Genomic DNA, 72,089 nt, shown 5'->3' with positions numbered 1-72,089 from the left:
TGACTGATTTGTTGCTGCTTTTGCGCTCTCTCTCTCTCTTCCTGTTTTTCTCTCTTGGTATCTCTTTTTCCGTTTTTCTTTCATACTCTCTCTTAATATGCCACTGTAAAATCAGCACAGAGCTGTGGCATGCTTGAGACCTAGATAAATAATGCAAGCTACATTACTCTGGTCGAACCTCTGTTAAATGTTTGTGATGAAACAGGCAAATTTAAGCATCAGAGAAAAAGTACTATATATACAGTACTATACACATGGAAATAGAGAAAATGTACCATAAAGACACTTTTATTTCCAAAAACACATCTTCCAATTTATGATGGTTTCTTATATTGTATGTAGGTTAAAATTTACCCCTTAGGGAAAATTGCCTTTTTTGTTTAATATAGGGGCAATAGTGTTAAGTATTTGTAATGTTGTGATTCACCTCGGAGCTGGTTGGTTTGGTTCATGGCTTACAACTCTTCAATCAAGAATTTTATGAAAACCCTATGGAAAAAATAAATAGGTCAGTTACTAATGGAACCAAGATGGCTGAAAAAGTGGGCGTACACTGTTGTGCTCTATATAGTAGCAGTAAAGCATGTACAACATTAAACATACTGTATATAAATGGCAACTCACACCTTAACATTTGTACTGAGCTTGGCATGGCACTTAATTCTCCACCACTAGCTGATGGCAAGATGGGATCACATTAAACGGAGTGAATTGGATTTGATCCCTCCCCGAAGCAGGCCATGGTGTTAACGCCTCAAACGAACATATCGAGCTGAAGGGTAGATTAGAGCTAAAGGTCACAGAGAGCAAGAGAGAGACAGGAACAAGAATTTAACCATAACCTCATACAATGTTTCTAATATGTGGCTCTCCATACAAATTTGCATGGGCAGTGTCGCAAGATTTACAAAAAAAAAAAAAGGACAGCCCTTCTTACCCCAAACCAGCCTATGGTGGTTAGCTGGTTTGAGAATTTGTCAGCTGGTCAGGCTGGGAGACAAGCTGGACCACCATAAACCAGCTAAGACCAGCAAACCACCTCAGGCTTACCACCTTAAATTGCTGCATGGTCTTAGCGGGCCACCAATAAACATATTGATTAAAATAAAATGTCTTTGACTGACTGGCTATTTGCATTATCATATTAGCACATAACTAGTCGATTAAGATGACGCTATTGCAGGCTATTTTTATCCCTGCTAAAAAAATAAAAAATGCTTAAACCTGCCTAAAATGCTTAGCTGGTCTCCAAGCCTGGCTAACCTGGTTAGACTGGTCTGTTTTGATGGATTTAGACTGGTCAGGTTGGGAGACCAGCTGTCTAAACCCGCTGAACATTAGCTTGGCTAAGCTGGGAGACCAGTTAGCGTGAACACGGCTATGCCAGGCTGGGAGACCAGCTAAACCAGCAAACCACTTAATTCTGGACAGTGATATTTGATGTAGGAACAACTACATCATTAATTCATATTAAATAAAAAAATAAATCTCTCTGAGTGACTCACTATTAGCATCTTTGCAAATCATTAGTTGATTAAGAAATGCTACTGCAAGCTATTGCAATCCTTGCTGAAAAAACAAACAAACATCTTGAACCAGCCAAAGGTAGTTAGTTTGGCTAGGCTAGGAGACCTGCAGATAAACCAGATAAGACTTAGTTCAGTTTAAGCTGGGAATGAAAGACCAACCTTTGCATAATGAATGATTTTGGACAGGGTTTGTTGTCCATGGCTGTAAGAACATATCAAAATCACAACAATTCATATTGAATAAAATAAAATCTCTCTGACTGACCTACTAATGCTAAGTAGATGCTAAGCTGGCTTCCTTTTTAACTTTTTATTGGGATTTTTGGCTCTGGTCAGGCTGATAGACCAGTTGACCAACCAGCTAAACCAGCTGAACATCATCTTGGCTAACCTGGGAGCTGGCCAGCTAGAGCAGTTTAACACTGGCTTGGCCAGGCTGTTGAATCAGCTAAGACCATCAAAACACTCGATTTTGGACAAGAGTTGTCATCTATGGCTGTTGGAACAGGTCTGAATTATTGTACAACCGTTAATATTGACTAAAATCTCTCTGACTGACCTTCTATTAGCATTAGCATATTAGCACATCACTAGTCAATTAAGATGAATGCTATTGCAGGCTATTGTTATCCCTGTTTAAAAAAAAAAACTGCTAAAGCCTAAGCTCTCTGAGCCTGGCAAAGCTGATTAGGCTGGTCTGTTAGTTTTAGAGGGGTTTTGGGCACCTTTTCTGTGCCTTTCTGGCTGACCAGCTAAACACCACCTTGGCCAGGCTTGGAGACCAGCTAAAACCAGAAAAGATGGGTTTATTTTAGGATTTATGTAAAATAATATATTTAGTTTCTCAGTGCAAAGTGATTGACAAATCAGTGCAAAACTAATTTAATATTTTTCATGTTCCCCTACAATTCATTTCGGCAGGCCACACCCCCACCCCAACTCCTCTTGCGTCAGTCATCCATCTCATGTCATGTTTATACCCGTTTCATTTAATGAGTCCACCAAACCACTGCATAGAATCCAAGAGGCGATCTTTACCATATTGATTTGCCTCTTTCTTCATCTGTCTCAGTTTGTACTCCCACTGTTTCACTGTTTGTTTGATATACAGCTCAAAAGCACATCATAAGTTTAGCGAGCACTTGCAGTCAGATCCATTCTTGCGCTCGTCTTTGTAGGCTTACCATGCGAACAGCTGGCCAGGGTGCTGATTCATGAGTCTTTTCTCTTGCTCTCTCGCTCAGCATGTCTCTCTGTGACTTCTTCCAGTGTAGTGAACCACGAGGGAGAGAAATAGCAAAGCAAGTCTGTAGTTCCATCTGAGTCCCTGGGAGGCAGTGTTGATCTACATGAGAGTGCCACATTTTGAGAGCTGTGATTGAAGACCGGGACAAATCTCTCCTGCTATCTCTGTTTGGGAAAGCAGTGTTTCAAACCATATGTGATTTGTATGCGTGTGTGTGTGCAGGAAGCTGTGAATGTGTCTGTACGTTCGGATTAAGAAACATGACTGAAATCTGAATCCTTAGAAACAAAGTGGCGGATGTTTTGGGATACAAGATCAACTTCATTTCTCAAAAAACTGATAGGTGAATTTAGCAAACAGCTGTGGCACTTTAGTTTGTGGTATCTGCTTTTTTGAAAAAATTAATGTTTGAAAAACGCTTGTCCACCAGTCATTGTCAGGTGGTTTAACCAACATGTCATGTGACAAAAGAGGAAGTTTTTTTTTTGTATTTTATTTTTTATATACATTACATATTTTGAAATTTGTATATAAAAAAGGCTCTAGGTAACTCTAAGATAACTTGATATTTGTGACTCATAACTTAATGATATTTGTAAAAAAATAAATAAAAATAAAAACATTTATTTTGAAAAATGGTTTAAAAACTAATAAATAAATAAATGTCTAAGTTGTTTACAGGTGCAAGGACATTATTTTAATCATTTTTACTTGATAGTTACACCACTTGACATTTTTGAGTCATTAAATAATTGTATTTATTTATTTATTTATTTTTTGGCAGAAAATGCTATAAATGCTTATCAAAAATGTATTAGACAAACATGGACAAAAAAAAAAAAAAAAAAAAAAATTACATGAATTTGACATGCATTTTAAATTTGTTTTTAAAAGATTCCTAATTTTTATCACCTCTGACAAACTTATTTGTCAATGACCAATTTGCATAATGATCTGATTTGCATAATTCCTTTAGTGAATCACACACTTATACCATGCAGACAGCACAAGCAAATAAACAATGCTATCATCATACAGAAATCTCATATATGGCCATACAACATACAGTATATATAAAATTGTTGTTAATATATTTAAGCGTATATGTACATATTCAAATTCCCAAAGTATTTTGGAAAGTATATGTTACCTGTATGAAAGCAGACAATTTTTGTAGTATTTTGTAATATACTGTATGTTGCATATACTGTATGTACAAGTATGGGAATTTTTTATATCAGTGAAAACCATATACTGTATGAACATACATTTTTTACAGTTGGTAAAAGTCAGAAGTTTACATACACCTTAGCCAAATACATTTAAACTCAGTTTTTCACGATTCCTGACATTTAATCGTAGAAAACATTCCCTGTCTTAGGTCAGTTAGGATCACTACTTTATTTTAAGAATGTGAAATGTCAGACTAATAGTAGAGAGAATTATTTATTTCAGCTTTTATTTCTTTCATCACATTCCCAGTGGGTCAGAAGTTTACTGTAGTAAACAGTTAGTATTTGGTATCATTGCCTTTAAATCGTTTGACCCAAGTTAAACAATTTAAAGGCAATGATACCAAATACTAACTGTTTACTACAGTAAACTTCTGACCCACTGGGAATGTGATGAAAGAAATAAAAGCTGAAATAAATAATTCTGGACCAGTGTTTTGGGTAGTCTTCCACAAGCTTCTCACAATAAGTTGCTGGAATTTTGGCCCATTCCTCCAGACAGAACTTGTGAGTCAGGTTTGTGGGCCTCCTTGCTCACGCACACTTTTTCAGTTCTGCCCACAAATTTTCTATCGGATTGAGGTCAGGGCTTTGTGATGGCCATTCCAATACCTTGACTTTGTTGTCAAAGAGGCACTGAGTTTGAAGGTAGGCCTTAAAATACATCCACAGGAACACATACAATTTAGTACACCTCCTATCAGAAGCTAATTGGCTAAATGTCTAAAGGCTTGACATAATTTTCTGGAATTTTCCAATCTGCTTAAATACATACACACACATACATACATACACTTAAATACATACACATACACTAAGTTAACTTAGTGTATGTAAACGTCTGACCCACTGGAATTGTGATACAGTCAATTAAAAGTGAAACAATCTGTCTGTAAACAATTGTTGGAAAAATTACTTGTGTCATGCACAAAGTAGATGTCCTAAATGACTTGCCAAAACTATAGTTTGCTAATGTTAAATCTGTAGAGTGGTTAAAAAATGAGTTTTAATGACTTCAACCTAAGTGTATGTAAACTTCTGACTTCAACTGTATATGTGTTTTGCATTTATTGCCATACATCAGATTTCTGAATGGCAGGTGCAATTCATTCTTAGTGAAGAAATATACACTCACTGAGCACTTTATTAGGAACACTATGGTCCTAATAAAGTCCCCGACATGGTCTTCTGCTGTAGTAGCCTGTCCGCTTCAAGGTTCGACATGTTGTGCATTCTGACATGGCATTCTGCTCACTACAATTGCACAGAGTGGTTTTCTGGATTACTGTAGCCTTTCTGTCAGCTCGAACTAGTCTAACCATTCTCTGTTGACCTCTCACATTAACAAGGCATTTCCTTCTGCAGCACTGCTGCTCACTGGATGTTTTTTGTTTTTGTCATGATTCTGAGTAGATTCTAGAGACTGTTGTGCGTGAAATCCCAGAAGATCAGCAGTTACAGAAATACTCAAACCAGCCCATCTGGCACCAATAATAATACCTTGGTCGAAATCACAGAGATCACATTTATTCCCCATCCTGATGGTTCATGTGAACATTAACTGAAGCTCCTCACCCGTATCTGCATGATTTTATGCACTGCACTGCTGCCACAAGATTGGTGGATTAGATAATCGCATGAATAAGCAGGTGTTCTGGTGTTCTTAATAAAGTGTTCAGAGAGTGTATATAGTTAAATTTGTCCTGGTCATAAGCTTCATTACACAGTCAACCAGCGTACGGCTATGATTTCCATCAGTGCAACCCAGGTTGATGGCATCCTTTTTACCTTAATGCTAAATGGCCTATGACATCTCAGTGGTTTACTTGAACATTAGCACACTACACTCCCTAGACCCAATCTAATTAACATAACAGCCATTTTCACCTGTGTACAGAGACTCCTGGCTTGTACATTGTCTCAATACTCTTCTCTCCTGGCCCCCTCTGATAGAAAATGACACCAATCATTCCATTGCACTCCGATCTTCCTGCATAAGACTCCAGCACTAACAAACCATGCCCAGGATTGTCACACCATAGGAGTCACTGAAAAGGAAAAGTGTTTTGCTATGTGTATTTGAGGGATGAGTAGAGTGCTGATGGGACAAACTGGCCAGCAGGAAGTGACTGACATTTTTGCAGATGCAATTCGTCTTACACGGTACACTTATGGGGTGTACTTATTTTATTTCTGGTGGTGGCTACATTTTTGCTGAATTTTTGGGCTTCACTACAGAGCCAGTAAAAATGGCAACCCTGAAACGGATAAAAACGACACAATTTTGTTTATAACTCACTTTTGACAAAGTGTAGTTACTGTGTTTTGTGTTTGCAGGGTAGAACTGATCCTAGCTTTTGAAAATCTGATCACAAATAGGATGTGATGCCGCTAAGAATAAGATGTCATTCTATTTTGTCAAGGAATGTGTTTTCTTGCTACTAAAAATGAACACTCTGAAGGGAGAAACAGTAGTATATAAACTGCAGCAGAGTTTAATGCATCATATCATGAACAAGAAGAACGATTATCAATACATGAATCAAACTAACTTAGAATGCCGTCAATTCCTGACATAGTTTTCTATGCATAATTTTTCATTATATCCCTGTGTGTGGGCAGCAATAAATAATATAGAACAGTAGCATTACTCAAATTATCATTAACTTTTCCATCTTGCCTAGCCTACACTCGACTGCAATATCTCACAGGATATTGCATGTGCTTTAATGTCTTCACTCCTATTGGTCGTCACTGTATAATGGTGCTGCTTATCCATATAAAGTTAAAAATATTAAGTTAAACTTTGACGTTTCACTAGACATGCCCACACTGCAGTGCCAATGTTTGTTGCTTATGTCACCAGGAATCACAAACTCTCATTAAAAATTAATGAGTTCTAGTCGCTTTGTTGCTGCAAATCACTGTATGTGTGAACGCCCCTTTTGTTCCCACTCCAAATGAGTTAAAATGATAAGTTCATAATTTGTTCAAAGAAGATTGGTAATTGGTTATGTTTGTATTGACAGAACAAATGGCAATCATGTAGCCATGACAATAAATATCCTTATGCGGAGAAAAAAAATTAATCCATATTTTATAAACTATACCCTCCAACCCAAGCCCCAAACCTAAACCTAACCATCAATGGAGTAAAAGTTTAATGTTAGAGGGGAAAATTCAACCTCTGAATCATTCTTGTCACTGATTGTCCGAACTTTATTACTTTCTGGTTTCATTAACCCGAACCAGGGTTTCCCACGCTGCTGACACAATGCACTGGTCATGCAACAAGGGAAGGTAAACACGCAGGAGCTGATGCAAAAATGTCTGATAGGAGATGGCGCTTGTCAGTGAGTTGGCAAATGTTGCCAATCCTAGGGTACTGGAACTCTCGGAAACAAAATGCAGACTTTCTGTGTGATCATGTTGAAAGAACAAACGAAGCTTGAATACACCTCCAGTTCCCTGGTCTTTGCTAATGGCACTGTGCCACCCTCATATAATAGACTGACTTTCACATTAAAAAGAAATGTTCTACTTTTCAGAGAAAAACTTCTTCATATGCACCTCATTAGAAAACCAATACCTTGCCGATACATTTTCAAACCCAGCCTCCCCGCTGCTGCTTCAGAACTGTGGAACACTTTGACATTTCTGGGTTGACGGTAACACTCTCTTTGGTTGCTCTTTGATTGATGAAAATCATTCAATCTTTTTTCAATGTTTGCCAAAAATTGTGCCAGGAACTATGTCATCGAGGTCAAAGTATACCCAATGCTTATTTGATTACAGGGAAATAAATCCACTTTCCGCATGTCAGGTTAGAACTCTTGATTGTAATGCCATTAACACAGATTTTTGTAGATGTTCATCATTGCAATGTGATGAGCTCAGTGGAAAAATACAGTGCATTCAGAAAGTATTCAGACCCCTTCATTTTAATTTTTTATTCAGACCCACGCATTTTGTTACCTTGCAGCTTTACGCAAAAAAATAAAAAAAAATCACATCAATCTATACTCCATACCCCATAAGGACAAAGCAAAACCATATTTTTGATAACTTTGCAAATTTATATATATATATATATAAAATGAAATATCTTATTGACATAAGTATTCAGACCCTTAACTCAGTACTTAGTTGAAGCACCTTTGGCTGCGATTACAGCCTCAAGTCTTTTGGGGTATGATGTGGCAAGCTTTGCACACCTGGATTTGGGGATTTTCTGCTATTCTTCTCTGCAGATCCTCTCAAGCTCTGTCAGGTTGGATGGGGATCATCGGTGGACAGACATTTTCAGGTCTCTCCAGAGATGTTCGATTGGGTTCAAGTCCGGGCTCTGGCTGGGCCACTCAAGGACATTCACAGAGTTGTCCCTAAGCCACTCTTGTGTTGTCTTGGCTGTGTGCTTAGGGTCATTGTCCTGTTGGAAGGTGAACCTTCAGCCCAGTCTGAGGTCCTGAGCGTTCTGGACCAGGTTTTCATTAAGGATATCTCTATATTTTGCTGCGTTCAGCTTTCCTTCAACCCTGACCAGTCCCCTAGACCCTGTCGCTAAAAAAATAACCCCACAGCATGATGATACCACCACCATGCTTCACCGTTTGGATGGTATTGCACAGGTGATGAGTGTTCCCTGGTTTCCTCCAGACATGGCACTTAGAATTGAGGCCAAACAGTTCAATCTTTGTTTCATCACACCAGAGAATCTTGTTTCTCACAGTCTTAGAGTCCTTTAGGTGCTTTTTTGCAAATTCCAAGCAGGCTTTCATGTGTCTTTCACTGAGGAGAGGCTTCTGTCTGGCAACTCTGCCATAAAGTCCAGATCGGTGGAGTGTTTCAGTGATGGTTGTCCTTCTGCAAGTTTCTCCCATCTCCACACATGATCTCTGGAGCTCAACCAGAGTGACCATCGGGTTCTTGGTCACATCTCTTACCAAGGCCCTTCTTCCCTGACTGCTCAGTTTGGCCGGGCGGCCAGCTCTAGAAAGAATCCTGGTGGTTCCAAACATCTTCCATTTAAGAATTATGGAGGCCACTGTGCTTTTGAGAACCTTCAGTGCAGCCAAAATTTTGTGTAGCCTTTTCCAGATCTGTGCCTCGTCACAATCCTGTCTCTGACTTTTGACCTCATAGCTTAGTTTTTGCTCTGATATGCATTTTAAGCTGTGAGACCTTATATAGACAGGTGTATGCTTTTCCAAATCATGTACAATCAATTGAATTTGCCTCAGGTGGACTTCAATCAAAGTGTAGAAACATCTCAAAGGTGATCCAGAGAAATTGGATGCACCTGAGCTAAATTTCAAGTGTCATAGCAAAGGGTCTGAATACTTATGTCAATGTGATATTTCAGTTTTTTATTTTTAAATAAATTTGCAAAGTTATCAACAATCTGTTTTAACAATCAGAAACAGAAATGTCTGTTAATGTTTAAAACCTTTCGTGCGAGATATACGAGAACATGCAGCTGAATCTCACTCGCTCCTCAAGCAGGTGAGCAGGCAGTGTGTGAGGTGATGGTGGGGTGAACTGATTTCTTTCTAAAACAAAGCAAACGCAAAAATAATTTAAAAAACCACGATTTGAAAACTCTTTTAAATCTATTACATTTTCAGGTGGGAGCTGTCTAGCTACCACATTTATGTTCTTAAGATGTTTTCCATGTATTTTTGGTTGTGGGAACGTGAAAATGTCCACTTTTCTTAACTTCAGTAGAATGTTATTTAAAGGTTAGCATAACATTTTGCTACGTTTACACCTTTCATCCACACTGGAATGGCTTTTTCCTCCACCAGAAACTTTCGAAAATGCTCTCCAGTACCACACACTTTGGGAAATGGTGATGTAAGGAAACAGAAAAGTGAGTTTTCAACCAAAAGCATATTTGTGTGGACATGGCCTAATAATGTCATAAAGATGTTCCCTTAACGTTATTTTAACAATGTTCATTCCTAACCTTTACATAACGTTGGTCGCATTTGTTGGAACGTTCCCTGTTAGATGGTGCCTTTTATGCTGATTTAGTGCCAATATTCCCAGCCTTTCAGCTCAAATACAAACCTTAATCATTTCAAGTGCAGATAAACAGGCTCAGATCAGTTTAAAGGGCAAATGCAAGGACAGCGGTCCTCAGCTTCAGCGGGGGACTGTCAGAATCCAATGCCAGCTCCTTTAGACCTGCGGTGAGAAGACAGGGCCCATCTTCCCCACAGATGTGTTTATTAATAAACTGGCTGGTGTCTAATTGGCCTGTTAAGCCTGCAGAGACTCCAACACAGAGAGAAAGAACCCCATGGTGCCATTGTGAGAGAGTGATAAAGAACTAACAATGTTAACAGCAATAGCCTCCGAAGTCTGGTAAGCAGAGGCATCTCTTCAGTACATTTACCAAGAATCCTCCTGTACAAAGGAAAATCACAAATGAGATCACTTTTTGCTTCCCTGAGACTCCAAAAAGATTAAATGGAGAGCAAAAGGAGACTTTTGAATAAGTGTCCTGCTCTAAGTCCTGCTAGAATTTTAGAAGAGGTCTCAAAATTGTCACAAACTTTGCTTGGAAATACCAAGATACCAGAGTCTGCATTCATCAAGTCAGAGATTTTAAAACGAGCTACAAAATTTCTCACCAAATTCTTCGAAGATCAAATGATGTATATTATCCACATTCATGTTATAGCTCTATACTTTAATTATTAACAATTGTGTCATGTGTGCATATTTTAATGGAATTCTAGGAGTTTTAGGACACAAAACTGAGAAACCCATTACGTGTCCTGCCATGAAAAAGCAAAGTTTAGCTGTTGAAATTTTAATTCAGGTTTGTGTAGAGCAGGGCTCAACTGGCAGCCAGTGGGCCAAATCCGGCCCGCCAATTATCTTTATCTGGCCCTCTGATGGATTTTTGATAAAATGGCCTTGCAGTCTGAAACATCAGATCACTTTTTTGAGTTTAAATCCACTCAACGACGCTTGCAACAGCACTATCCAGAGTTCAAATACACTGCTTTTTAAATTATGACCCACCAGTGTAAACATTTGATAGCGTCTTATTAAATGAAATGTATTTATGCAAATTGTTTAGCTGCGGTCAAATACAAACGTAAAAATATATTATCACCGCCATTGTTACAGAAGTATTGTCAGCTAATATGCACAATCTTATTCAACAAAAGACAAAATGATAATGAAAACCGAATTGTTAAAGAAAGTTTGAATAGTTTGATATTATTCTCCATGCTTTATGTGTTAAACCAGCATGTCTCAACTGTTCAGGGTCTGTAGTGTTTGTAAAAAGCAATATTGTGAATCGCCGCTGATCCTGCTAATAAGCATCCTGACCATGTTTGGTTCTACATACAGCTGTGAGTCAGCATTCTCAATCGTGAAGATCATCAAATCAGTTTGGTGTCAGTTTGTTCTCCGTTTAACAATTAAAAAATTCACAATATTTGCAGTACTCATTTTTTCTTTACTGAATGGGAAGGAATAGAGAAAAAGGAAGAATAGACATTTTTTTATTTTTTTATTTATGTATTACATTTAAATGTATTCTTATGCAAAATTTGGCCGATAGCTTTATAAAATTGATTTATAGAATGATCAAAGATGTCTTAGTCTTTCCTTACTAAGACGGGCACAGACATTGAGGCTACAAGTGTCCAAAATGAATAAAACCCCAAAAGCAGTTTATTGTGCAACTAAAATTCCAATAATAAAAAGAAAAATTAAGATTTGGTGCATAATGTGGGACTTTTATAAACAAGGCCGAAATACACCAGGGACTTAAAAATGAATGAGACGTGGCTCCGTTATAATGATCTGTATGTACGTTTTTAACAACTTAAGCTTTTATAGCCTATATATTCACCAGATGAAGATATTTATATATATTTATGTAATTTTACCAGATTTATCGATGAGGAATAATAGTAATTATAATACTAATAATAAATAAAACGATTGGAAGGTATCGGCATAGATTTAGCAGATAACCGATAGTAACTGATTCATCGGTCTACCTCTAAGTAAACCCTAAAATTAGTTCCAAATCTAATTGGTAGTTGAGGGTGTGAAGTCATGTTTGTTCTTAAACCAGATTTTTGAAAGGAATTTACAGCCAGACATTAACAAATGTTATCCAAATAGGCCCTGGCTATTTTAAGGTAAATAAATGCACAGTGTTAAGGGTGTTTACTAGGGATGTTCGATACTGTTTGTTTGAGAACGAGTATGGGCACCGATACTTTTTTTATTATTATTATTTTTTTTTAAATATATTCAATGCACACAGACTGAAGTAGTTTAAGTCTTTGGTTCTTTTAATTGTGATGATTTTGGCTCACATTTAACAAAAACCCACCAATTCACTATCTCAAAAAATTAGAATATTTTGACATGTCAATCAGCTAATCAACTCAAAACACCTGCAAAGGTTTCCTGAGCCTTCAAAATGGTCTCTCAGTTTGGTTCACTAGGCTACAAAATCATGGGGAAGACTGCTGATCTGACAGTTTTCCAGAAGACAATCATTGACACCCTTCACAAAGAGGGTAAGCCACAAACATTCATTGCCAAAGAAGCTGGCTGTTCACAGAGTGCTGTATCCAAGCATGTTAACAGAAAGTTGAGTGGAAGGAAAAAGTGTTGAAGAAAAAGATGCACAACCAACCGAGAGAACCGTAGTCTTATGATTGTCCAGCAAAATTGATTCAAGAATTTGGGTGAACTTCACAAGGAATGGACTGAGGCTGGGATCAAGGCATCAAGAGCCACCACACACAGACATGTCAAGGAATTTGGCTACAGTTGTCGTATTCCTCTTGTTAAGCCACTCCTGAACCACAGACAACGTCAGAGGCGTCTTACCTGGGCTAAGGAGAAGAAGAACTGGACTGTTACCCAGTGTTCCAAAGTCCTCTTTTCAGATGAGAGCAAGTTTTGTATTTCATTTGGAAACCAAGGTCCTAGAGTCTAGAGGAAAGGTGGAGAAGCTCATAGCCCAAGTTGCTTGAAGTCCAGTGTTAAGTTTCCACAGTCTGTGATGATTTGGGGTGCAATGTCATCTGCTGGTGTTGGTCCATTGTGTTTTTTGAAAACCAAAGTCACTGCACCCGTTTACCAAGAAATGTTGGAGCACTTCATGCTTCCTTCTGCTGACCAGCTTTTTAAAGATGCTGATTTCATTATCCAGCAGGATTTGGCACCTGCCCACACTGCCAAAAGCACCAAAAGTTGGTTAAATGACCATGGTGTTGGTGTGCTTGACTGGCCAGCAAACTCACCAGACCTGAACCCCATAGAGAATCTATGGGGTATTGTCAAGAGGAAAATGAGAAACAAGAGACCAAAAAATGCAGATGAGCTGAAGGCCACTGTCAAAGAAACCTGGGCTTCCATACCACCTCAGCAGTGCCACAAACTGATCACCTCCATGCCACGCCGAATTGAGGCAGTAATTAAAGCAAAAGGAGCCCCTACCAAGTATTGAATACATATACAGTAAATGAACATACTTTCCAGAAGGCCAACAATTCACTAAAAATGTTTGGTTTTTTTTGGTCTTATGATGTATTCTAATTTTTTGAGATAGTGAATTGGTGGGTTTTTGTTAAATGTGAGCCAAAATCATCACAATTAAAAGAACCAAAGACCTAAACTACTTCAGTCTGTGTGCATTGAATTTATTTAATTGCCGAGTTTCACAATTTGAGTTGAATTACTGAAATAAATGCACTTTTCCACGACATTCTAATTTATTGAGATGCACCTGTACTTAATGGCTGTATTTTACTATATTTTCAGTATCGCTTTAATGTGAAATTTTCGAATATTCATGTGCAACCGAAAATCTCAGAAACCAAATATTTCATAACACCGGTAACTATGTGACTCAAAGTGATTATTAAACCGCAAAAGGCTGATATTTAATTAAATAAACATGTAATCTGTATATGATTAGTGCTTAAAAGAGAATACACGCTCTGCCTGCTGTCATCTGCTACAAACAGAGTGTGCGATGCTCATGATGGTGTTTTTCATGAATGAGCCAATGAGCTATATAAGGTGGTATGAGCACTTTGTGTCTTTATGTCAACACAACAAGGGCTCCACACATTCACAAGCATTCACATTTAAAGCACTGCACATACAAACTACATATTTATCACATTAAATCGCAGCTTTTGCTGTTTAATGAACTATGACATGACATGATAATGTATATGTAATTTAATATGTACGCTGAATGTTTACGTAATGACATTCGTACATCAGATGGTATTGGTTTTTGGAGCATTTTTAAGAGTATGAGTACAAGTACATGAGCACTGTATTGGACCCAATTCTGATACCAGTATCGGGACATATTGTTTAGTATTTTTTTACTCTTTTTTCAAAATTTTTATTAACATGTAATGAGGAGGAGAGTGGGGCCGTGAGGCCACACAGCCGGCCCTGAATCGGGCTAATCAGCTGAGAGGGGAATAAAGACTAGCTGGAGGTGCCAGTTCGAGAGAGAGAGAGACGCACGCGCCCGCGTTGCATGTGTGTTTGTGTTTGTTTATGTTTAAGTTCATTTATATCATTAAACTTTACATTTACTGTTCAGCTGATTCCTGCATCCTCCTTGCCCGTCCTTTATCATTACATTGGTGCCAAATCCCAGGAGGGAGGAGGGATGCGCTGTTGCGGAGCCCTCGCCGCTGCCATCCGCTAAAGGAGCAGCCGCGGCCATCTGCCTGGGGACGGAGGAGTTGCTGCCAGCCAGCGAGAGTTGGTGGAACCACTGCCATCTGCCGAAGAAGGGGAGGAGCAGTTCCGTCTGCAATGGGCCAGAGGACTCGCTGGCGTCCACCGGAGGATGACTCTTTCCTTCTCCACTTTCCCTCCCCTCATCTCTCCCAGGGCTCCAAAAGGTGGGGAAGACCGGCCGGCAGGCATGGCCTGAGTCGGGCGATGGAGGAGTGTGACGAGGAGAAGGGCCAGGCCGCGAGGACACTCGGCCGGCCCTGAATCGGGCTAATCAACCGGGAGGGGATAAAGACTAGCCGGAGGTGCCAGTTCGAGAGAGAGAGAGATGCACACGGCCGCGTTGTGTGTGTCTTTATGTTTTAAATTTGGTTTAAAACTGAGCATTTCTTCGAGGTTAGTGATTCAGCTTTTTAGCTTGTGGAACTTTTATTCTTTGTAGCAAGCTCTCATAGAATGCTTTTTCTCAATCCCTTTAGTTCAGGCACTCTTTGTGCTGGCCAGAGTCCATCTGACACCCTCCTTTGGTCTACACAATTACCCATTTAGGAGGATCAGGCATGGGCCGAACTCCATTAAAATCATGCAGCCCACTCCAACAGGGCATTCGGGTCCGACTGCACTCAACCTCCATGGCTGTCGGAATGACATTTAGAGAAAAAAAAAGAAAAGAAAAAAGATGAACAAGCAGTTTGGCAGGTGTAAACAGCCATTAAGTTCCTAAGTTCCAAGAGTCTCCTTTACACCTCCCCTTCCATACTGGAATTCATGGGTACCCAGCGCCCCCATCTCTGGTAAAGTATTAGCTCATTGCTGACTCAATTATATGGATAGTTGTATTGGAGACATAATGACTGCATTTATGGACACCTTTAGAGCAGGCACATTTGCTGCATTCAGCATCAGTAGTTGTGAGAGGCCTTTAAGTTCACGAGGTTGTGCGTGAACATAATGCCAAATGTTGATGTGAGGTGAATGATATGTTATTTCAGGACTTAGCCCACCCAGGCTGCCCGGTTAATGGACAAGAAAGGGGCACTTAAAACAAGCTATCCCACAGAGCCACATGTCAAGGACAATGCAATTGAGTGTTTCAAAATGGCCTTGGCAGCACACAGGCACATGTTTTGTACCCCATTCACACCTGACTTTAGCATCGTCCCGTTTCTAATCGGATTGCCTAAAACACCTCTGAGCATGGATTTTGTTTCATGTATCTACATGTTCGAGAGTCCTACATTTTGTGTTAATTATTTAATTTCAGTTCAAAAATGTTTTAAAACATTAGTTTTCATCTTAATTTTAGTATACAATAATATGTATTACTCTAACATGTGGTTTACAGATGGAATTGTGTGATTATATAGGGTGTTGCAGACCAAACTTAAGATTTATTTGAGGTTTGCTGATCAACGGAAGGTGGGCATATTTGAATTTTTTGCGATGGGGCAGAGACATTAAACTGGTTAATGGGTTAGACATTTAGTGGATTAAGAGATTGGATAACTAAGTGACTATTTGCGCTCCAATAGTCTGGTGGAAACATAGGATTATACGACAAACTGCACCCCCATGTGTTGCTGTAGTAGCTCTGGGTGTAACGACAGGATATGTATGTGTTGTCACGCTGGAGATACTGGTTCGATTCCCACCCCTTGACATACTTTTTCCCATGTCTCTACTCATAATATTTCCTATAATACTACTTATAGTAATAAATAAAAGAGATTCCTCGCAGTGATTTGGTCACAGTGAAGGTCGGGGAGTTGAGAAAAGGATTTGATCTGGATAAAATTAACCAATGTTTTACTGTAGTAATATTGTAGTAATCATGTGTTTTGGTGGAAACTATATAGTTCTGATGTTCTAACCATGGTGCTACTACAGTAACATGCTGTTAATAGCAATTAATAGTAACCATGTTTAATTTTGTGGTTACTATGATTTTACTAGAAAAATACCATGGTGATACTATGGTTACTGTAGTAAAACCATGGTTAATATTTGTAAGGTAGGGTTAGAGGTAGGGATTGGTGTCAGACTTGGTGTCTGTGGGACTCCAAATAAACACAATAAAAATGCTGCAGTGATGTCACTATACTGTAATGTATAATTGTGGTGTAAGTGTATCTGCCACTATTTTCACTTAGTGCAAATAATATACTTTTTGTTGCTTTTTACACTTAGTGTAAATAGCATCTGCCATTATTTTCACATAGTGCAAATTGCCTCTGCCAAGATTTATTGCTAAAGATTTAAGAAATATTTAAACTGCAAATAATGTCAGTCTGTATTGCAAGTAAGCTCAAGGTGCATACTGCAGACTTGTTCCTCTGAAAACTGTACTATGCACAGAATGTATACAGAACAATGTGCAGCTATAGCATTACAGAATAATCAGTATAGTCAGAATAGTCAGTGAGACAATTAGGAGTGACGTCAGTTGTTAGAATGAAAGCAAATCAGCTCATGACCTCACAATAGATTTGGCGTGCAGGGTGTCTTTATAAACCAAGTCGACCTGCTGCTGAAATAATAGCTGAGAGAAGGCGAAGGTTAAGAATAAACTGTCGCCCTTGATGACAGCACTTGCTTCAACTGAGCTTCTTGGGGCCAGTGTAATTAACTTTTTGTCATACTTGCCAATAGCAGACGAATTTGTAATTTAACGGCCGTAAATATTTTTTACTGACCATGAATCTTTACAGTATTTGCATATATATATTCCACAAATGTTTCGCCATGTAGAGTTCTGTAGAAAAACAAAACAAAAAAACAGACTAAACTGATGCTAAATTTTCCACTGAGGTAGAAGACGTGGAAGTCGCAACAGATGTTTTTATCGGAGTGTCTATTTACATTAAGCGCAAATACCACATCTTGTTGGCAAAGGCTATTTACACTAACTCGCCCACCACTGCTGAGACCAAGCTCAAAGTCAGCCATGACACATTTCTTTGTGGCCAACACTGCTGGTCAAATGAAGGCGGGCATATTTGAATTTTCCGTGCAATGGGGCAGTGATGTTGAACTGGTTAACGGGTTAGATTTTAATGTGTTAAGAGAATGGAGAATGGAGTGACTATTTGCACTCCAATAGTCTGGTAGAAACACAGGAGTTTACGACAAACGGCACCCTCACATGCCGCTGTAGTGTCTCAGGGTGTAACAACAGCTGAATACGCATTGTCATGATGACGAACCTGGTTCGAATCCCGCCTTTTTCCACACTTTTTCCCATGTCTTCACTCTCACTATTTCCTATAATACTACTTATAATAATAAATAAAAGTGATTCCTCACAGTGATTTGTGTAGCATGTGGTATGCACGTAGTATGGGTAGCATGTGTGATGGCACCCGGGGTGGCAAAGAGTTGGGCCAATCAGAAGATAACCAGGGAACGTGAAGGAGGCAAACGGTACACATACACACTCAACAACTGTCTTAAGTGAAATAACTGATTTGTATTGATTAACTTGAATAACAAACTTCACAGATAAAACAATAGACAGTACAACAAATAAATCTTAAATAAAATAATACAATAAACACAATTAGAGATTTATATTCAATGTTCTTTCCTTCAAATTCTGTTAATCTAATTATGCCTATTTAGTTTATTTTAAGCTAATAAAATGTTTTAACAATTTTAGTTCCTATTTTGGTACCCAATTTAAATGTTTTATAACTCTTTTTTCCAAATAAATTCAATAAAATGTAAATAAAACCAAACAAAGTTACCTATTAATTACCTGTACAATTCAAATAAACAATTATACAATTGAACAAACAATAATCAATCAACTGAATTACCAAATGTACTAAATTCCAAGTTCTTCAAGAACAAACATTCAATAAATGTCCAGATTCACAAATACCTTGACCTTTCCATTGTCAAATGAATTCAAAGTACAGATGAACTGAAGATTATTCGGAAATCCATGAAAAGAAGATATTCACAGTTCAGATAAGATTCTTGGGTTTTTTGCTCACCATCAAACTTTCCAGAAAGTTCGTGCAGAAACATCCACGATGAAATGTTCACTATCCTCATTGAAAACGTGGTCCAACTCGAACAAAACACATATATATATACAAAAACTGGCCTGCACAAAGCAGGAAAACATTCTCAGAAACATTTTCCCAACATTTCAGACAGTTATTCTTACTTTCTTAACTTACAATACATGCATTAGATTTAGCTCTAAATGCCTTGTGGTAGCATTTACACAACACTGTTTCTCAACTAAGTTTACACAAACAAGTTTACGTTTCTGATCCTCATTTATATTTAGAATAAACGATTAAACTTACAGATTTCCTCGATAATTAACTAAACTTGAACAGTGAAATAAATGACTTCATCACTCAGCTTTATCTCGATTGGACATCAAGATTCACTCTCAGGTAAATATTTTCTTCTCTTTTTCTAGAGCTTTAGTTTAAGATTATACTAATCTTTTCTATTTTTCAGACTTTTGCTGCTATAAATTCCTAACAGCGCAGTTGATCAGCATCTCGTTGCTATTTGCTTCTTCGTCTGTTCTGTGTTAACTCTAGAGTCAGCGGCTACAGCAAGACTGGCTGATTGGATAAATCACATTTGCAGTGCTGATCCAGACTCTTATTGGTCAAGTTTATCTGCAATATGTTTTACATGTATTTGCAAGTATTAATAATAAATATAAAATTTTGTTTCTAGTTACTTGTCTATAGTTTCTTCACATATTTTAGTTAAATATGCACTTTAGTTAGTTTTAAGCTTATAACATAGAATACAATTCACTCTGATTTTACATCTGGGTTACACCTGGTCACAATGAAGGTCGGGGTGTTGAGAGAAGGGTTTTATCAAGCCAAAATTAACAAGGTTTTGATGCAGATAACCAAGGTGTTACTACAGTAATATATTGTTAATACAGTAACCATGTTTAATTTTGTGGTTACAATGATTTTATTACAAACTACCAGTGGCGGCCTGTGCATTTTAAGTCTTGGCCTTCAGTGTGATTCATGCCATTAAGAAAACACTGTTTCACAATTAATAAGACACCCTATGCCTATGGACATCATACATTACATCGCAGCCAAACAATAATACCAATTAACATTTTTAAAACACGTCCGTGCACAAAAGCCAAAACCAAGAAGGTCTAATACCAGGGAAAAAACTGTCTAATAATATTTGCGATCAAAATGTTGCTTGCAATAATTTTTGTTTCGTAAGGGTACACAGTTACTTTTCAAAACTTGATCTGACACTGAATGCTCAAGCAGCCTAATTTACAATTAGAAAACTTCTGATGTTGCTATAACAATGCAAAAAGCACATACCAATTTACTTGAAGTGAAAATCAGCCCTCCTTTCCTGTTTATATTTCAGGTTTTTAAATCCATAAGGATCTCTTTCTCAGTGGTGATGTGGCAGTGACAGCCGACCTGTCAGCTAGATCTCGCGCTCTTCGCTTTCAAAATACATAATCACTTTAAGCGTGATTGCGTCTCTCAAGGCCAGCTAGAAGGCCTCAACTGGGACATATCCTAAAGACCACACCCACCAAGAACAAATAAATAAATCTGATTCGCTGATGAATCTGACAATCGACTTTAGATGCCTCTTCACTTGAACTGTTGAGGGATTCTGTAGAAATTCTGAAGGCTTAACGGGGTAGAGCTCAGACTCACGTGCTGCTTCGGAAGCACTCAGCTTTGGGCGTGCGATTTGTGAACCGTCATGCTTCGCTTGTAAGGATCAAGGAATAAATTCTGATTGGATAAACTATTTGTTGTTTGCTATTCGTTTTTAGATGAATTAGAAGTGGAAAGCGACTGAAAATAAATAGGCAAAAACGTGAATGAAAATGAAAGGATGAAACAATATTTATTTATTAGACATGTTAGGCCAGCAGAGAAGGCTTTGCTGGCCCTGAGAATTTGCCACTGCAAACTACCATGGTGATACTATTGTTACTGTAGTAAAACCATGATTCATTTTGTAAATGAAGGTTAGGGTTAGGTTAAGGGCCAGGGGTTGTTGTCTGTGGGGCTCTAAATAAACACAATACAAATGCTGCAGTGATGCCCCTATGCGGTATGTTAGTATTTAAACAGAATTGTGTGGACATCAATGTTGTGTGGGTGTTGTTTTTGTCGATTAAAGCTAAAAATTAATTCATCAATATTTTCTAAACCTGTTAAGACCGGCTGCTTTAGACTAAAAGCTTAAGCCTGGCAGGTCGATAAAATGATTGTATATATGCAGGCAAATCTTAGCTCTGTGGAGATGTTGTAAAAACCATATATTCCACCATCTCAAATACGGGCTCCACTCCTATTCACGTCTGATATATTTGAAAAGTAGTTTTCGCATGGCAGATATCACCAAATAAAGATGAATTGACTGGAGTATCACTCCACTGTAATATCATGCCATCAGACTGTAAGCTCGAGGAATTTTATGAAGTCCATGCTCCCTGCCATTTAGCGCTGAATGGACGTCAACCCAGAATGAATGTGACAGTTTGGAAGGATGTTGATTTATGGTGGTCCTGATGCCCTTTTGTCCCCCCCATTCTTTCTTACATGATTTCTCTATGTCTCTTTCTCTTAGCGCTTCTTACTATTGGTGTATTTGCTAACCATTTCAAGGGGTTGATGAATTATGGGAGGGTCCCATGATTCACACGTCTTCTCTTGATTGGTGCTGTGTTGTTCGAAGACCACTATCTCTTGCGAAAGGTCTCACTCGAACATGATTATTGATTCAATGTCATTAAGAAATAGGCATCCTCCTTTGAGCTCAGTGCTACACTGACTAAAACAATGAGTGAATTCAGAGTGGCCCTCTCTAGTTGGAGTCACTCACTTCAACTATTGTGGAAGATGTTTTTGTGGAATAGTTTACCTCAAAATGAAAATTATTTTTGTCAGTTGCGTGATGCTATTATTTTTTGTAAACACAAAAACATTAAAAATGCACTCTACAGGGCCTAGGTAGCTCAGTGAGTAAAGACGCTGACTACCACCCCTGGAGTTCGCAAGTTCAAATCCCGGGGCGTGCTGAGTGACTCCACACGTAACGCGCTAACGCGCTCAACAAGCCACGTGATAAGATGCGTGGATTATCCTCTGCCACCCAGACTAAGGTGAGACACTACACCACCACAAGGACTTAGAGAGCACTGGGAATTGGGCATTCCAAATTGGGGAGAAAAAAATAAATGCAATTTACACAAATCAACTACTGGCAGACACAAAATGTAAAATTCTTTGAATAGCCAAGTTTAAAGTTGAAAAAAGAAAATATATATTTTTGTATATTTTTCCTGGGGTTAAAGTAAAAAAGTGGTGTAACTATCCAAAGACTGAATAAATAAATATAATAATAATAATAATAGGCTTGTTAAATACTGAAAATCTTGAAAAACTAAATTTTGGTCTAAGTAGTTTGTAACAGTCTTGTATTGTTATTGCTTAAAACATATTTTTGTTCTAAAATATTATTCATGTTTGAAAACTTTTGTTCAGCAAATCAAAGTCAGGTGATGTAACTAACATGCAGGTAGTCATTATGTTTTTATGTGAAAAAACAAAAACATAAAACACAGAGGCCCCTCTAGACCCTCACAACTATAAACCGAAATGGACACAAACATTAAACTTTTAATGCACGTTTCAAAAAATGATTTCTCATTTTTGCAATCTTGGACAGCCTTATTTGTCAACGACCCATTTACTCATGTTGTTCCATAACCTGTTTTTATATTTCTATTATTTTAAGGTAGATTATTTTATGTTATTCTATATTTTTATTTTATATATTAGATTATTTTATATTAAAGGTAAACATTTTCAAAGTATCATTACTCAGCTCTTGCCACAGAGGAACAGTTCATAGCGACCTGTAACATATGCTGGAACTGGCAATGACGAAGACGATGATGAGATGAAGAACCCAAGTGCAGTTTATTAAATAAACGTGAAATCCAAAACCCTAACTACAAAACATGGACTGGATTGGACTGGACTGGACTGGACTGGACTGGACTAGACTAGACTAGACTAGACTTTGCACATACCCTTTCACATTCAATACTAGACAACTACACATTTTTTTTTTTTTTTTTTTTTGTCTGTTTCTCACAGAACTCTATGGTTTGGAATAGAGCGCACAAGTCAAGCAACCTACTTTTATAGTGCTATTTTGGTGGTGGTGGTGGGGGTCCTTTTTTAAGGCAAGAGTTGCGGTATGATTCTTAAAAAATTCTACTTTTGTGTTCCATAGAAAAGATGACAGAATACAGCTGGAATGACACAAGGGTGAGTAAATAATTACTGAATTTTTATTTATGGGTGAACTATTCCTTTATTGATCTTAAACATGTATAAAGTCAGAATTTGTCCAACAGTATTTCAAAGTCTTGCAGCATTACCTCAGATAATGTTGGAAATCTATTAAGCTTTAATAGTACACACTGTCTGAAAACATGGTATTGTCCTTTTATTTCTAAAGCTAGACATGTTTCATGCTTCAGTCTGGCTGTCACATTAGGGAGGGACCATTCCATGTAATGCATAATGGGGCAAAATATCGCCATAATATTCATATAGCTGGCTAATCTAAATGGCGTACTAAATGGCATGTCATTTGCTCCTTCTATTGAAGGATAAATAAGTGATTACATCCTTCATTCTGTTTTTATTTTGATGATTCTTTGTGATGGCTAAAATGTTGAAACGTCTTGTATAATACTCTCCACAGGTCTTAAGAGGTCTGGTTCATTAAACAAGTAATTACAGACCTGTCAGTTTCTGTCTCTGAGCAGCAAAAATGTGCCGTGTAGTCATTTAGGCCACCAGAGACCATTCGATAAAACAGGAGTTTAAAAAACGTGCAAATGTGAAGATCTCATAAAAATCAGTGGATCATATTAGGAAGCACTCAATCTTGACTCAATCTTGGTCAGGCATAGTAATTGAGTTGTACAAGAAATGAAGTGAGATTATGATGATTTTGGGACATTTCAATGACAATGTCACTAAAAATTATCACCCTCTATAATTATGCTCCGAGCTAAATTTAGGGCAAATACACTCATATGAGGTTGGTTGCAAAGTTCAATAGAGAAACTTAATGATCAGTTCATAAATAATATTAGATTAGTAGAATGAAGCATTACATATACATACATACATACATACATACATACATACATACATATATATATATATATATATATATATATATATATATATATATATATATATATATATATATGCACATCAACAGGTTTAAACATTCACAGTGTAGGTTAGGAAAAGTATGTGAACCTCTAGGCTAACTACGTCAACAAAAGCTAATTAGAGTCAGGAGTTGGCCAACCTGACATCCAATTACTGAAGCGAGATTGGAGGTGTGGGTTAGAGCAACTTTGACTTATAAACAGCACTCACACATTTTGAGTTTGCTATTCACAAGAAGCATCTGCTGATGTGGACCATGTCTCACAAAAAAAAGATCTCAGAAGACCAAGAATTATTGCTTTGCATAAAGCTGGAAAGAGTTACAAAGTTATCTTGAAAAGCTTAGATGTGAATCTGTCCACAGTTAGAAAAATTGTCTATAAATAGAGATGATTTAGTACTGTGGTTCCCTATCTGTCACTCACTCGACGTTGTGTCGATGTAGTGACTCTAGGGGTCAATCTTGGGAGCCCCAAATACCTCTGATCTTTGAGAAAAGGCCAATGAGAATTGGTGAGTGGAATTTGCATGCCATTCCCCCGGACATACGGGTATAAAAGGAGCTGGCTTGTAACCACTCATTCAGATTTTCTCTTCGGAGCCGAGCGGTTGTATTTCAGCGAGCTGAATTCCTCCACCGATCCATTCACCTCTACAATATGTTCTCACTGCAAGAACATGACCATGGCAATGTCGCGGCTTTCCTTCCTCAGAGGGAAAGCCACTCCAGCGGCTCCCCGCCGCGGTCCTTCTACCTACGGGTTTGAGGCCGCGTCGGTTAGCACTGGGAGTGATTTGGGGATTACAATGGGAGCCGCTCCGCCGGGTAACCCCCCACAGACCTTCTATTCCCCAGCACGCTCGTTTGCCCCAGTTGAGTTCTGCGATGGGTTCGCGCTCTCATTCGGGGCTCGCGAAGCGGATGAGCTCTCGATTGCAGCATCAGAGCGGGCTGGTTCAGTCCATCCTGGGTCACACACCCGGTGTTTTCGGCCATCGTTATTGTGATTGCCAGACACTGCACATTTATGGCAGGCAGAACGCTGCTGAGGCGGGCCTCCCACCTCTGCGCACCCAGCGGTGGCACAACACACCCACCCGGGTGGTTGTGTCCGATTACGAGGATGGTTCCCTCCTCCCCCGTCACTGACCGGTCCTATGGTGGGTACCCAGAGCCAGGTAAGTGCTTCGATGTCCCCAGACTCAGCATGGCCACGAGTTCGAGGTCCGAGCCCCCTCAATGTGGCGCCTCTGGCTCTGCCCTACCCACCGGTATGTCCGACACGATTGTCTCCTTGGTCCCCCTCGCCCGAAGCTTGGGGGCGTGGCTTGTGCTCCCCAACCCGTCGCGATGGCTGACCGGGACCGTTCGACTCAGCTATGCAATTCAGTTCGCCAGGCACCCGCCTGGGTTCAGCTGCGTCCATTTTACCTCAAGTGTAGGGTGAGAACGACGCTGCCCTCCCCGTGGAGATTGTGTCCCTTCTGCGGAAGGACGCGGTAGAGCCTGTCCCTCCAGCCGAGATGAAGAAGGGGTTCTACAGCCCCTACTTCATCGTACCAAGGCAGTGGGTTGCGGCCAATCCCGGACCTGCGAGTTCTGACAGACTCCCGTTCAAGATGCTGATGAAGAAACGCATTTTAGCGAACGTCCGGCATCAAGATTGGTTCATGGCGGTAAACCTGAAGGACGTGTACTCAACATATCGGTTTCTCCTCGGCACAGGCCATTTCTTCAGTTCGCCTTTGAGGGCCGGGCACACCAGTACAATATCCTCCCCTTCGGTCAGTCCCTGTCGCCTCGCGTCTTCACGGAAGTTACAGAGGCAGCCCTTGCCCCGCTAAGGGAAGTGGGCGTCCGCATCCTCAACTGTCTCGACAACAGGCTGGCTCTAGCTCACTCTTGAGACTTGTTGTGTGCGCACAGGTACCTGGTGCTCAGGCACCTCAGCCTGAATCCTCCCTCTGCCCGCTCTGGTACACCCTGACTGAGGCTTCCCTCGGCACAAATGCACTGGCACACAGCTGGCTCTGGGGGCCGCGCTAGTATGTGTTCCCCCCAGTAAGCCTACTTGCACAGACCCTGGGCAAGGTCAGGGAGGACGAGGAGCAGGTCATCCTAGTGGCACCCTACTGGCCTCTCAGTACTCTCACGTGGTACTGAGACCCCGACCGGTCTATGTGCCCAAGGTTCCAACGACCCCGTTTCGGGATCAGGTGGTGAACCTGTAAGTGCTGTTCCAGGAGGAGGCAGACCCAGCCTTGTCATTGCTGTGTCCGGTGCATGCTTTGCGCATCTATTTGGATTGCACGCAGAGCTTTAGACGCTCTGAGCAGCTCTTCGTCTGCTTTGGAGGACATCGGAAAGGGAGCGCTGTCTCCAAACAGAGGATCGCTCATTGGCCATCGCATTGGCATATCACACCAAGGATGTGGCACCCCCCTTGGGGCTACGAGCACACTCTACTAGGATTGTGGCAGCCTCCTGGGCAACATCCAATACCTTCGCGAGGTTCTACAATCTCCGGGTTGAGCCGGTCTCGTCCCGTGTGTTGTCAGGTACGAGCAGGTAAGTTGCGGGACAGCTGGCCGGGTATACCGCTTGCATATAGCACCTTTCCCCTCCTGGAGGCGAAGACATGTGACCCTTTTTACCCCCAGTCGTGTTCACGAAGTCGTGGACCCTGGATGACCTTCCTCCTTAGCCCTGTGGCAGGTGAGTTTGTGGAGAAACTCGTTGCCGGCCCAGTACATGTGCTAACTTGGCCCTGTACAGGGGTAGGTGCTCCACATGCGCTGGTTGCCCTTATGTAACCCCGTGTGATGTATCTTCCGTGAGACGGTTCCCCCATTGGTGAACCCGTGTCTTCCTTGGGCAGATGCCCATCTGCTCCCAGTCACCGTGTTCGTAGAGCTCCTCCCCCGGGTAGGACCTACCACAGGGACTTCTCCACATGAGACACTGCCGACAAGATTCGGGAAGACCATGTGACATATTTCCACACAATTTCCTCCCCTCTCGGGCAGGTTGTGGTCTCCACGGTGTCTTCCCCTTGGGAGTGACACCCCCCCGACGCGGACGCTATATGGCCCCCAGCTGAACGATTTTTCCTTTTGGGGAGAAGAAAGAGAAGAGGCCACAGCTGGGGCAGGAGGTCCCCATTTTTTGGGCAGTTGACTTGTCCCCAAGGTGCAGGGTACGTACGATGCTCATAAGAGCATTGAGGGGGGTTACGTGACGGCCGGGTGCGCTGGCTACGAGGCACACAATGGTCTGCCCGTCTCGCACCACCAGTTCACATAACACAGTTCAGCTAGTTGTGGCGTTTTGTATAGGGACCCCTAGTGTCACTACATTGACACAATGTCGAGTGAGTGACAGATAGGGAACGTCCCGGTTACTTTCGTAACCTCTGTTCCCTGATGGAGGGAACGAGACGTGGTGTCCCTCCTGCCACAACACTGAACTACCCGCTGAAATGGCCGGGACCTTGTCTCAGCTCCTCAGCAAAAAACCTGAATAAGTGGTTGCAATCCAGCTCCTATTATACCCGTATGTCCGGGGAGTGGCATGCAAATTCCACTCACCAATTCCCATTGGCCTTTTCTCAAAGATCAGAGGTGTTTGGGGCCCCCAAGAGTGACCCCTAGTTTCACTACATTGAAACAACATCTCGTTCCCTCCATCAGGGAACGAAGGTTATGAAAGTAACCAGGACGTTACTCTCCATAGAAGTGCCCGTCCAGCCAAGATGACTCAAAGGGTCACACCGCAGAATGCTCAGTGAGGTAAAAAAGAACCCAAGAGTGACAGCTAAAGACTTGAAGGAATCATTGTAACTGGTTAACATCTCTGTTCATGAGTCTACTATTCGGAAAACATTAAACAGGCTCAGTAGAACTTGGGTGATGCAGCAGGACAATCACTCTAAACATCCAATTAAATCCACTACAGCATGGCTTCAAAAGAAGAAAATCTACCTTTTGGAGTGGCCCAGTCTAAGCCCAGACCTTAACCAAATAGTGATGCTGTGGAATGACCTCAACAGAGATGTTCACACTTGACATCTAAGAATATGGCTAGGCTGAAGCAGTTCTGTAAGGAAGAATGGTCCACAATTCCTTCTGAAAGTTGTGCAGGTCTAATCCACAGAAAGCAGAAATGCTTGGTTGAGGTTATTGTTGCCAAAGGAGGATCAACCAGTTATTAAATCCAAGGGTTCACTTAATTTTTCCACAGGACTGTGAATGTTTATAGGGATGTGTTCAATAAATACAAAAAAGATTACATTTGTTTGTGTATTGTTAGCTTAAGCACATTGTGTTTGTCTATACTTGTGACTGTGATAGAGATCACATTTTATGACCAATTAATGCAAAAAAAAAAAAAAAAAAAAAAAAAACAGCTAATTCCAAAGGGTTCACATAAGTTTTCTTGCCACTGTATATACTGTGTGTATACAGTGCATCCGGAAAGTATTCACAGCGCTTCACTTTTTCCACATTTTGTTATGTTACAGCCTTATTCCAAAATGGATTAAATTCATTATTTTCCTCAAAATCCTACAAACAATACCCCATAGTGACAACATGAAAGAAGTTTGTTTGAAATCTTTGCAAATCTATTAAAAATAAAAAAATGAAAAAAATCACATGTACATAAGTATTCACAGCCTTTGCCATGACACTCAAAATTGAGCTCAGGTGCATCCTGTTTCCACTGATCATCCTTGAAATGTTTCTACAACTTGATTGGAGTCCACCTGTGATAAATTCAGTTGATTGGACATGATTTGGAAAGGCACACACCTGTCTATATAAGGTCCCACAGTTAACAGTGTATATCAGAGCATAAACCAAGCCAAGAAGTCCAAGGAATTGTCTGTAGACCTCTGAGACAGGATTGTATCGAGGTACAGATCTGGGGAAGGGTACAGAACAATGTCTGCAGCATTGAAGGTCCCAGTGAGCACAGTGGCCTCCATCATCCATAAATGGAAGAAGTTTGGAACCACCAGGACTCTTCCTAGAGCCGGCCGCCCGTCCAAACTGAGTGATCGGGGGAGAAGGGCCTTAGTCAGGGAGGTCACCAAGAACCCGACTGTCACTCTGACAGAGCTCCAGCATTTCTCTGTGGAGAGAGGAGAACTTCCAGAAGAACAACCATCTCTGCAGCACTCCACCAATCAGGCCTGTATGGTAGAGTGGCTAGACGGAAGCCACTTCTCAGTAAAAGGCACATGACAGCCTGCCTGGAGGACTCTCAGACCATGAGAAACAAAATTCTCTGGTCTGATGAAACAAAGATTGAACTCTTTGGCCTGAATGGCAAGCATCATGTCTGGAGGAAACCAGGCACCGCTCATCACCTGGCCAATACCATCCCTACAGTGAAGCATGGTGGTGGCAGCATCATGCTGTGGGGATGTTTTTGAGCGGCAGGAACTGGGAGACTAGTCAGGATCGAGGGAAAGATGAATGCAGCAATGTACAGAGACATCCTTGATGAAAACCTGCTCCAGAGCTCTCTGGACCTCAGACTGGGGTGAAGGTTCATCTTCCAACAGGACAACGACCCTAAGCACACAGCCAAGATAACAAAGGAGTGGCTCCGGAACAACTCTGTGAATGTCCTTGAGTGGCCCAGCCAGAGCCCGGCCTTGAACCCGATTGAACATCTCTGGAGAGATCTGAAAATGGCTGTGCACTGACACTCCCATCCAACCTGATGGAGCTTGAGAGGTCCTGCAAAGAAGAATGGGAGAAACTGCCCAAAAATAGGTGTGCCAAGCTTGTAGCATCATACTCCAAAAGACTTGAGGCTGTAATTGGTGCCAAAGGTGCTTCAACAAAGTATTGAGCAAAGGCTGTGAATACATATGTCCATGTGATTTTTATTTTTATTAAAATTGCAAAGATTTCAAACAAACTTCTTTCATATTGTCATTATGGGGTATTGTTTGTAGAATTTTGAGGAAAATAATTAATTTAATCCATTTTGGAATAAGGCTGTAACATAACAAAATGTGGAAAAAGTGAAGCGCTGTGAATACTTTCCGGATGCACTGTATATATATTATATATATATATATATATACACACACACACACAGGGTTGGGAGGGTTACTTTTGAAATGTATTCCACTACAGATTACAGAATACATGCTATAAAATGTAATTTGTAATGTATTCCGTTAGATTACTCAAGGTCAGTAACGTATTCTAAATACTTTGGATTACTTCTTCAGCACTGGTAGATTTTTTTCACTTGTTTTGACTATAAAAACTCTGCCAGTACAGTAAGACAAAATACACATTAAAAATACATTCTCTGAAAAACCTAAATATCTTATACAATGTTGTTTCTAAAACAAGATTAATCAAATTGATCTTGTTTTAAGGATTTTTAGATATTTGTACAGGAAAACAATACAAAAAATTATCAAGAATAAAATTTTTGCCCTAATATCAAATGTTTTACTAGAAAAAAAGGAAATTGGAAATTATTATCCAATTTGAATTTTCTTGATAAAAAAATATGATCGTGCCTGGTAACATGTGCATGTAAAATGGCTAGAAATAGCATTTTAGCTTAGCATAAAGCTAACAATTTACACAAAGTTTATTTCTATTTCTTCTGCTCCACACTTACTTCAAACTTACTTCTCTGTCTGCTCGTATGAATGTAACACTTCATAAGAAAGTGTTTCACCGCTGTTCAAGTGCACTTTGGATTGCATCATTAATATGAATAAATGTTTTCCATCTGAAAGTACTAAATATTAAATGAAACAAATGACAATAAAATGCAAAGTAATCTCTTCAGTAATCAAAATACTTTTGAATGTAACTGTATTCTAATTACCCATTATTTAAATTGTAACTGTAGTGGAATACAGTTACTTATATTTTGTATTTTAAATATGTAATCCCGTTACATGTATTCCGCTACTCCCCAACACTGTATATACAGTATATACAGTGGCAAGAAAACTTATGTGAACCTGCATAAACTATCGCTAAATTTGATAATGGCTGCATAAAACAGTAGCTTAAGGCCATGTCCATACTATTGCATTTTCATTTGAAATCTCTGTTTTCAGTTTCCTAAAGTCATTGTTTTCCAATGTATGCAGTGATGGAGAGCGTTTTCTAAAGTGTCAGTTTTTGGTGGATGAAAATGCTTTTTCAAACAAAAATTTATTTTTGTGTACATGGCCTAAATTGATTTCTAAATAGCTCTTTGGCTATAGCTAAACATTATTTTGGTTCACATGGCCAAGAAGGTGGGGTAAGTTTTTATATGGATTTATATGAAGGATTGCAAAGACAAACTTTTTTTCTTTCTTTGGAATAACATACACTGATGAATCATACACATAATAGGACAAGGAATGTTTATTAAGAAAGTAAATAGGGTCAATTTTGATTTTATGTTGATTTTATGACTAGCTTATGTACAACCTTCAGACCTTGCAAATCCGAATATTGAACCTGAAAAATATGGAAGGATTGTAATTACCAAAATTTGGCTAACTTTCTTTTCTCTAAATGCAAACATTGCGCTGCCAATCCAGCTTCATCACTGCGGCAGGTTTTTGGATTGCATCCCAGCATCTCAGGTGAACTCCATTACGAGAGCCAGTGTGTCAAGACAGATTAATGTGTTGTACCTGTGATTGATCAACTCCCTGGAGTTCCGGACCTCTGGGGATGAGGTGTGTCTCAGATCTGACTGGGAGGTGAAAGGGCTGAGTGGTATTGTTACTCAGCTTGTCTGGTCTGCATGGGGCGGGCTGCTGCCAGTGGCCCCTGGTCTCATCTTCACCCCCTGCTATAAAAGGTCATTGAGAATGAAAAGATAAGGCAGAGTGGATATTAGAGTACAAAAAAGGGCCAGATTTTGCACATTTTTATTTCCTGTTTTGTATATTTTTTTGTTGGATGGCTTGTTTTTTATGTCTTGGATTAATACATTATGTGTCCTGCAGGGTTGTGTGCCATTCACTTTGAGTTGGGAATGCCTTTTAAATTACAAATCAATTATTTAATTTGATTATATTAAATAATCAAACTAATTAATTTAATTTGAATGGATGTAGCAAATTTAGTGAATTTAATTTAAATTAAGGTAGCAGTTGGCTTGACAAAGCAACATACTGCCATTTTACAGACTTGGTCAAAATTATCGCTTTTAACTCCTCTTAGAGCTTTAAAGCTATATCTATCAAACTTGGCATAGACCTTGTGTATTGTGACTGAGTTGTGACTTTTCTAACTAATTTAGTTTACAGTTTACTCGTAGCAGACAATCGAATATCCCAAAAATCCTATAGACTTCCATTGACGGAATGTTGAAATGGGTGTCAACTCTGTCACTGAATGTTCTTGATTTCAAACTCCAACATACATGTCATTATATTTAATGAATTAACTACACAATTTGTACTGTATTTAACCCTTTAAACTCAGAGGGTGTTTTTAAAGATTTTTTGGTTTCAGTGGCATACCCAAAATTGAAGGCGTATGACTCTATAAATATACTAAAAACAAAACAAGGAGGGTCAAGTGTTTGGAATCATTTTAAAGAAAACTTAATAATAATAATTATTATAATAATAATAATGATATAGATTATGATAAATTCTGAGATTCTCAGCCAAATAAACTGCTGAAAAATCACAAACAATAACTTTGTATTTATATTTTTCTTATTTGACATTATTTATCTCAGCTTGTACAAAAGGTAGCTTTGAAAAACTCGTTTTTTGTTCCCAATCTGTGACCGAGTAAAATTTTGTGTTGATACGACAAAGCAATAAAAAGTTATAGCATTACAAACAAAATGTAACCCAATGTCCAAAAATGTCTCCAGGTGTCTAAAAGCCTCTCCAGACAAATAAAACATAATAATTGTACACAAGAACTAATTACACATGCAAATACAACACTGACTAAAGGTATGCTCTCTCTCCAAAGCATACAAGCATGAGTAACGAGATCTCTTTCAGTTCCATTTTGTGACATTTGAGTCATCATTGAGTCTGTGCCATGTACTTGGCACCATCTCCTGGTGTTCATATATAATTAGAGTGAATAGATCCTCTCTGCCCATATTTGGATGACTTCAATCTCTGGTTGCAGTGATCTGAATCCTAATACAATTGGTTTAGCATTCCATGACGCTGGACAATATACTACATCATTTCCGATGAAGCCATCTGATCCAGGAAAGCTAATGTGTTTTTAGTCAGATAGCATATTGTGTGCTGTGTGCACATTGTGCTTCATGTGGATTATCTAATGATCTCTGCATCTGATTACGCTGCATGTGAACTCATTTTGAAGACAATAGCCTCCTCTAAGTAATGGTATTTGATATTTTATGTTCCTTTTATTTTTGGTGAAGTTATAAGCAAAACCGCGGCATATAAGCAACACCTGTTTACACGAAAAGTCATTTTTATTTGTATAGCGCTTTTCACAACACATATCGTTTCAAAGTAGCTTTACAGAAAATCATGCATTAACAAAAACAAAAAAATTAAACTGTAATATCTATAATGTATTACAGTGATCATTGTGTAGTTTGATTAAATATGATTGTAAAATGTGTATAGAAATTAAATAATTAAATAATAATTGTATTTAGAACCCCTGTGAGCAAGCTGAAGGTGACTGTGGCAAGGAACACAAAACTCCATAAGATGCTGGTTAATGGAGAAAAATAACCTTGAAAAATAATGAGGTGCATTGCAGTTCAACCTGCAGGTCATTTCGGTGAGATTCGGTGGAGTCTATCCTAAGTCCAAGGTTCAGGCAGTGGCATAGGAAGTATCCGATGTCTTACAGTTGGAGTTGGCATCAGTTCATCCTTTGAAGTCAGAAAACTGAAGTGATGTCTGGCTAGCACCGGCTGTAGTTTGTCGTCATCTCTCAGCGACACGTAGCAGTGGAGTCCAACACCAAACAGGAACAGAGCTGGATCTGGCAGGCTCTGGTAACCTCAGGATATTAGACATGGAAACAAATAGAATAATATAAGCATAGATGCCATTCAGTTTTATGCAGAGTTATAGATCATGATGGATGTTTCTGGTTCCGGCAGACCTAACTAAAGAAGCCTAATTGTGAGTTGATGGATAAATTATGTGTATGCCTGGCTAAATAGATGAGTCTTTAGTCTAGACTTAAACTGAGTGAGTGTGTCTGCATCCCGAACACTTTTAGGGAGACTGTTCCATAGTTTAGGAGACAAATATGAAAAGGATCTACCTCCTTTTGTGGACATGTCAGAAGGTCACTTAAGTACTTTGGAGCTAGACCATTCAAAGCTTTGTATGTAGTTAACAGAATTTTAAAATGAATACAAAATTTAACAGGTAGCCAATGTAATGATGATAAAATTGGGCTGATATGATCATATTTCTTGGTTCTAGTCAGCACTCTGGCAGCTGCATTTTGAACCAATAGAAGTTTATTCATTGAACTTGCTGGACATCCTCCCAGCAATGCATTACAGTAATCTAGTCTTGAGGTCATGAACACATGAATTAATTTTTCAGCATCAGCAACAGAGAGCATGTGTTGTAATTTAGCAATATTGCTCAGGTAGAAGAATGCTGTTCTTACAAATTTGATTTTCAAAGGACAGATTGGTATCAAGATTGGTATATTTAGCTATTACTTGCTATATTTTTGTCTGTGAGTAAAACAAATAGGCTGCTTGTATTCTACTCTTTGAGAGCTTTCCAACACCATATGACACCTGGTTATCTGGTCAGTGTGATGTTTTTAACGATTACAATGATATGTGCAGTACAAAATTATAAACACATTTCATAATGCCTACATGCATTGTAAAGTGCAACATCCAAGCTTTAAAACGATACCTATTTTGTGTTGGTCAGGACTGTAATTATTAACATGTTGAAAATTATTTTTTTCTCCTGCTGACGGGCCCATCCGAGCTTATAAATTAAGTTATATGCCGAAAAATGGAGCCAAACAACATGAAGCAGTCTTGCAAGATGGAAACTTTAAAGCTGAATTATGTCATTTCTGCGACACTAGTGCCACCGAATGGAATTGCAAAAATAAACAATGTTTTTAAAACAGCTTTCCGAATACACCCCCGCCTGCTGTTGTTCAAACAGTCAGATAGTCCCGTCCCCAACTCACGCCATTGTTTAAGTAACATTGTTGGGGCTAGGCTGGTTGCCCTGCATTTTAAGCTGGGATAGAAGAAAGTATTTTAACACCGGATGGGTGAACAGGACTGTTCTGGGAAAAATGAGACAAAGTCATGCTAAGCTTGTTTATGTGTTAGATTTCCATGCAGCATCTACAGTAATGCTGATAAGTAGGTTTGTTTGTTTATTAAAACAAATCCTTCATCTGTGTGGCGGACCTGGCAGTGACCAAATCTAATAACGAGGCATGCCAGAGCATTTTACCGCTGTCATTTTTTGTCCTTGTTTTCTCATGCAGAGTGAAAAAAAATAGTTCCCTGTCACTAGAAATAAAATCACGGCATCTCTATATCATTTACTTAATAAGTGAGGTAGACAGTTGCATAGTTCAATGTCGATTATATACAGTGAAGATGACTGACACGAGAAGCATTAAAAGGGCTTTTTCCGAGCATCCAGCCTCAAAAATTAAGGGCCATAACTTCCTTCCTCATGGATGATGGTCTTTTTAGACCCAGTGAGACATTAGTGATGGTCTTTTCCATTTTCTATTACACCTCATCAGTTCGGAACTTGCTCTCCCTCTCTCTCTCTCTCTCTCTCTCTCTCTCTCTCTCTCTCTCTCACACACACACACACACAGTCACTCTCGTTCTCTCTAATGACAGCTCATTAATGCTGTCACACTGACCCACAAGTAACTACATAAGTGAATAAAATATGAACCTCCCATGTTCACCACAGTCCACAGTCACACTTTTCATCTTCCAATGGCCCGTAATTCCCTAATGCATGGAAAATGAGACACAGACTTCATGAAATGACTAGGCAGATGTTTGTTCTGATAATATGATGGTAATATTTTTAAAGGAGAGTTTATTTCTGCAATTATCCACCGCATGACCTTGTGATTTGATATTATAATGGGCTTTATCATGTAAGCCCATTGCTTTGTTGCAAAACCTAGTGAGCTGCCTATGAAGGCAGCACTTAAAGGCACCATAGGCGTGCTACCATAGCAAAGGTTGTTCCAAAAGGCTTCAGTGGCCAATTCTTAATGTGATAAGCATGCTTTTTCTTAAAACATTTCTATTTTATTCATGCAATTTTATGTTTTTCTTCCCCTGATTTTATTACTTTATTCTCATAACATCATGATATTATTCTCAAAACTTTAATATCATAATGCTACAACTTTATTCTCATAATATAACATTTTTAACCTCATAATTTTGACTTTATTCCTTAAATATTACTAATTTAATCTCATAATGTTATGACTTTATTCTCAAAACTTTATGGCTTTCTCATCGTAAACTGCCTATTATGAGGTTATTCACAAAACATTTCTACTTTATTCATGGAATTTTAAGCCTTTAATTTCTTAGATTTATTATTTTTTTCTCATAATGCTATGACTGTATTCTCATAATATTACAACTTTAATCTCATAATGTTAATTTATTCTTGAAACTTTATGATTTCATTCTTGTAAAATGCCTTATATAAGATTATTTATTTCGGTGTTAAAAATATTACTGCTTTAAACTCATTATAGTATGACTTTGTTCTTGAAACTTTATGAAACTTTATCCCGTTAAATGCCTCCTATGAGATTTTGCTCAAGACATTACAACTTTATTCTCATAACATGACTTTATTCTCAAAACTTTATGACTTAATTCTTGTCGGTATATTACGGCTTTATTCTCGAAATATTTGATATTTTAAATATTTTAATGTATATTTTAGAGTGTTGTTTCTCTATTAAAAACAATCTCATGAAAATTCATACATATTTTACGAGTTGGCTATTTCGTATGTTTTCTGACAATTTAGTTCGTATAAATTTGTACGATTTCATCACGTGCAAATGCCCGGATGTCTAATGCGGAAGTAAGCGCGGGTTCCACGCACGAGGCGTTAAGGACATGCTTATTAATATTATACCCTTACCCAAACCCCTTATCTAAAGGTAACCAATCAGTAGAGTGTGTGAACATGATAGGAAGATGTTGTGTGTGACAGAAGCAAGTAACTGTTGCATATTAGATGGAAACGATGTCCAGCAACATCATTGGCTGTAGTGAAAGTCTTATGAATTCAAGTGCAGTCATACGCTATCATACAAATTAGCCAAATTTAGAAAAGTCGTATGAATCCTGATGATTTTGCCATGAGAATGTGTTGAACAATTAGTCCAGTCTCTCGTACTGAGTGCTATTTGAGTTGCTGCCTATATAAGCAGTCACTTTTGAGGTTCTATGATGGTTTAGATGCTGCCTTAAGAGAAAGCTCCCTGTGTAGGGAGTGAGGCAGCAGAATACACAGCAAAAAACTATTACCTGTTTTCCAGTAAAAATATCAAATCAAGATGAATTTACTTGAGAAGCAAAATTGTGTTAGAGACTAAGATTTGTTTTCAGAAAAACGAATAGTTTTTCTTGTTTAAAGTGGACTTCTAAACAAATTAGGTTTAAACTAGTAAAAAAAGTAATCGCTAAGAAAAATACTTATTTCAACATATTTACTCTGAAAACAAGTCAGAGAATATATCTTGACATAAGGCAGATCACCAGGTATTGACAAAGAACTCAAAATGGAAAATGGTCAGGCTTGGCTAGTTAATGTCCCAGCATATAACAGATTTTGACTGTGAGTCAAACCTAATCTGAAACACATAAGAGTCGTATTTCTCTGCAGATTTAATTTTCAGAATGCAACGTGACTGCCCACTGTCCGTCTGTAGGAGCCTAAATCGCATCACACTCCCACACCTCCTTGACTTGCCATACCACGGTTCGAGAGCTCTCAGCGTCCACCAGACCGCCGCCTGCAACTGTCATCTCCAATTATCCCATGAGACTGCACGCACAGGCCCAGTCCTGACCCAACGTGGACCCCTGCATAACCTAAGCATGGCCACCGCTGTACATACAAATTACTGTCAAGCCACCTTACTTCCTCTTTTTCCCTTTCTGTTGTTGTTATTCTGTCTGCCGAACAAGATTATCAATCACATTGACAGATAGGTGCTGCACAACTCTTCCTAAGGTGTCTGTCCAGGCTCTGTGCGTGTGCTCACTGCCTGATCGCTTTTAAAGGATTAGATCACCCAAAATGAAAATTCATTATCATTCAATAGTCATTATTTTTTCATCCCAAACCTATATTGTGACTTAACTCTGTGGAACACAAAGAATCGAAGAATTTGAAGAATGCACTGTTCGTTTTTTCCATCCAACTACAAATAATGAGGACTGGAGCTTTCATGCTTTTAAAAGGACACAAAAGCACCATAAAAAGTTTCATAAAGATATCTTAAAAGTAGTCATACCACTCATACTTGATATATACAAGGCTGTAACCACAATATACATTGAGGGGGACAAGTCCCCTCCAATAATCAGATATAGCCAGGCTGCCACCCCCCCAATAATTGATATCCTTGTTGCTGTTCTGTTGCAGTTCATTATGCACCGCTGTTTAATTGTCATTCATTTTTTGCGAGAATAACATAATGGTTTAAAAAAAGTAAAAATTTTAGCATGCACAGTAGTCCAACACCGCTTGTCAATGTAATTTGAGATAGCCAATCAAACTGATGAAGGTGGGACTCAAATTTAATAAGCTGAGTGAGAACCTTGTGGATTATTACAGTGCCAAGCAGCACGCACGCAGTTCAGGTTAAGAGTATTTGTGTCATGTAAGATGTCAGTATATAACTAAACATGCAATATTTGCCCACTATTTTATGATTGAAATGTTGGACAGATCAACAGTAATTTCCAGTGGTGCAAACTGTTCACCATTTGGCGAATTTGTTGTATTGAATTAAAAATATGTCACGTAGAGTACGTGATTCGTATGTCATTCATAATTGTGAATGTGAAAACATTAACGGAGCCATTTTTTTTTTTTTTAAGACAAAGAGCGAATATGTGTATATTGTAAAGGAAATTAATGAATGTGGTTATCTGGCAAGTTTCTGAAGTAGAAAATTCACTTGATATTGTCTTAGAAAATGATCTATAACACAAAGTAGAGCATTTTCACCCTCAGACTAAAACTAGAACATGGTAAGTCCTGTGACTTCTATTGTGCTTTTAGGCTGTGGCAAAGACAGTGTTATGTATTTTTAATCCAAATATTATTAGGTAATAATTTAAAATCAATTTAAGATTTTCTAAATAATTTCTTTATGTTTTAATCCATTCTGAATTTTGTACAGCATCTCCTAAGAGTCTTCTTATAAAAGAGACCATTTTATTTTGAGTATGAGCCATCAGTTAAAGGAGTAGTTCACCTAAAAATGAAAATTTACTTTTACTCACTCATTTACTCACCCTTATGTTGTTGAAAACCCACATGCTGTTACTTTTCTTTAAAGGTTCAGTATAAAGACATCATAACAGTAGTCCATATGACTGGTGCATTATATTCCAAGCTTTCTGGGGCCACACAACAGCTTTATGTTGTATGGACTACTTTTATGGTATATTTTTTTTCTTTGGACCTTGACAGTAGTGCTCAATATGAATTGTTTTTGTATGGAAAAGAGCAGTGTTCGGGTTCTTGAAGAAAAGATTGTGTTAAGATTCTGCTGGGGGAAAAAACACAATGAGGGACAACTTGATGGCAGTAAATAATTTTGTGTATTTTCTTTTTGCTAGCCAGCTGACATAGTCATTTTACAGATACATCAGTGATGAAAAGAAATTCAAATTGTATTCGTATTTTCTTTGATCCAGCACAAAAAAATAAATAAAATATAACTAAAACAGGCAAATTGCTAGCAATGTAGACACAGTGGTGTCTTGTACGGTGTGAACTGTGTGGAAAAAAAAATACATTTTAAACCAAAAATTATACATTTTTGGGCCTTTTCACATTTAAAACCTTTATTCAGAATATTATTGCATTCAGAACCTTTACAATTTTAAAGGACCAAAGAAGACCATTATATTTGTGACCTCAACCAATGTTCAAGACATGGTTATGGCCTTGGATATATATATATATATATATATATATATATACACACACATATACACATACACATACACATACACATACACACTGGGGGCCAAAAGTTTGGAATAATGTACAGATTTTGCTGTTTTGGAAAGAAATTGGTACTTTAATTCACCAAAGTATAATCTATACAAAGTTTAGTCAGGACATTACTAATGTAAAAAAAACAGCAGCATCATTATTTGAAAAAAGTCATTTTTGATCAAATCTAGACAGGCCCCATTTCCAGCAGCCATCACTCCAACACCTTATCCTTTAGTAATCATGCTAAATTGCTAATTTGGTACTAGAAAATCACTTGCCATTATATCAAAAACAGCTGAAAGCTATTTGGTTCGTTAAATGAAGCTTAACATTGTCTTTGTGTTTGTTTTTGAGGTGCCACATTATGCAATAGACTGGCATGTTTTAAGGTCAATATTAGGACAAAAATGTCAAAAAAGAAACCACTTCCTCTAGAAAGTCATCAGTCAATCATTGTTTTGAGGAATGAAGGCAATGTTTGAAATTGCCAAAAAAACTGAAGATTTCATAAAGTGTACACTACAGTCTTCAAAGACAAAGGACAACTGGCTCTAACAAGGACAGAAAGAGATGTGGAAGGCCAGATGTATAACTAAACAAGAGGATAAGTACATAAGAGTCTCTAGTTTGAGAAATAGACACCTCACATGTCTTCAGCTGACAGCTTCATTGAATTCTAACCGCTCAACACCAGTTTCACGTACAACAGTAAAGAGAAGACTCAGGGATGCAGGCCTTATGGGAAGAATTTGCAAAGAAAAAGCCACTTTTGAAACAGAAAAACAAAAAGAAAAGGTTAGAGTGGGCAAAGAAACACAGACATTGGACAACAGATAATTGGAAAAGAGTGTTATGGATCTTAACCCCATTGAGCTTTTGTGGGATCAGTTAGACTGTAAGGTGCGTGAGAAGTTTCCGACAAGACATTTACATCTATGGTAAGTGCTACAGGAAGTGTGGGGTGACAAACTGACAGCTAGAATGCCAAGGATCTGCAAAGCTGTCATTGCTGCACGTGGAGGATTCTTTGATGAGAACTAAGTAGTGAAGTAGTTTAAAAAGTTCTGAAATTGTTTTACAAATTGTAATATTAATTTTTCATGTTATTAATGTCCTGACTATACATTGTGATCAGTTGAATGCCACTTTGGTGAATAAAAGTACCAATTTCTTTCCATAAGAGCAAAATCTGTACATTATTCCAAATTTTTGCCCCCAGTGTATGTGTATATATATATATACATTAAGCCATCTGAAAACATACAATATCTTTAAGTCAGGGAAAAGACCAAAATGTAAGTTGTTATTAAGTTGAACAGTCAAATCATTCAGACTGGTTCTGTAAACCAGATCAACTGATTTATTAAAGAGATCCAACTCAAAAGAATGTTTTGTTCCTGAATCGCACCATCCCTACTGAAAAAAAAAAAAAAAAAGAAACAATATAAACCTTCACAGAAATTCTAATGGTTTTAATGGTTATAATGAGAATTTTATTGGTTTTAATGGAAACTATAATGGTCCCTGTGGGTCTCTATTGGTTATGTGTTGGCTTCAATAGGTGGCATGTTATGTCTAGTGGATACCTTTAGGGACCAATACATATCAGTAATGGTAACCAATACAAAACGTTAAAGGGTCACAGCACCCCCTGTTTCAGCACAGTCAAGCTCTCACCACATTTTTAAATGATACACACAAAGTGGGCATGATCCGCAGCGAAGTGAGTGGAGAAGGGGGAGTGAACCCAACAACTGTCAGATCCAGTCACTGATAACATCATCATAGATTCTCACAATTGCACGTAACAGAATGCACTAATAAATTATACACTGTTTTTTTTTAAGCTCACAATACATTACTCACACTGTTCATTTATATCTGTAATTTATGCCAAGCCATGTACTCAACCCGACAAAGAACAAGCAAATAACAGGGCATTATATACACAATGGATAATGACTTAATGGAAGACAGGTGAAAACAATCAAGGACAGCTGGCAGTGATGAGGGCAGGGAATTATGGGAAATGTAGTCCGGGAGGAACAGATGACGGGAGAAACACAAGGCAAACAACAGTGAATCATGACAATAGCAAAGGCTGAATATAATTTACAGATCACTCCTTTTTTGTGTTTATTAGCATTTTTCATACTGTCCCAACTTTTTCGGCATTAGGGTTGTATTACAAATCAGCAGTAAAATCTGACTACACTGATTTCATAAATTGTGCTTCTTTACCTTCTTTGATTATGCTGAAAAACAATTATTTTCCCGGCTTGTATAGCTAATGCGCATGTGCGTTCTTGAGTTGATTGACAGGCGATGTCTGTCTCTAAAAGGTGATTGGCTCCTTTACCTGAAGGTGGGACTTCCTTACTACATCCGTTGTCCATTGGTGACCATTGGATGTTCCAATATCTCCCATTCTGACCTGTCTGTGCTAAATAGTATCTGGCTGCAGTCAGGTGAGGAGTGAAATAAGAGCTGTAAATTCTGACAATTCTCACTTCTTGTATTGGATCAGACACCTTCGAGATCAAAGGCAGATATCGTGGGATTCACGTTCATGTGCTGTTGCTCATAAAGTGGATATAATTTAAATTATGTTGCTTTAAAATGAAAATAAATATAACGAAGAAGACAATCAATTTACCAGTTATTTAATTTTGCCAATAAGATGTGTCTTTCCATCCATTATTAGTTTAATAAAGACACGCATTTGAGATATTTCAGAAATCTGATAAAAATCACATATCCCATACAGAGATCGCACTGTCAGAGCTTCGGTAATATTCACAAATAATTTATACACATGAAACATGATATTAGAGATAAAAAAAATAATATATTTTTTAGAAGTATTCACCATAATAATATAAGTTAAATTGCCAGACACAATATTTTACATACATTTTAGTTCTTTTAAAACTTTACATGTTTTCAGTGCTTTTTTGTTATTTGTTTTTCATCACAGTTGTTTAAGCAAATGAGCATTAAGCTATGTCATCAACAAGTTGTTTCCCATCATGCTTGCACAGGGGCATAGCCAGAAATATTTGGGTGGCCAGGTAAGACCCAGTGATTTTATCGGGGTGGCCAAAAAATTTCACTACTGACTGTGACATGCTGTACCAAAAGCAAATTCTACAGACAGAAATTCTATAAACTCTACAGAATTGATAGATCACAAATGTACACAAGGATATTTAATGTTATCAATTTATTTCCAGTGCCATACAAAAGAAGGAAAAAAATTTATTGGCTGCATATTTAAAAAAAAACAAGGCAGGGTTGGTGTGGATGTTTGATGCATGTTTTTACTTGAATTTGGATGTTCTTGATTCACAAATAGTCGCAGATATAGGGATGGTCTCTAAAGATACAGCAACACTGGAGCATACAAATCCGAAACATTTCCATAACATATAGTATACAACTTCAGGAACATTTTAAGCAAATGACTTACAGTCATACAACCAACTGCAAAGTGCTCATGTAGGTGTCAGCAATAATGCACACCTTTTAGATTTTTTATATAATAATAATAAAAAAATAAAATAAAAAAAATGTCCAGTTATATGCAGGAATTCCTATATTCATCAGTATTGTAATAGGGCTTGGTGTTGGGATCTGGATTTTATTTCGTGGAAAAGTGAATCAAGTTGGTTTCTGAACTCGCGACTACATTGGTACAGCTAGTAAAAACATGCATCAAACATCCACACCAACCCAGCCTTGTTTTTTGTTGTTGTTGTTGTTGATTTTTTTATTTTTTTTTATATGCAGCCAATAACCTACAAACAAGGGAGTCTTAAATAATGCCTAAATTAAAGACTGCTAACTAAATTCAGCTGACTCAATACATGTGTTAACAGACTATGATAATGGCCTACTCAGACAACACATTGTTTCCTAGAGCTGGCAGAAAATACTCAAAACAGACACAAGCAGCATATCTATCAACCACAAATAATATAATATTGAGCAGCAGCCGTCGGAGTTGCATTGGAGTGACGTCACCTCCCCTCTTCGAATAACTGGCTTGAGGACGAGCTGTCGATCAAGAACTAGTGGACCAATGGGGATGCAAAACACCCCCTGATTTACATGAAACTCTACTCACAAGTTTTGGAAAATTAAGCGCAGAACTTGGAAACAAAAGTAAAAAAAAAAAAAAATAATTGTCAGAGCACAAAAAACAGTAATATAACCAAAGAAAACTTGATTTTGTTGACTTTGCTTTAATTTTTCTGTTGTTTTTTTGCAGCATATTTTAAATGTGTTTATATATTTTCGATTCATGCTTGTTATTTTTTGATCTGCACTTTTTATTTATTTTTACGCTTATTATTTTTTATCTGCGCTTATTGATTCACACTTATTATTTTGATTCACGCTTATTATTTTGATTCACGCTTATTATTTTTGGATCCGTGACTGCAATACATTTGGCGGGATTTTGATCCCATACACTGTAATGGTCATGATATGACGTCACACCTCAACACACAGAGGTTTGTGCTGTGTGGGCGGTTCGCAGCTGTTCAGCCTGAATAGCGCAGACTTTTTGCGTCATAGAGCGGTGAAAAAAGTCACCTGTCTGTCAGTGTTGTCAAAAGTGCTTTGCACAACAGGGGTGGTCAAAGCGGTGTCCAAACTTCAATCAGGGGTGGCACTGGCCACCCATGGCCACCACGTAGCTACTCCCCTGTGCTTGCAGTTTGCGCAGCTGGAAAAATCCAACTTCGCCGCCTAGCTCTTACAAGACTTTTTTGGCATACATCTCCATGACATCACAGCAAGTCGGACAGATTTCTAACCGGCATGCACCTTCCGCTGATCACTGGTGATCGGTTCTGCGTAGAATTTGCTCATCTCAAACTAACCTGTTGACTAGATGTTAATTTCAAACCTGGAAGATGAAAATAGTCTGAAAAATCCCTAAATTAACCCCTTTCCTCTTGAAATTAAAAATAACGAATGTTGACATTCTCTGCTCTTGTGTGCAAGACATATATACCTGTTAACATCTCAAAAAATGTGCTGTAGTGTTTCATGACCCTTTAAATCCTATAAGGCCCAAAACACACTAAAAAATAAATAAATAAATAATAATAATAAAATAAAACATTTGGTAATGGTTTTAATAGTTATCAACTGATGGTTCTTAATGTTATTTGTAGTGGAAATCATTAGAATTTCTCTCTATATATATGTTTTTAAGGGATGTTAGGGCTACTGTAGCTAGAGCTACAAGATTTTCAGTGAACAATGGCTTAAATTTAGTTTTGTTCCTGACACAAAGCTGCCATATGGCTTTAGAAGAATTATATATTGTGGAGGTGATGACGTGGTCGAGCGCCCATCTGGGGAGAGAAAACAGTAAGGACATCCACCTGAGATGAATTGTAACTAATTACCATTTCTATGTTCACAGTGAGAGTCGGGGGAGATAAAAGATGGGCAGTTCACAGAAACAGGGAGAGAGGTACAGACCAGAGACTTTGTGTGTGTTCTAGAAAGTGTTTTGATTTAGTGCTGAAAAGCCAATACTGATGTGTGTGTGCTGAAAAGCCCCTCTGTTGTTGTTTGATTGAACAAGTATTAAAAGTTGACTCACATGGACTGTGATACCGGCTCCCCCATCCTCCTTAACCGTCATACAACGGACTTTGTTACATATATATATCACTCATTGACCACTTTATTAGGAACACCTGTACACCTACTTATCATGCGATTATATAATCAACCAATCGTGTGGCAGCAGTGCAATATATAAAATCATGCAGATACAGGTCAGGAGCTTCAATTAATGTTCACATCAACCATGGGGAAAAAATGTGATCTCAGTGATTTCGAGAATGGCATGATTGTTGGTGCCAGGCGGGCTGGTTTGAGTATTTCTGTAACTGCTGATCTCCTGGGATTTTCACGCACAACAGTCTCTTTACTTAGAATGGTGCCAAAAACAAAAAACAAAAAAACATCCAGTGAGCGGCAGTTCTGTGGATGGAAACGACTTGTTGATGAGAGAGGTCAACGGAGAATGGCCAGACTGGTTCGAGCTGACAGAAAGGCTACGGTAACTCAGATAACTGCTCTGTACAATTGTAGTGAGCAAAATAGAATGCACAACATGTCGAACCTTGAGGCAGATGGGCTGCAACAGCAGAAGACCACGCTGGGCACTTTGTTAGGACTATGCACTGAAAAAAGTGAACAGTTGGATCAACTTAATAAAATTATTTCAATTGGTAACACAAAAAATTTAGTTTTATCAAATTAATTTATCAACTCAATTTCAAAATGTCAAACACAATTTAATGATTTGAGTTCTGTGAATTCAATTATTCACATCAGTCTAACTTAATTTTACTGCAACTTAACCAAATTATTATTATTATTATTATTTACTTTACCTGTAAGTATAAACCTGTTCATTTACAACTTAATAATATTGCTTGATTGAATGTATTATTTTCCACTAACTTAAACATCAAGTTTGTAAAAAATGATTAAATTGCTTCCTTACAAATGTAAAAATGAAGTTGGGTAAAAACATCAAAGACCCAAATATGACTTCTTAAAAACATTTATTTTTTCTTCACTTTGTTTCTTACAGACTACATAAGTTTACAAAGTTTCACAAAGTTTAGGTCCCCACATAACAACAGGCCTACCATTTACCGTGTACAATATTTGCCTTTTCTTAAAAAAAAAAAAAAAAAAAAAAAATGAGGAACAACTGTTCATGTTCAGTTACAGCTTAAACAATGATGTAAATACAATTTGGTTTTGCATAAACTGTTAAAAATGTAAGTGGTCTATTGCGTTACAAACATACAATTGCCTCTTTGCAATTGCTTTTTTCTGTGCTTGAACTGCACAGAACATCTTAGGCCCTAAACTGAGCCAGGTAAAATCTTAACATACTGATAAAATAATAGAATGATATCAAACACAGCATGTTACAAACATAAAATTGCCTCTTTACAATTTAAGTTCCCTATCTGTCACTCACTCGACGTTGTGTCTATGTAGTGACACTAGGGGTCACTCTTGGGAGCCCGAGACACCTCTGGTCTTTGATAAAAGGCCAATGAAAATTGGCGAGTGGTATTTGCATACCACTCCCCTGGACATACAGGTATAAAAGGAGCTGGTATGCAACCACTCATTCAGATTTTCTCTTCGGAGCCGAACGGTCATGCTCACTGAGCTGAATTCCCACGATTGTTCAATCACCTCTGCTGGATCTGACGGTGCATTTCAGCGGCTTCTCCCCCCTCTGCACTGGTGCACTGCAAAGAATGCCCCTGGGCGCTTAGGCAGAAATAAAAGAGTATATTTCTCTAAAAGAGTATATATCTCTAAAAGAGCGGCACACACAGAACGTCTTTTAAAGACGTGTCTTTTTAAAGATGCCTTTCTGTTTGTATCTTATTCCTGGTTGCGCTCGTTATCTCTCGCCTTCTGACGGTCACGATCACTGTCTTTCGTGTCTGGGCACTGCACACGTGGAGACAGCATTCGTGGATGGGTCATGTACTCATTGCAAGAACATGTCCATGGCAACGATGCGGTCGCAGCTTACCTCCATAAGAAAACAAGCCACCCCAGAGGCTCCCCGCCTCGGTCCTTCTATCCATGGGTATGAGGCCAGCTCGGCTAGCACTGGGGGTGATTTGGGGACCCCAATGGGACCACCTCCGCTGGGTATCCCCCCACAGACCTCCCATTCCTAGCACGCTCGTCTGCCCCGATCGGGCTTCCGGATGAGTCCGCTGGCTCGTCTCACGGTGAGTTCGACCTCTTTTTCAGAGCCTGCGAAGGTGATGAGCTCTCGAGCGCAGCATCGGAGAGCGGGCTCGTCCAGTCGGATGCGGAAGCCTCAGCCGGGCTCCTCCCTTCGGGTGCGGTCGCCCAGTCACAGGCTGACACGGAGATGATGACATGCTTTCCCGGGCAGCCACGAGCGTCTGCCTAGAGTGGAACCCTCCGCTCTCCCCTGAACCCTCGCGGCTCGATGATTGGTTCTTGGGCTCATGGTGCCGCTCAAAGCCACGCCCCACCCCTGTTCCTTTCTTCCTGGAAGTGCATGAAGAGCTGACAAGGTCGTGGGAGGCACTTTTTAATGCCCGGTCCTGATCTTTCAGCTTCCCCGCCCTCACTACCCTCGATGGTGGGGCGGCCAAGGGCTATTCGGCAATCTCCCCGGTGGATAAAGGCGCTCACAGTGCACCTATGCCCGCAGTGCAACGCCACCTGACACGGGCGCCCAAAGCTCCCATCCAAGGCCTGTAGGTTTATGTCGTCTCTGACGGCCAAGGCCTACGGTGCCGCTGGACAAGCCGCCTCCACCCTGCACACCATGGCTCTCCTGCAAGTCCACCAAGCCAAGGCGCTAAAGGAACTGCACAAGGGTTGTTCCGCCCCGGGATTGATGCAGGTGCTGCGCTCGGTGACCGACCTCGCTCTCTGGGCGACGAAGGTCACGCCGTGGTCTCTCGGGCGGGCGATGTCCACCTTGGTGGTCCAGGAGCGCCACCTTTGGCTCAACCTGGTCGAGATGGGAGAGGCCAACAAGGCACAGTTCCTTGCTGCCCCCATTTCCCAAGTTGGCCAGTCCGGCGACACCGAGGACTTTGCCCTGCAGTTCTCAGCAGTGAAGCAGCAGACGGAGGTTATCCGGCACATCCTGCCCCGGTGCGGCTCAAGATCCCGCACCCCGTCTGCTCGTCGCCAAGGGCGTCCCCCTACGGTGACTGCACCTGCCCCTGCGGCCCGGCCCCGGCGTGGAGCCCACCGCAGGAAGCAGACGCCACCTGTCTCGCGGCCGCCAAGAACCCGCAAAAGGCTTCGAAGCACCCCTGAGATGGGCAACCCAGGGATGACAAAACCCGCTGCTCTGGAGCTACAAACATCTATACAACTAGACACATTCATACAAACATACATACAACTAGACACATTCATACAAACAGCCATACAACTAGAAATATTCATACAAACAGCCATACAACTAGACACATTCATACAAACAGCCATACAACTACACACATTCATACATACAACTAAACACATTCATACAAACATCCATACAACTAGACACATTCATACAAACATCCATACAACTAGACACATTCATACAAATATACATACAACTAAACACATTCATACAAACATCCATACAACTAGATACATTCATACAAACATACATACAACTAGACACATTCATACAAACAGCCATACAACTAGAAATATTCATACAAACAGCCATACAACTAGACACATTCATACAAACAGCCATACAACTACACACATTCATACATACAACTAAACACATTCATACAAACATCCATACAACTAGACACATTCATACAAACATACATACAACTAGACACATTCATACAAACAGCCATACAACTAGACACATTCATACAAACAGCCATACAACTAGAAATATTCATACAAACAGCCATACAAATAGACACATTCATACAAACAAACATACAACTAGACACATTCATACAAACAGCCATACAATTAGACACATTCATACAAACAGCCATACAACTACACACATTCATACATACAACTGAACACACTATTATACAAACATACAACTAGACACATTCATACAAACAGCCATACAACTAGACACATTCATACATACAACTAAACACACTATTATACAAACATACAACTAGACACATTCACACATACGAGACACATTCTTATAAACAGCCATACAACTAGACATGTTCATACATACAACTAAACACACTTTCATACAAACATATAACTGCATGCACTTTAATATACAAACATAATTCCTGCAAGTTTTGAAGACTACTGTATAGTCTTTGAACTTTGGGAGACATCTTGTACTTTTCAAGCTGCAAGAGTAGTTTCTGGAACACTTCAAAGGTCAATCAAATAGGTTTTGTTTAAGCCAGTTTGAATATATATATATATATATATATATATATATATATATATCAAACCAAGAAGCAGGGCACAAGCAGAAGCAACTGAAGTCAGTTCATTCACAACCTTAACTCCTTCGATAACAGTGCCAATGTCAGTAGGTGGTTCTTGTTGTTCTTCCCTCATCCTTACGAATAACAAACACTGCCATGGTGAGCTGCTCCAGGTCAATCTGGGCATCATCTGCCTGGCTATCCTAAAGTAGTGTACATAAAACAAAAGAAAAATCATTTGCATTGCCTTATATCATCATAACTACAAAATGCACAAGGAGTAAAATCATAATACACAGGCAAATACACTGTTGTGTATCCCAAACAATAGAATATGCTGACATCCAACTCACTGTTGAAACTTACAAGGTACTCCTTGATGAGGTCATCACCATTTTCTCCCAGGAAAAAAGATTAGGGCCTTCAGGACACACTCTCTTTGAAGATGAATGTTTTCAGTCTATGATAAAACAATAATGATTAGTTTTTATATTCCAACGCAACCAGGATAGTTTGGGGAGGGGAGCAACCTAAAATACATATTATCACCATCTTCACATTTGCTAATTGCTGCATAGTTTTAAATTGGTTAATCTTATTTCCCATCCCTCGTGCAAGCCAGTACATACATCAGCAGAGCAGAGAAGTCGTTGATTTTTAATTTTTTAAATTTTTTCTCCCAATTTGAAATGCCCAATTCCCAATATTTGGTAGGTTCTCGTGGTGGCATGGTTACTCACCTCAATCCAGGTGGCAGAGGACAAGTCTCAGTTACCTCCACTTCTGAGACAGTCAATCTGCGCATCTTATCACGTGGCTCATTGTACATGTCACCGCGGAGACTCACAGCACAGGAGGCTCATGCTACTCTCCGTGATCCACGCATAACTTACCACATGCCCCACTGAGAGCGAGAACCCCTAATCGCGACCACGAGGAGGTTACTCCATGTGACTTAGATATGTATGATTTTCCTTCTTCAGCAGAACTGAAATAAAGAATTTTATAAGCCTATTTCAGCACTGTTTGTCCATACAATCATGTAAATGGGTGCCATCAGACTGCTGGCTGTTTGATCCAAAAGGCATATTTAGGCAGCTTAAAAGTAATCCACATGACTACAGTCGATCAATTAATGTCTTCTGAAGCAAATCCATAGGTTGGTGTAAGAAACGATTCGCAAATTAAAACTTTTACCTTTGAAAAATCGCTTCCTGCCAGCAGTCGACGCATCACGTTACCGTCGTGTGACATAAGCGCAATGGCATGTTCACTCAAAAAGTTGGAAGCGGGTGCTTTGTACACAACAAAGAAACGAACGTCACGCGAGGGTTAACACAAAAATACATAGTTGGACGGAAGCAACGATTTAAAGTCAAAAACATTTGAATTATCAATTTGTTTCTTACACAAACCTATCGATTGCTTCAGAAGGCATTCACTGATCGACTGGAGTCATGTGGACTACTTTTATGCTGCTTAAATATGACTTTTGGACCATCAAAGTGCTGGCACCCATTTTCTTGCATTATAAGGACCTGAGAGAGCTCTATCTTCTTCTTAAAACTTTGTGTTCTGCTGAAGAAAGACAGTCATACACATCTGGGATGGCATCAAGGTAAGTGAATAAATTTTCATTTTTGGGTGAACTAATCCTTTAAGCATTTTGTGGCTAAAATAACAGGCTTGTGTAGTTCATAGTAATTTAACAGACACAGAAATACCTGATCCAAGATTTGCATGATGTCAGCAGTCTTCTCACGAGTTGCTCCTCCTTTGGAACGGATAACTCTGACCAGCTGACACAAGTACATATCTAACTGGGCCATGAACATGTCTTCCAGTGGAAAAGCCATTAGCCTCTGAAACTCTGCATTAATCTGAAACCAAAGAGAGCATGTACCTGAAGAGGGAAAAAAAAAATTTTTTGTACAAGCATAACTGCATTATCTCAACCTAACCAATGTATGTTACAAGTATAACCAGTACTTTACTTCAACCTCTTCTTTTTGTGAATACCTCTTTATGTCTGAACAACGCAGGCTATCTCGCCTTGAAATCTTTTACAGGGGGCTCCTTGTCCACCACCTCCTGTCGACTGTAGGCAAATGTCAGCTCCAAAAAGCACATAAAGGCAGCATACAATTACCCCACATGACTCCAGGGGTTAAATCCATATCTTCAGAAGTGAGATGATATGTGTGAGTGAGCAACAGATCAATATTTAAGTCCTTTTTTACCATTAATTCTCCTCCCTGCCCAGTAGGTGGTGATATGCACGAAGAATGTGAATCGCCAAAAACATAAGAATGTGGAAGTGAAAGTGGACATTTACAGTAAAACAAAAAAGACTTAAATGTTGATCTGTTTCTCACCCACACCTATCATATAGCTTCTGAAGATATAGATTTAACCACTGGAGTCTTATGGGTTACTTTTATACTACCTTTACTTGCTTTTTTGAGCTTCAAAGTTTTGGACACCATTCACTTGCAATGAATGGACCAACAGAGCTGAGAAATCCATCTTTGTGTTTCAGCAGAATAAATAAAATCATACACATCTGGGATGGCATGAGAGTGAGTAATTGATGAGATGATTTTCATTTTTGGGTGAACTGTTCCTTTAAATCTAAAGTTTATTGTCTAATGAGAAAAATAGCCCTCAGTAGACATCATTATCCACTTATGTAAAGTAAAGATCATCTATAGCCAAATAAATATATAATAACATGTCCAACATTAGAATTTCCTATTATCTATTGACAATTATAACTGTATATTGAACAGTTCTCATTAGAATGACTTACCATGGGTTACAAAAAGAGTCCTCCTTACAAGCAGTAACTTCTTTGCACCAAAACCCTTTAGCTCCTGAGAAAAGAATGCTGCTGAAAGCAGCATAAAAAAAATGTTTGCTATGGTCAGTGATTAGCTAGCAGTGTGAGAGGTCAAGTATTAATACAGCTGGCAGTTTATAATGGTTAGCAACAAACCTTACACAGCACAACAAATGTGCAAACGTGCCAATGCACTAACTAACATCAGTCAATAAATGGTCAGTTGCCAGCTGAATGGCAGTGATATAAATATAAATTGTGCACCGCATGGAGCACGAGGAAGAATTTGTATGAATAAACCACCAACACAGGGCCTGTAAATGGTTTATTTTTTGTTGCTCTTGAACAATAGATGAAAAATATGAATAACATTCTTTTCCTTAAAAACATAAAATAAATTTGAGTAACTTTTTTTGAACATTTTTAGATATTTACATTTTGCGGGAGTTCCGTGAGCCATTTGACTTCTGTGGGTGGGAAGACACTGATGTGTGCACGGGGAGCGGGTCAGTGTCTTCCCAGTAATCAAAGTTGCACCGGGCAATGCGGAAGTGCAGGTCTCTACTTTATAGTACCTGTGACCCACACACACGGGTTTAATATATATATATATATATATATATATACACACACCGATCAGCCACAAAATTGTGTAGGTCCCCCTTGTGCCGCCAAAACAGTGCCAACTCGCATCTCAGAATAGAATTCTGAGATGATATTCTTCTCACCACAATTATACAGAGCGGTTATCTGAGTTACCGTAGACTTTGTCAGTTTGATCCTGTCATGAATCCCACCTTTGTTGTTCCTCCCGCTCACCACCAGAGGGCTCCATCACCTGGGGTTTGACTTTAATTCTCTGGACTCCATTTCCCATAATCCCCGTACCTGTCAATGATTACTTGTTCACCTGTTTCCAACTCATGCGCCTATTTAAGTCTCACTCTCACTCGCTGTCATGGCGAAGTCTTGTTTTGCCCAGGCTGACATTTCTGAGCATTTTCTGAGTTTGTTACATTTTCTGTGTATTATCCTGGACTGTTTCCCTTGTTTTTGATCCGTTGCTGCCTGCCTACTATTACTGCCTTGTTTATCTGGATTTAACCTGTGATTGTCTGCTGCCTGCCCCGACCTCTTGTCTGGTTATTGAATATCCCTCTGGACTGCCTTTGATATTACTGCTGCTGATGATTTGCCTCTGCCTGTCTGCATTACTATGTTTATTGTTATTAAAAGCTGCACATGGATCTCCGTTGACTCATCATAACAGAACCAGTCTGGCCATTCTCTGTTGACCTCTCTCATCCACAAGGCATTTCCATCCGCAGAACTGCTGCTCACTGGATGATTGTTGTTGCCAGATGGGCTGGTTTGAATATTTCTGTAGCTGCTGATCTCCTGGGATTTTCACGCACAACAGTCTCTAGAATTTACTCAGAATGGTGCCAAAAAAAAAAAAAAAAAAAAAAAACAGCCAGTGAGCGGCAGTTCTGTGGACAGAAATGCCTTGTTGATGAGAGAGGTCAACAGAGAATGGCCAGACTGGTTTGAACTGACAATGTCTATGGTAACTCAGATCACCACTCTGTACAACTTTGGTGAAAAGAATATAATCTCAGAATGCTATTCTGAGATGCGGGTTGATGCTGTTTTGGTGGCACGAGGGGGACCTACACAATATTAGGCTGGTGGTTTTAATGTTGTGGCTGATCGTTGTCTATATATACAGGTGCATCTCAATAAATTAGAATGTCGTGGAAAAGTTCATTTATTTCAGTAATTCAACTCAAATTGTGAAACTCGTGTATTAAATAAATTCAGTGCACACAGACTGAAGTAGTTTAAGTCTTTGGTTCTTTTAATTGTGATGATTTTGGCTCACATTTAACAAAAACCCACCAATTCACTATCTCAAAAAATTAGAATATGGTGACATGCCAATCAGCTAATCAACTCAAAACACCTGCAAAGGTTTCCTGAGCCTTCAAAATGGTCTCTCAGTTTGGTTCACAAGGCTACACAATCATGGGGAAGACTGCTGATCTGACAGTTGTCCAGAAGACAATCATTGACACCCTTCACAAGGAGGGTAAGCCACAAACATTCATTGCCAAAGAAGCTGGCTGTTCACAGAGTGCTGTATCCGAGCATGTAAACAGAAAGTTGAGTGGAAGGAAAAAGTGTGGAAGAAAAAGATGCACAACCAACCGAGAGAACCGCAGCCTTATGAGGATTGTCAAGCAAAATCGATTCAAGAATTTGGGTGAACTTCACAAGGAATGGACTGAGGCTGGGGTCAAGGCATCAACCACACACAGACATGTCAAGAAATTTGGCTACAGTTGTCGTATTCCTCTTGTTAAGCCACTCCTGAACCACAGCCAACATCAGAGGCGTCTTACCTGGGCTAAGGAGAAGAAGAACTGGACTGTTGCCCAGTGTTCCAAAGTCCTCTTTTCAGATGAGAGCAAGTTTTGTATTTCATTTGGAAACCAAGGTCCTAGAGTCTGGAGGAAGGGTGGAGAAGCTCATAGCCCAAGTTGCTTGAAGTCCAGTGTTAAATTTCCACAGTCTGTGATGATTTGGGGTGCAATGTCATCTGCTGGTGTTGGTCCATTGTGTTTTTTGAAAACCAAAGTCACTGCACCCGTTTACCAAGAAATTTTGGAGCACTTCATGCTTCCTTCTGCTGACCAGCTTTTTAAAGATGCTGATTTCATTTTCCAGCAGGATTTGGCACCTGCCCACACTGCCAAAAGCACCAAAAGTTGGTTAAATGACCATGGTGTTGGTGTGCTTGACTGGCCAGCAAACTCACCAGACCTGAACCCCATAGAGAATCTATGGGATATTGTCAAGAGGAAAATGAGAAACAAGAGACCAAAAAATGCAGATGAGCTGAAGGCCACTGTCAAAGAAACCTGGGCTTCCATACAACCTCAGCAGTGCCACAAACTGATCACCTCCATGCCACGCCAAATTGAGGCAGTAATTAAAGCAAAAGGAGCCCCTACCAAGTATTGAGTACATATACAGTAAATGAACATACTTTCCAGAAGGCCAACAATTCACTAAAAATGTTTTTTTTATTGGTCTTATGATGTATTCTAATTTTTTGAGATAGTGAATTGGTGGGTTTTTGTTAAATGTGAGCCAAAATCATCACAATTAAAAGAACCAAAGACTTAAACTACTTCAGTCTGTGTGCACTGAATTTATTTAATACACGCGTTTCACAATTTGTGTTGAATTACTGAAATAAATGAACTTTTCCACGACATTCTAATTTATTGAGATGCACCTGTATATAACTAAACAAACAGGAAAATGCATTAACTTGTCGATATAATTAATAACTGTTCACTAACGTTAACAAGCGTTAACCTATAAAATCGCCAACATAAGCTAGCGCTAGTTAAACTATAAAGCCACTTAACTACTAAAATTGAGTTAAATAACGTCACTGCCAATATCGTTAGCATATGTGCCCACAAAAGACGTTAGTCAACTCATAAACCTCAGGAACACCTGAATTCAGGTCAAACACTGATTCATCAAATATATTAATTAAAAGAAAGTTCCAACCTACTTCTCGCGGCAGGAAAAGAAAATGGCGGACAAGCAGCAGGTGAAAAATTGGAGACGCAGACAAGCTCATGCGTCATGACGTAAACTACGCTTTCACTGAAACTGAAATATTTGAGTAGTTGTTAAGTTTAGAGAAAATGTTATGTGTTTAAGTTGACTGAAAGTACAATATTGAATTAAAGTCCCCAAAGCAGAAAGATTAATAAAATTGACTTACAGTAATGTTACAGTAATGCAACTCCGACCCATGTTCACTTTTTACAGTGTAGTTTTCCTAAAGTGCTCAGTGAGTGTATATACATTCCTTTCTATGTATATATGTACATGTCTTCTGGACTAAGTTTTTGGTGCTTTTACATCCTTTTATGGAGCTTGAAGTTTCCAGTCCCCATTCTTTGTAATTGCATAAAATAAATAAATAATAATAAATAAATAAATAATAAAAAAACCTCATTTTAAATGTCTCCTTTTGTTTTCCATGGAAGAAAGAAAATCATATAGGTCGGCATGACATGAGGGTGAGTAAATCATTTTTGTTGAAACTCTCCCTTTAAGAATTCAGAGCCACGTTGTAATTTGTTGACCAGCCAGCTCATCAAATAAATGTTCACCACCATTAGTGCTGTTATTTGCCCTGTGAAGTTGGCATAAGTTAAGAGTACAGAACATTCAGGCACAACATAGCTGCAAGGCAGCTACCAAACCCCAGGAGTGTCATGAATGCAGAGGCTCAGGACCCCAACGCAGATTTAAAATAAATGAATTTATTAATACAAACAAAAAGGGGAAAAATCAAACCAAAACTCCCACAAGGGGGAAAAACAAACATAAACAGCCCCATAGGGGAAAAACAACAAAGGAAGTAATCCAGGCTGGGGAAGAAGGTAAACAGGGCACAGGATAAGGAATGAACGAAAACACATATAGAACCGACTAGATCACAAGACAAACTGGCAGTGGACAGCACACACGAGGAGACTAAAATAGGGAGAGAAATCAAACGGGTTAACAGGGGACAGTTGAGGCAAATTAACTAATAATAAGCAAACAAGGAGGCGGGGTATGACGCAAGACAGAGAGACACGTGGCAATACAGAAACAAAACAAAGCCATGTGCTCTCACAAGACAACAAAACACACGAATGGCATGAGCGCACGTTGCCAAGACAATAATGCAATATACGCCCATGCCAACTGACAAACGAGATGAGAGAATGCGTAGCAACGGCCAACTAAGCGATGTCACGCATTATCGCACTAAACGAAACCTGAGCGTATATCGCAAGGCAAGCACCATGCTATGCAAGCAACAGGCGACAAAAACAAGACAGGACACCTGTGCGAGAGTTCGGCCACACACACACACCCAACACCTTAGACCAAAATGACCGAACCTCAGCACAATATGAAGACAGCTTGCGACCCGGGCATGCAACGCAAGCGTGACGCGCACCCGTGTTCATGAGAGACAGACAAACTACTGATGTGAGTGCATGCAGCCAAGATGACGTAAGCACGATGCACCCACATCAGTAACAGACAGACATGGAGCATGAGTGTCCGGATCCTGACACAGACCGAAAATGAACCAAACAGGAAGTCAGGATCCAGACACCGTGCTCCTGACATGAAACAAGACAGACCGAAGAGCACACATCTGGGAATACAACTGAAACCATGTGCTCACAAAAAGACAGACACCGAAACACAAGACAGACATGGGACGATGATGCCACGGTCCTGTCAGACAAAACCCCATACTGATGGAGTGACAGGACCGTGACAAGGAGATGAGATAGACTAATCAATCAGTTATACTATTGTACCTACAGTTTAAGAGATAGCTATTGATTTTAGGATTTCTTGTGCCTTGAAGTAAAAAGGTGAATTTTCTCTGGAAAACACAAAGTTGTATCTGAGGAACATAAAGTAAATAAGTAAACAATATTTTCATGGTGACATTATTTTCATAAGAATTAAAGGGATATTTCACACAAAAATGAAAATTCTGGCATCACTTACACTCATGTTGCTCAAAACCAGTATGACCCTTTTGTTGAACACAAAAGAAGTTAGGCAAAATGTTTGCCTGAATCCCCAATCACTTTAATTCTTTAAAATGTCTCTTGTGTTCCACAGAAGAAATTCAAACAGTATACATTGACATGAGGGTGTGTAAATGACAACAGAATTTTCAAATTTGGGTGAACAATCCCTTTAAGCACATTTTCCACCTAAATTCTCATTTCCGTAATGTGTCCAGACGTGTATGTGTGTGTGTGTGTGTGTGTGTGTGTGTGTTTTGTAATAATAATATAAAAAAAAATATATATATATATATATATATATATATATATATATATATATATATATATATATATATATACATATATATATATATATATATATATATATATATATATATATATATATATATATTGTGGAGGAATATAACCAAGACATGTTCTTTACAGGTTTTGTGAGCTTCACCCACATAAAGTAAAAACTGGTCTTGACTTTGTTTAACAAACTTTGTAAGCCACACCAAAGTCCCTGACCCCACTAATATACACACACCATTCAGCCACACACACATTAAAACATAACACACCTTCCAGGGTCTTTTGTAATTCATCAAAGATTTCATCTGCCAAGAAAGCACTTACGAGAGCAGCACAGCTGTAGAATTTTAATGCAGTTTTACAGCAGCGTGTTTTTGATGTTGGCTTTGCTCTGCAAACTAAACGCTGCACAATGGGATTCCAATTCAAAAACAAATCACAGTCTTTGTCATGAGAATATACTCATTTTAATACTAAAACTGAATACAAACTGTACAACAAATGGCTTTATAATCACTAATGTTTTTAGCTTAAGTGCTTTGCAAACACATACTAAAGACTTTTTATACTCTAAGTTTCTTTGCGGATTGCCACCTACAAAAGCTAGTAAGAGCAGTTGCCCGAAATGCATGTTAAGAGTGGTGGGGAAAGGGTCAAGTTTAATTCAATGCTCTCAATATCAGTGACATCAGTGAGTCAAAGGCCCCGGGGGGTTGGTCACCATGCAGACACCATTAGTCAGTAAATAGGGGCTGTTTGATCCACCTGCTCAAGGGACCATCTGATTGTACCAGACCTGGAAATCACCAGGCGCCATCCTATAGTAGTTTGAGAGATTAAGAGGGTGGAATACTGGCTAAAAAAGATTCGAGATTAATTCCAGCTGCATAAAACTAGAATATTTAGAAGTCTTGTTATTGATTGTGAGGATAACAAATTATTCAAAGGCCGCTCTTGCAGCTTGAACAAAGTGTAGAGCAAAGGTTAGCATCGATCTTTTCCCAGTCATACAACATGTTGTGTTACACTGCCCTTAAGTTATCTCTAATTGCCTGCATAGACTTGATGGTTTGGTTAGCCAATTTGAATGAGATTATTTTAATTCAGTTATTTCTCTAAAAATAAAACCACATCTATTAATTAATTACACATTTTTCTGCTTGCTATATTTCAATATTTGTATACATTTATTGATGACAAAACTGCATTGGGAGAACTATTTCTATAAAAGATGCTAACTGGTTCTTCTGCAAAATCAATTTCATTCTCTCACACAAAAAAGGATGTTTACTGGTTCCTATAAAATTTCAACATTTATGAAACACTTGAATGAAAAATCTGCTTAAATGACAAATGTTTAAAAATAGTATCCATGATTCATGCAAAGTACGGGACGTTAGTCCCAAAGTTTGGTTAATTTACCAGTGACTCTTCATTGTAAATTACCAAGCTCACTCATATGCTGAAACCAGAGCAAAACAGCTAATTAGGCAACAACAACAATAATAACACTGTGTAACACAATTTTTGTTCTTGGGTAGTAAGTGTTATTTCCTATCTGTCACTCACTCGACGTTGTGTCGATGTAGTGACACTAGGGGTCACTCTTGGGAGCCCCAAACACCTCTGCTTTTTAAAAAAAAGGCCAATGGGAATTGGCGAGAGGAATTTGCATGCCACTCCCCTGGACATACGGGTATAAAAGGAGCTGGTATGCAACCACTCATTAATATTTTCTCTTCGGAGCCGAGCGTTTCTATTAATTGAAGCTGAATTCATCCGCGAGTTCATTCACCTCATCTGGTGGATTTTACGGCGCATTTCAGTGGCTTCTCCCCCTCTGCACCCGTGGAGTGCAGAGAATGCCCCTGGGCGCTTCGGCAGAACAACAAAAGAGTATATTCTAAAAAAAGAGTATATTTTCATTCTAAAAGAGCGGCACACACGGAACGTCTTTTTAAAGATGCCTTTCTGTTTGTGTGTTGTTCTTGGTTGCGGTCGTAATCTCTCTGCTTCTGATGGCCACGATCGTTGTCTTACGTGTCTGGGTGCTGCCCACGCGGAGACATCGTTCGTGGATAGGTCTTGTCTTCATTGCGAGAACATGACCATGGCAACGTTGTGGTCGCGGCTTGCATTCGTAAGAAAGCAAGCCACGCCAGTGGCTCCCCGCCTCGGTCCTTCTACCTACGGGTATGAGGCCGTGCTTGTTAGCACTGGGGGCGATTTGGGGACATCAATGGGACCACCTCCGCCGGGTATCCCCCCACGGACATCCCATTTCCCAGCATGCTCGCTTGCCCTGGTCGGGCGCACGGACGAGTCCGCCAGCTCGTCTCAGGGCGAGTTCAACCTCTTGTTCGGAGCCCGGGAAGACGATGAGTTATCGAGCGCAGCATCAGAGAACGGGCTCGTCCAGTCGAACGCAGAGGCTTCCACTGGGCTTCCTCCTTCGGGAATGGTCGCCCAGTCCCAGGCCGATACAGAAATGATGGACATGCTTTCCCGGGCGGCCGCGAGTGTCGGGCTAGAGTGGAACCCTCCACTCTCCCCTGAACTCTCGCGGCTCGACGATTGGTTCCACGGCCACGCCCCGCCCCGTTCCTTTCTTTCCGGAAGGTCACGGTGTGGTCTCTCGGGCAGGTGATGTCCACCCTGGTGGTCCAGGAGCACAACCTTTGGCTCAACTTTGTTGAGATGCGAGAGGCTGACAAGGCACGGTTCCTTGACGCCCCCATCTCCCAGGTTGGCCTGTTCGGCAACACCGTCGAGGACTTTGCCCAGCAGTTCTCGGCGGTGAAGAAGCAGACGGAGGCCATACAACACATCCTGCCCCAGCACGACTCAAGACCCCGCACCACGTCTGCTCATTGCCAAGGGCATCCTCCTGCAGCAACAACACTGGCTCTGCTGCAGCCCGCCCCCGTGGCCCAGCCCCACTTCAGCACTGGCTTCAGACTCGAGTCCTGAGATGGGCATGGTGTTGCGGGACACATCGTGTGGCACATCAACTGCCTAGAGTTGTTGGCAGTACTGCTCGCCCTGCGGAGGTTCCGGCCTTTGATCCAGGGCAAGCACGTGTTGGTCCGGACGGACAACACAGTGACGGTAGCATACATCAACCGTCAAGGCGGTCTACGCTCCCGTTGCATGTCACAACTCGCCCACCGTCTCCTCCTCTGGAGTCAGCAGCGCCTCAAGTCGCTATAAGCCACTCACATCCCGGGTGTAACCTCCCCCATATGTTGTTTTTTTCTGACTTTATGTGAATGAAAAGACATAAATTCACCCGTTTTCTCATTGGAAATAAGAAAAAAAAAATCACTGTCCTGGTCACAGAAGCAAAGTTTGTGGGAATAATTGCCATTTTCTATACTTTTGAGGCATAAGCAATCAAACTGTTACACAGTGTAGTAATAATAATAATAATAATAATAATAATAAATAATCAAATTTTTCGGCGAGGGGACTTCTTCTTTGAAACTCCTAAGAAAAGCAGAACTGATAAACTTCTTTAAAAACTTTGTGGGATGTTGCTACCTGAAGAGAGAGAGAGAGAGAGAGAGAGAGAGAAAAGCAATATAGCTTCTGGAAAGTTAATTATTTTCTATTCTATTACTTGATAATTAGTTTCTATGTACATTTAAAAATGTAATGACTATTACATTACTGGATCAGACACATTATAAAGGTATTTGTAAAATAGATAGACATTACCAAATAGATATTCTTTAAAATAGATCAAACAGACAATGGAATTCCTGCACACCCCTATTACCAATAGATATACTTTAAAATAGGTATACTTTAAAAATAAGACAAGAAAATACTTAAATTTGAGGGAAACTAACTTCATATATCTACAAAAAATTACATTGGAACAAGTAATTGCAAAAATGTCTAAAAATGAAGATAATGAATTTGCTGCTATCAGTAATAGATATACTGTCACCTCCTAAAACCACATCCACATGCGTGGACATTACGTTTTGGCTTCGCTATAGCTATGCATAATTTCATTTCATTTAAACCAACTGATCTCAGTTCAGGAGACTCTAGGCTGCCATTAAATGGTTAAACTTTTGACTCACCGAATCATGTGACAAAACAACATGGCGCCGATCTCAGCTGGGTTTTGTGTTTGGGAGAAATGGCAACAAAACTACATCTAGTAAAAAACGTCATTATGTTTTTATACTAAAAGCTGTTTGATTCAAAAGAGTAGTCTCTAGTTTCATCCAATATGCCATTTTAAAATTTTTATCTATTTATTGTGAAACGGCACACTGTTAAACACAATGATCACGTACGTGTACTATAAACTAATTTTTCTTAACATGTCCTATATTGATTGAGCATTATCACGTTGGGATTCAATGGGTGCATCGAAAAGCTGGAAAATGTTGCTTTCAAAGACTGTATACAGAGTTAGGATGAAAATAAGGTGCATTTCAAACTGTTCTGATACCAGTTCCGACAGACAGCACACTGGAGATTAAGTAATTCCCAAATGAGGGAGTGTGACGAGAAGGAGGGCGGGGTGAGGACACCCTGAATCGGCCTAATCAGTCGGTAGGGGGATAAAGACAAGCCAGAGGTGAAGGCGTGTCTGTTAACTGTTCATCTGGTTCCCGCCTCCTCCTTGCCCATCCTTTAACTGTTACAGGGAGCAAGAGAGCATCCTATAGCTTTCTATGCAGCCAAGCGCATTTACTTCTAAAATACGGTCTAAAGTTCAGTTTTAGGCTGCAGATGATGTTTGGACCACTCAACATGTTAGGCAGACATGGGCAATGGTAATCCGTACATAGATTCAGAATTTTTCATGCAAAATTTTTATTTAACATGGTTGTCAGTGATTGTATGATGCTGGACATTACTTTGAATCAGAAAAATTAATGCAAATATCTGATGTAATGTCTGTATGTGAGCATCAGTTTTTAGTTCTAAAAAAATGCATGTTTTTTCAGAGACTACTTTTTACAAATCAAAAACAGGAATGGGACATCATATATCCACTTAATTACCTAGAAACAAGTTGGATAAAAATTTCTATTTGAGAAACAGCATTTGTTTGCAGATGCCACTTAGTTTGATATGTTGTTATTTAATGTAGTAAAATTCCTGTTAAGTGTGGTTTTAGTGTCAGTATACTTTATTGCTGCCACTGTAGTGTACATAGATACCTGTTTTGAAGTCCTGCTGAAATATTTACAATCTTTTACTGGCTGTTTCTTGTACGACAACTGATAAAAAAATAAAAATAAAAAAATAAAAAATATTTAAAAGTGCAAATACTGTATATAATAAAAGAAAAAGGTTAAAAAGGGACAGATGGATTTAGTGCCCATTGAAAGGCACAATGCAGTTACGTATTTAACCAAATGAAAAATGCAGACCTAGAAAATCACTTTGAAATATTTCCACTCCTGGTCGTCAGATCTTGTTGATGGACCAACAAGTGCCACATTTCCTTTGTTTCCTTTGTTGTGCTTTCTTCCAACTGAGCAGACAATGTACTCTTTTAGTGGCTTGTGAAGCAGCACCTGTTTTTGCAGGTGTTCAGGTGGATCCTAATAATGGTCTGGTAATGAGTTTGAAGCATAAAAAGGTGTTCCTGCAGCTGCTTGAGTCTCTAGTGTGCAAATAAGAGTGACCAGCCATCCATTAGAAACAGAAAGAGCTTTCCGTTTGATGCTTCACTCGTTCTGTGACCTGAAGTCTTCTCTGTTGTAGGGCTGGACGATATGACCAAAATCTTAAAGGGATAGTTCTTTCATGTAAGAGGAATTCATGTACAGTGCCCACAAAGTGTATTTGGACACTTAAGCCACACTTGAATGCATTTTACATTTCATATTATATAATTCTTTAGTAAAAAACAAAAGACATGAAACAGTAAACATTAATATTTAAAAAAACGGATAATACAGACTCTAATTCTGATTGGATCAGGCACATTCAAAAAGCCATTGTAAGGGGGGCCTGGGTAACCAAGCGAGTATTGACGCTGACTACCACCCCTGGAGTCGTGAGTTCGAATCCAGGGCATGCTGAGTGACTAAAGCCAGGTCTCTTAAGCAACCAAATTGGGCCGTTTGCTAGGGAGGGTAGAGTCACATGGGGTAACCTCCTCGTGGTCGCGATTAGTGGTTCTCGCTCTCAACAGGGCGTGTGGTAAGTTGTGCTTGGATCGTGGAGAAGAGCATGAGCCTCCACATGCGGAGTCTCCGCGGTGTCATGCACAACGAGCCACGTGATAAGATGCGTGGATTGACGGTCTCAGAAGCGGAGGTAACTGAGACTTGTCCTCCGCCACCTGGATTGAGGTGAGAAACCGCGCCACCACAAGGACCTACAAAGTAGTGGGAATTGGGCATTCCAAATTGGGAGAAAAGGGGATACAAATTTACAAATATAAACTAAAAAGCTATTGTAAAATAGCCGATATAGTGCACAGTAGTTGCACGTCAATTGAAATCCATATTAATATAATTTAAATCCATGTTAATACTATTGACAATAAAAAACGAAACTCTGCTTCATGTTACACCACTTAAGAACAAGTGTTTCGTCACCTTGACTTGTTTGGGACATGTACTGCTCTGTATTTTCACATTACTTTATTTTATTTCATCTGTCTTACATGTAACTTAAGAGAGTTACATATGACTTAAGTATCAGCAACAGGATGTCATTTTTTTTTTTTTTTTGTCTGCTAAAATCCTTCTGTGCTTTCTGAGTTTCTAAAATTCCCCATTGGCTGAATTTCGAATTAGATCTGAACACATGCGCTCATTCGCCCAACACACATCCCAAGCACAAGACATGAGCAAACATCCAATTGAAACATTTAAGATGTAATTACATGAATTACTTTACATTTTAAATAGATTAGCTGCACAAAAATTTGTGTAGCAAAATCTCTCAGTTGACACATTTCTACCATTGCACAGTATACCGCTATACTGCCCAGCCCTATTCTGTTGTGTAACATCCCATTTTATCATTTTTTGTCTCTCAGTATGTGGGCAGCTGTACAGACAGTCTTATGGGTGGTGGTCTTGTGGGTTTTCCTAAAACAGACTCCCTAGATTATTTTATAATGTGGTATTCTCAATGGAAAAGCAGACCTCTGTTTGAACTTTGTACTCTTTATTTGCTGCTTTTCTCAGAGAAGACTGAAATGGTCCAACGATGAGTGCCAGTTACAATGAACCGCAAGCTAAAAGCACTCAACGTTTTGACTGCTACATTGACCTCGGCTTTGCCATTTCATCTGTCATGCCAAGAGGGTTGAGAGTTAGTCCGACCATCCGAGGCCTCTTTCTCTCACAAACACACTCCAACACACATATAATTGTATCTTATAACAGTTACCCTCAACCTGGCCTCTCAATCCAGAGCTCTCAATCTCTGGTGACATCACTCCTCTGACATCATTGCCTCCATTGAAAGAGAGGTTAATTAGGTGCAAGTGTTCCCTGCTGGTCCGATCTGGCCATCTGTTTTTCACCTGCATACTGGACTTACCTGATGTTGAAACCAATGCAGTCTGTGGTAACAGCAAATTATTCACTATGAGTTTCTGGCGAGAAATACCGAATGAAGAATAACGGTTTGGTCACAGTTTAAAGAGCAGAGTTTCTGATCTCTAGAAGCCGAGAGGGAGCCTCATTCAAACCGCAAAAGGTGCAAATGGTTGCAATTATTTGGACAAAAGTATTTGGACATTTAAGCCATGCAAAATGATGCCAGACTTTGTTGTCAGATCTAATTACACTTTTCACTTTTTTCAGTTACTTCTAACCAACTGATATGTATGGATGTATCAAGTTAATTCCCCTCAGGTTCACACATGTGTTCTAGCAGAGTAACCACAGGTGTATATTAATGTTCCACTAACATTTGACTGCTAGAAAGTGTGCAAACATGTATTTTTGTTTTATGAAGGTCACATTAAAACTGACTTATAAACTTTTTATCAGGTCTTCATTATTTATTTTTAGTACTTTTCAAATGCATTTTATATACAGATTTTATTGTTTTAGCCTTGTCCCAGACACAGACCCCAGTGCACTATGAACAATGATTTTGCCAAACTATGCAAAAAGTGTGTGGTGAGCAGGGCTGAGCCGAGCGGCGTCTGGGCAGAGTGAGGCGGGGAAGATAAGTGGAGACTGACTTCCACCTGCGCACCACACCGGCCTCGCGTTTCAACGAGGGGAGGTGGGAGTATTTAAGGAGAAGAGACAGTGGCAGACGAGAGAGAGATGCACGTAGCTTGTTCGCGTTCTTGTGTGTGTTTTATGATTTGATGTATCTGTTTTTGTTTCTTTATACACTGAAAAGTGTTATTAAATGTCTATGTGTTTGTCAAGCCGGTCCCAGCTTCCTCCTTTGCCATCATTAACTGTTACAAAGTGTAAAAAAAAAAAAAAAGAAGAAGAAAAAAAAAAAAAAACCCAGAACTGTTTAATTGTGTCTATTTAGTATACACAAAATGTTAGCAATAAAATTAGCCTTAGCAAGACAAAGCAGTAGGACAATTTATTCTAAAAACATGGAATTATATTAAACACAATGAATGCAAAACTGCTGCATGTAATGACAGTATTACAGCCAATTGAATGGAGCAGGACCAATGAGATGTTACAGTGGGTGGGGTTACCCAGTTTGACACAGTAATAGAAACTAAGTGATTGACAAAATGTCCTGTCGCTTGTCATACCTGGTTTAAAGGTCTGCACGGGCCTTAAAATGAATCCCGAACTTGACCCGTTCCCAAGACCATGTGGCCTGACTCTACCCGGCCTGAATGATACCGTCAGATTTTAAGCCCGAACCTGAAATAGCTTATTATCTAACTTCTTCTCCTTGCAAGTACTGTTGCAATAGGCTGTATTTTATGTAAGCATAAAGTCAACATTTGTAACAGTACTGAAACAGTAAACATACACAGTTTTAACAAAGCACGGCAGCCCCTCAGTACACTAGAGCAGAAAGGAAAAAAATATTGCCTTACCATTTACTTGCTGAAACTTCACTTGGTGCAGAACCATCTGGAATAATATGAAACAATGCAACAGTCCTCTCTATGCATCCTGAACTTGTTTAGAATGTTGAATCTTTGTGACACCTGCACTAAAAACAATATGGATGCAGCACAAAGAATGAATCAGAGCGCAGTTGTCTCATCATGTGTTTTTGAAAATGTGATGTTCTTTTTAACATGACATGGTGTTTAAAATATGCCGGTTCTGCGCGACACGTTGAAGAAAAAACAAGATGCGGTGCAAATGTCAAAAACATTCATCCAGCATGTGTTTAAACAATGGGAAAACAGAACAGACATATGCAAAAACACGTTCGGTGTGAATAGCCCCTAACTCGTGCATTCGCACGTGTCTGTGAGTGAGAGCACGTGCGTGAAACCAGTTCGGTAAGCCTGTTTATATTTTTCATCAATTAAAAACCCGAATCAGACCCGAAGTCCTACTTGAAAAACTGACCTGAACCCGGCCCGAAACCCATCGGGTTCTCGGGTCCCGATGGGCCCAGGACGGGTTGCAGACCTCTAACATGGTTAGAGCACGATGTTAGATGCAAAATGAAAAGTGTGTCCATGCAACTTTTTGAGGGCTAATCATAATATCTACATTAATTCATTAATTTATTCGTTAATATTCATGTCTGGGGAATATCACATACTGTATGCATTTTCTCAGGCACTTCAAAATAGTCTAAATAGACGGACAACTTACATGATTTCAGTAGTACACCCAAATGACAATAGCCTAACATGGCAACAGCTGGCCAAATTGATGCCCTACGCAGAGCTCTGCAATCTTCGGATGGGGGTGGGGGGATTGCGAGGCGTGGTGCGAAAGTGCAAGGCGAACGTCTGTGTTCTGCGACTGCTATAACGTGCGAATAAGGGCAGCTTGGAGTTTCTGGTGCCCCTCTAAGGTAAGATGGTGCTCCCTTAGGGAGTTTGGTGCCCTACGCAGACTGTGTAATATGCATATAGGGAGCAGCAGTAATGTAGCCAAATACTGAAATACTGTTCATGTGTTACACTTGCTATAGTTTACTTTCATGTTGCTTTTTCGTCAAATAGCAATGCCAAATGTAAATCAAGTCAATCACTGACACATCATTGCTACCTTGTGTAAGAAAATGCTTGTATGTGTACACACATATGGTATACTGGAAATGATATAGTAGTCATTTGTATGAATATAGTTCTCATGTGTTTTGCACTGTAGATACAAAAGAACCAGCTCATAAGAGCCTTTTTTTTTTCTAGAATCAAGCTACACTGGTCACGCTGTGTGTTTTGTGCTGTAGATTAAAAAGAATCAGCTCATAAGTGTCATTCATTCGGGAATCGGGCTATACTGGTCACGCTGTTTGTTTTGTGCTGTAGATACAAAAGAACCGGCTCATAAGAGCCATTTGATTGGGAATCACTAGACTCACTGTTGGTTTAATGCTGCTGATTTAGTTGCAATGCCGATGAATGGAAGTTTTGTCCACAGTGCTTGTTCGAGAACCATTAACGAACTGTAAGTCTTGAAAATCATACTGTGTCCAGTATTTTTAAAAGATTGAATGTGTTCTCAAGTAGCCCAACCCTACAGGGACCACATAGTAAAGGCTAATAGGCTGGATGCGACCCGCAGGCTGCCATTTGAGTCCCTTGGTATACAGAGTTATGATTGAGTTTTGTGTAAACATAAACAACCTTTTTACCTTTCTAATTCATTCTTTTAAACATGATGTGTTTTCAACCAGATTTTGTACTAAAAGAAAAAAGCCCCTTTGGTTCTTTTCTTGCTTATCTTTGAGAGCGTAAATCAGCGTAACGGAGCTGCAAATGGCGAGCCACCACAGAGGCTCGGTTATGCTTAAGCACTCGTGACAGAAATTCTCGCCCATTTCAGCTCGGGCTTTGTTTACATGTTTGGGGACATACATAAGTCAAAATGATTCATAAGAGAATGGGTGCCACATTGGATGGCTGACAGAAACATTATGAGCAAGGTGATCCAGTGGCGAGGCTGATAGTATCTCTTTCATTTCCTCAGCACAATGCCCTGAAAACAGCCTGTGTTCAGGTTTGATAACCTTGAAGGGGAGATGGAAGAAATCTTTTACTTTTATAAGGATCCAAGGGCTCTAGTCTTAGCTTGCTGCCTCAGTGGGCTAAATTAATTTGATATTTTTATTTTTTATTTTTACACAAAGGCTTTTGCTCTGACTAATGATGTGAACAAGCTATTCTCTCTTCCAAGGGTGAGCTTTTTTAACATTGTTCATACAGGTTTGGAATGACATGAGGGTGATTTTTGTCATTTGTGGCTGAACTATACATTTAATTATACATCCAAATGAGAACAAAGGAAGTTGTTAGGGAGGAATGGATATAATTTTATTATGAAGGCTTTGTTTGTGACGAATCAAGGTGACTAAACATGCATTGGGTGTTAAAAGGCTTTTTGCACTTTTTGAGACCACACCGCAAATGCACGATCAAGAAGGAAAAACTATCCTTATCTACCATCATTTGTGAAAATCATTCTCCCACTCTAGCACTTTCTCTCACCCTCTATCATTCATTTTGGCTTTCATCTTTTCCCATATACAGCAGTCCTGAATTTCTGTTGAAAATCTGTGGAAACTTTAAGGTATAACACAACCAAGAATTGAAAGTCAAGGTCAAATCAACATAAACGAGTGATTGTAACGTAGATACAAGTGAACATATATGATTTGAATTTATTCCAAAATATTTAAAGTTTACATGAAACGGCATGTGAAATGCATTTTAGGTTACTTTAAAAAGTATTCCGCTACAGATTTCAGATTACATGCTGTAAAATGTAATTTGTAACACGTTCTGTTAGATAACTCAAGGTCAGTAACGTAATATAAATACTTTGGATTACTTTTTCAGCACTGGCAAATTTTTCCCTTGTTTTGACTATAAACAAGTATATAAAGTACGAAAATTCACACACACACACACACACACACACACACACACATATATATATATAAACTAAATATCTTATGCAGTTTTGCTACTCAAGTAAATTTATCTTGTTTTAAGGATTTTTAGATATTTTTACAGAAAAACAATACTTACTCTCAGCAAGAATAAGACTTTTGCAGTTCATCTTTGCTCTAATATCAAATGCCTTACTATAGGAAAAAAAAAGTTTTGCTCCAACGTGAATTTTAGTCATATAATTAATTATAAAATATAATCATGCTTGGTAACATATGCATGTAAAGGCAAGAAATAGCATTTTAGCTTAGCATAAAGCTAAATGTTCACATGACAATTTACTCAACGTTAACTATTTTTGCTGCTCCAAACTTCAAAACCCTGCAAAGTGTACAAGACAACATCCTCTTCTAATCGTATGTGGATTCTGTTCATTGAATGAGGCAAAAAATATATTATTTGAAGCTTTCTATATGATGTTAAAGGCTATATTGTTTAGCATTTCTTGTAAAAAATACCCTAACCGCATAAAAAACATTGACAAGGCATGTAATCGTGTATTTATTGGATTTATGTTTCATCTGTCAAAGAGTTTCTAACTGTTTTTTGTTAAGCTGTAGAAAAAATATGTAGCTCCTCTGTTAAGCTCCCAAGAGAAAGTTCCTTAATGACGTCATATACAGTACACATTTCCACTCACAATAATATGAACTTGTATGAATGTAACACATCATAAGAAAGTGTTTCACTGCTGTTCAAATGCTCATCGGATCGCATCATTTATATTTATAAATGTTTTCCAACTGAATAGTCTAAACATTAAATGAAAAAAATGACAATATAATGCAAAGTAATCTCTTCAGTAATCAAAATACTTTTTGAATGTAACTGTATTCTAATTACCAATGATTTAAACTGTAACTGTAGTGAAATACAGTGACTAATATTTTGTATTTTAAATACGTAATCCCATTACATGTATTCTGTTACTCTCAAACCCTGTGTTTGTCACAGAATAATTTAGCAATTTCTGAAAAAAATTTACTTTCACAATTTCCAAA

The sequence above is a fragment of the Myxocyprinus asiaticus genome, chromosome 46 (genome assembly GCF_019703515.2).
Source record: "Myxocyprinus asiaticus isolate MX2 ecotype Aquarium Trade chromosome 46, UBuf_Myxa_2, whole genome shotgun sequence".
NCBI lineage: Eukaryota > Metazoa > Chordata > Actinopteri > Cypriniformes > Catostomidae > Myxocyprinus > Myxocyprinus asiaticus.
This window is presented reverse-complemented; position numbering follows the sequence as displayed.